This window comes from Toxorhynchites rutilus, chromosome 3 (genome assembly GCF_029784135.1).
Source record: "Toxorhynchites rutilus septentrionalis strain SRP chromosome 3, ASM2978413v1, whole genome shotgun sequence".
NCBI lineage: Eukaryota > Metazoa > Arthropoda > Insecta > Diptera > Culicidae > Toxorhynchites > Toxorhynchites rutilus.
Window position 1 is genome coordinate 20,059,194 of NC_073746.1, and position 72,089 is coordinate 20,131,282.

General features: G+C 39.0%; 4 protein-coding genes and 2 pseudogenes across 4 annotated transcripts; 4 read left to right on the forward strand and 2 right to left on the reverse strand.

The window, feature by feature from the left end:
• The first annotated feature begins 13,171 nt into the window (after positions 1-13,171).
• On the forward strand, positions 13,172-17,659 carry LOC129772934 (uncharacterized). Its single transcript, XM_055776468.1, has one exon. The coding sequence runs from the start codon at positions 13,172-13,174 to the stop codon at positions 17,657-17,659; it is 4,488 nt and encodes a 1,495-aa protein (XP_055632443.1).
• Positions 17,660-19,017: 1,358 nt separating this feature from the next.
• On the reverse strand, positions 19,018-21,972 carry LOC129772935 (uncharacterized). Its single transcript, XM_055776469.1, has one exon. It carries the CDS (start codon positions 21,970-21,972, stop codon positions 19,018-19,020), a length of 2,955 nt encoding a protein of 984 aa, XP_055632444.1.
• Positions 21,973-24,441: 2,469 nt separating this feature from the next.
• LOC129777969 (uncharacterized) lies at positions 24,442-26,844 on the forward strand (annotated as a pseudogene).
• LOC129772936 (uncharacterized) lies at positions 25,401-27,074 on the reverse strand. Its single transcript, XM_055776470.1, has 2 exons — positions 27,055-27,074; positions 25,401-26,995 (listed from the first exon to the last, which is right to left on the reverse strand). The coding sequence occupies exons 1-2, from the start codon at positions 27,072-27,074 to the stop codon at positions 25,861-25,863; spliced, it is 1,155 nt and encodes a 384-aa protein (XP_055632445.1). The 3' UTR covers positions 25,401-25,860.
• Positions 27,075-35,535: 8,461 nt separating this feature from the next.
• On the forward strand, positions 35,536-37,055 carry LOC129779201 (uncharacterized). The gene is made up of 2 exons (XM_055786513.1): positions 35,536-35,629; positions 35,697-37,055. The coding sequence occupies exon 2, from the start codon at positions 35,924-35,926 to the stop codon at positions 36,566-36,568; it is 645 nt and encodes a 214-aa protein (XP_055642488.1). The 5' UTR covers positions 35,536-35,629; positions 35,697-35,923; the 3' UTR covers positions 36,569-37,055.
• On the forward strand, positions 36,951-38,377 carry LOC129772937 (putative nuclease HARBI1; annotated as a pseudogene).
• Positions 38,378-72,089: the final 33,712 nt, after the last annotated feature.

Below are 72,089 nucleotides of genomic sequence, written 5' to 3' on the forward strand. Positions count from 1 at the left end.
ATACTGAGACCTTAAAACAAAAATAGAAAAAAAAATACATGACCAATGATTTAATTTTTTTTTAAATCGCACAAAAAATTGCATAAAAAACAGGTTTTGCTGTATTCAAAAGAGTGCAGACCACTCTTTGAAATTATGAGAACAACATACTCTTTAACCAGCAGTTTGTGATTTGATATTTCTATGTTTTCTGTACTTCCGGTGCGATGTATTACTTGAAGTAGATCTAGCGGAGAACTATTTGCAAACCAAAGGATTATCTCAGGATAGCGTTGTGACCAGACACAATGCACTGGTAATTGTTCTTGCTGTGGAAAGGAACAGTGTAATCGAAAATGCCATTCAAAAGGTTGGAAGGAAAATTCGTCATAAGGTAAGCAAGCGCTAGGCGAAAGCCTTCAGGACTAGGGCTAACAAGGTAGGGGAAATATAGGGTGCGAATGTTAGAGAGCATTGATCGTTTTCATCGGGAATAATAGGAGTCAAAATGGATGCAATAAATGTTTCTATGGTGGTTCGACACTCCTCTCTCTTCTCTTAGAGTGGGCTGCCACACAAATGAAAGACAAATTTCTGCATAACTCGAAAACTAATCAAGCAAATGGAGCCAAATTTAGTATGTGAATATTTTAGGGGTCACGACGAAACGTTTCTATGGTGAATGAACACTCCAACACTCCCCTCTCTAAGGGGAGAAACGGGGAGGACCCTGTCTTTATTCTACCATATTTCATGTATCAAACATTCATTCCATGTAACGGAAAACATGTTATTTACAAGTGGTTGAAAAATATTGAACGAAAATTGTGTCTGAAAATAATCTGATATTATTAGCTGTCAAAAAAGTCCTGCGGTATTTTTTTTTAATTTTCATTTGTTCATAAAATTAGTTACAATCATCTGTTTTAAGTCAAATATGCACCGTTTTGTTCGATGACTTGTTCCCAACGAGATGCCAACTTCATAATACCCCTGTTATAGAAGCTCGCTTCCTTATTGGCAAAAAACTCGGATAGCCAATTTTCACAGGCCTCTTTTGTGGCTAACTTCTGACTACCTAGCTCGTTCGCCATGGACAAAAACAGGTAGTAGTCACTTGGTGCAAGGTCCGGACTAACGGCGGATGCAAAAGAACCTCCCAACCGAGCTCCCGGAGCTTCTGGCGCGTCACCAAAGAAGTGTGTGGCCTGGCGTTGTCCTGATGGAAGACAATGCGGCCTCTGTTTATCAAAGATGGCCTCTTCTTCATGAGTGCTACCTTCAATCGGTCAAGTTGTTGGCAGTACAGGTCCGAATTGAGCGTTTGGCCATAGGGAAGTAGCTCATAATAGATTATTCCTTGACAATCCCACCAAACACACAGCAGAACCTTCCTGGCCGTTAATGAGGGCTTGGCCACCGTCTGAGCCGCTTCAGCGGGCTTCGACCACGACCGTTTGCGCTTCACGTTGTCGTAAGTGACCCACTTTTCATCGCCAGTCACCATCCGCTTCAGAAACGGGTCGATTTTGTTGCGATTCACATGCGTCGATACGGTCAAAGATGTTTTTTTGCGTCAACGTGTGTGGCACCCATACATCGAGCTTCTTTGTGAATCCAAGCTTCTTCAAATGGTTAATAACGGTTTGATGACTTATCCCCAGCTCTTGGCCGATGCTACGGCTGCTACTATGCCGGTCTTTCTCGTCTAATTCAGCGATTTTGTCGCAATTTTCGACGACAGGCCTTCCGGAGCGTGGCGCATCTTCGCCGACCTCTACACCAGAACGAAAACGTTGAAACCATCGTTGTGCGGTGGAAATGGAAACTGTATCGGGTCCATAAACTGCACAAATTTTATTGGCAGCTTGAGATGCATTTTTGCCTTTGTCATAGTAGTACTGTAAAATATGTCGGATTTTCTCTTTATTTTGCTCGATATTTGCGACACTATAACTCACGAACGACATAACCAAACAAAACACTGTCGATACAATGAATACAACTAGAACTAGGCGCTTACAACGACACCTCGCGGAAATACCGCAGGACTTTTTTGACAGGCTAATATAATGATGAGTTTTGGTAGAAGAACTAGGATTTTTTTGTAAAAGGTAAATTCAACGGGGTCGATTAGAAGATCAATCAATGAACAGTTCTACGATTGGACTCATGAACTTGCGCTTAGTAAGAAAACGTGAATGTTTGAAGGTATTGATAACAAAACACAAATTTTGGGCGGGACGAAGTTTGCCGGGTCAGTTAGTTGCAAATAAAAACGAAAAAGTAATCTACAAAGAGCAGCTCGATGTAAATTTTCTTCTGCAGAAAATATAGTGTTTATTGTTATCGAGTTATTTTCTAGGGTATTTTTCGTTACGTGATTGTTTTACCATCCCTTCTCTTCCAGTTTATCGAACCAGCGGTGAAATTTTCTCATATTTACTCCAGAAATATTGACGAAAATCAAATACTAATCAAGTCGGGTAAGACGGACACTTCACCGACAAAGAACAAACATTTTGTTTTGAAAACTATTTGGTTATCTCTTCCTTCTTTTATTAACAGATGCGCATTAACTACGTTTGCAAGTGCAACCACATATTATGGACGAATCAGCAGAGCGGTTTTAAACCGTAATCCGAATTTGCCATTCCGAATGCCGGAAGCTATTTTCGACATGAAAAAATGAGAAAAATTACAAGCCCTTCTAGGTGTTTTTTTTGTTAGATTATTTTTAAGGCATATTTGAAGACCTCCAAAACTTATCGAGTACATAAACTTGAATTTTCAGTTAGTGTCCGTCTTTCCAGACTCAATCCTATTTTTTCAAAGGTGCCGCACACATTCATTTTTCAAAATTTCTGCCTCAAAGACAAATTTTATTCTAAAAAGACGGGTGGACATAACCGGAGAGACGTGAGACCTTCTCACTTCCTTCCTCCACTTTTCACTCGGCGGAAATATCTCGATGCTGATAATGGGCAACTGGTTGCTAACTGACTAACTGTCGAATTGTGATTGATACTAAAAATGTAAACCATAGAACGGACAATGGACCTGATTCTCGAATACACTTCGCGGTTGAAACGAAATAAACGGCACGCCATTGAACTACGTTTTGCGAGTTAGTTAAGTGTCGAAGATAATAATGAGTTTTCAAGCAGAATGAGCACTTTTCAAATAAAAAATCATTAATGAAAATTAACTTCTTCGTATCAAACTGGTATTCAATGTGAGTGAAAAACTTTGTTTGCTTCATGTGATATAATAATCTCATACAAAAATTTCATCTGAAGATAATTTGATATTATAATGATAAGTTTAGTGGGAAACTAATCTCGTATCCAGATGTCGACACCGTACTGTTGTCATCGCGGATACGTTTCATTCCATTTCCACCGTGAAATGTATTCGTAGTGTATTCGAGAATCAGGCCCAATGTATACATCCAGCGTTGCCAATGTTCCATTTTAAACTGGATTCTTCTAGTTTTTTTTTATCAATCCAGTCAAACAGTTAAACCCTAAAATCTTCCAGTTTTTTCAAATATTGTCCAGTTTTATCCAGTGTTTTATATGTGTGCTTCAGTTTTACCAATATTTTATGTGAAATAAATTCAAAATTCATAAATATTATCCTCCTCTCATCTTTTCTATTCCTAGACAAATTTTTTTTAAATATTTTTCGTTCGATCAATCCAATTTACCTTGGATAGATCTTTTTTTTTTTTCTTACAAAATCTCATTGTTATTGTTCTCCTATTTTCACTTCCGAATTCAATACGGTTAGTGCTCAGTGCGTGTGGAGACTACCCAAGCAGCAACTTGCTACTTTGTATTTGAGTTTATATAAATATTATATTTTCGAGGTTCACCGAAACATTCTGAAGTTCAGACCAATTGATCTACCTTTTCAACAACGACTGGTGCAATGTTCATGACTATGCTGGCTTTGAGTTCATATAAACATCAGATGTTTTACTGCCGTTCTACGCATAGTTGTCCCATGTTCCAAAATCAGCAACTGAGAAACACGCAATCGGGGGGTCTCCGTAGCCACATTGGTTGCGCGTTCGCTTAGTAAGCGATCGATCGTGAGTTCAAAACTCAGGACCCTCATTGACCATCTTTGTGTTGCTACAGAATAGCTACGTCCACGCAACAATCATCAGCGATGGAGATCGATCCACGGTCGAAATAAGATCGATTCATCCATACAACTGCTCTGCTCTGCAAGACACATCGGGCTGCTGTTCTATAAATAACTCAACAATGATCAATCAACTGTCTCCGCTGTCCGGTGGTCCAACTGGATAATGGAAGAACAGAAAGAATACTCTTACGCCTAAATGGCTACTGTGTGAATGTACCATATGTAATGGTATAGAAGGAATACTGGCGAACGGCAACTGTGTAATGTGCTAATTATAGATATGATAACCATGTGACATGTACACGATTAAAATTCGGTTCTGTTACAGCTAAAATGCTAATGAGCCTTAAATAAATAAATGGGATAAAAAAAAACGCAATCAAAGTTTTCTCGCCTATTTGTCTACCAAAAGCTTTTGAGCTATACTATTGTTTAATGAAATGTGATGAGATCCCCTCACTGAATCAATCATGCTTGATTACGGGTTTAAAAATTAATGGTGGGACTGTTATGCCTAGAATATCAACATGGGACAATGGAACTAGATGTTGGTTTTTACTGGGAACAAACCATTTTTTTTTGTGTTTTTCCGAAAGATTATGAAACACCTTCGCAGAATATAAATCTTATTGTTATTAGGCATTCGCTAACAAGCTGTACACGTGTTCTGGTAAACTTTTTCTTATTTGTTTGAGAATAAGTTCGTTCTTCCAAACCAGAAATGTGTGCATTAGTCCTGCTGAAAGTGTGACACGAAATTCTTGTACTTGAACCGATTTATTCGATATGGATCTACAAAAAATACATGGTGGGACAGTTATGAATAGAATATCAACATGGGACAATTGAGCTTGATGTGTTTTTTTAAAAGCTGGGAACAAACTATATGTTTTTTTGTGTTTTTCCGTAAGCATAAAAACAACGTTTTATGAAGAAAAGTGAAAATCGTCAAAAAGTAACATGGGACAACTATGCGTAGAACGGCAGTATAGGTCCTCCAAATCATTCTAACGTTCAGAAGATCATAGGGTCAATACACTCCATTGGTTTTAATTGATATGAACATGGAAGCCAAGTAATGTTGCTTTCGTTTTCAACAATCGACCATTCGACGAAATGAAAATCCGAAAATTTCATTTGTTACAATATGCGGCAAAGATTATCTTTGGATAACCTGAAAAGGAAAACCTGTACAATTAATTTGACCGGCTTTCTATTCTATTATTCATCGTATCTTTTTCAACCTAAATTCAATCGCGACGGTGGAATGTTAACTGTGGGAAACTCGAGAAGGTATCCGAGAGAACTCCTTTAACACTCCTGTACTCGCGCGAAAAATCGTAACTCGTGTACTCACAGACTGTGCTCATCTCTGTAATATTGCTATTGTGTATTTTTAGGCGTTATTTGTACTTATTCAAAGAAAAAGATATAATTAAATGAAAAAAAAACTCCAGAAAATATTTTTTCTTTGACTTCATTCAGTTTTAATAGTCATTTAATCCAGGCACCTCATTCATTCTCTGTCTGTCAGATCTATGCGCGAGTATAGGAAGGTTAAAATCAGTCTTCCCGGCGATATATTATGTTATTCATAGCGTATACACTTTATAAAACTCCATTCGCAACCGCGAAGAGTTATCTTTGGGAAACCTGAAAAGATAACCAAAAGAACTCTAAAACCAATCGGTCCGGGGATATATTCCGTTATTCATCTATATCGAACTTCAAGAGTTATCCTTTGGAATCTTGAGCAGCAGAGAGAAAATCTCTAGTAACAATCGTCCTAGAAATATTTTCCATTGTATAGAGTCTTTCTTCACATAATAGCCATGGATAACAACTATTACTACCGTCCTTTTTAGGGGCTCTGGTTCTCAATAGTTTTAAGTTATTTTCCGGACATGCTACTAAAGAGATCCGTCATTCGCAGGCGGAGTTTTATTTATTTCACATTCTTCGCGAGCGCGAAAAAGATAGTAACGAATATAATCCAAAGAAACACTACAGAAATGTCCAAATTAGTTAGAAGGAAAAGAATAGAGGATGAGGGTAGGTTGGATGCTGATCTAGAATGATATAGAATCAGAAATCGCACCAAACACCTCAAATAATCGTATTGTCGAGCAATAAATACGATATTTTGCAAATTTTATCCAAATAAAACCGTGTTTTCTAGAAGTTCAAAAATAAAAAATGCTCAAATATTGTTGTACAGTAATGTTCGAGTGGCAGGAAACGTTATTTTGATCTGCTCGAATGGTTTATTCCGCTATTTTATGAACTACATATAAATACTACACGAAAGTCCGAAGTAAATTTAATTTCTCAAGCACTCAAGGTAGGTTTAAAAATGATTTTAGATAAATCAAAGCCGAACTTCCTAAAATAAAACGATTTTTCAGGATCCAGTTTTCTTCCAGTTTTTTTGAGAGCAATCTTCCAGTTTTATGAAAAATTGTATTGGCAACCCTGTATATATCTATTATTCTCGATGCAACATATTCTGTTTCTATTTCCCAGGCACATTGAAGCCCGTATTAGGGAAACACAGCTCAGTGAGAACAAAAATACCCCCAACTTGCATGTATTTCCAAAGCGGATTCCCCCAGATACATTGATTTTTAAGTCCGTGTTAGGGAAACACAGATCGGTGGAAACAAAAAATACCCCCGACTTGCAGTTAGAGCGATTAGATAACGCTTGACATATTACAACTATTCAACTGTTTATCTCATGGACAATAACATTTTATTAATTGTGATAATCGCGTAGAAATATTTCCTACCAATTGATGCAAACATCTTTCCGATCTATTAAGAAATGTTCGAGTTATAAGCAATCGGAATCTTTCATTTTTCTCAAATCTTCTGTGTTTAGGTTTTCATTTCACCCCCATATACTCCGGTTAGACGTAGTCCCACGTCAAAAGAGACCTAGACTATCAATTTGTGGTGAGTTAGCTGTATATTTTTTTTGTGAAATTCTGGAAAAAAAAATTAAATTTTACTTAGGGTGTCCGTCTTTACCACCCTTCCCCTATATTGTTTTTAATATGCGCTGAGTGATAAATTGCTTTGATATGATTTAGATTTCACAAATATTTTTCACTACCCTATTTTTATTCCATTTTTAATCCTTTCCCGTACAACATCGAGTCTCACTCGTGGTGTACTTGCATCACATAGGGCGCTAGATCACTCAGTAGAGTAGTGAAATCACTTGATGTGTGACGTATTAAATAATACGGGAAGGGGTTAATCACGCACTTTTTTATAACTTTCTAATTTTGTGATGTTCAGCCCAAATTTATATTTTATCATCCACAGATTAGTGTGATACGATATGTTCATCAATGGATTATTATGGTTTTGATTTAATTATTAGAAATAAATCCTAGATCAAATTTCAATATTAAAAAAAATAGCTATAGCTTTTCTCACTAAAACGACAATTTGCGCTACTGCGGACAATGTTCACTTGATAGCTTATGTTTTTACCAACATTTTTCATGTAGTAACAACCGTGGCAAACTGCGGCAACAAAACTTTTGAGCTGGTTTCTACAAAAAATCACATTTTTTATTTTTATTTTTTGACAGCCCTACTATGATCAAATTTAACAATATCTAATGAAAGAGACTTGTTTTGTATAGTATTTCTTTTGGCACCAAAAAAAACAAACTATCGTTGAAGCTGCAGAGCGTTTCGGAGTAATGCACTTCCTTTAAAAAAATTGCTAAAAAACGTCAGTTACCAAGCTTGGAAAAGTCATAAAAAATCAGAGACGTTCAAATTTGGAATTTAAGCACTTAAATATTATAGCAAGAAAAAAAAATATTACGAAATAACTGACGTCATTTTCATTTTTGCCTAATTGCTAGCGAACCACTGTGCGTAGTAACAGGCTCGGATAGCATTTTAAAAAACATTTCAGCCAATTGTATCCATCTAACTTTTCCGATTGATTCAATGGGTGTGGATTATGATTCGTGTCGGCTAATTCGAATGCCAAACTTCTTACGTCTCTTTGAGTCAATACATAGAAACACTCACTCATATAAACAATATGATTGACCAACTAACGTTCCTGCTCTTCACAAAACACTGTTGGGAAACTTCCCATACGAAGAACGGCAAGCGGAATGCGGAATGAAGAAGCTTTTACCTTTTACCTTGGTATTCCATATTCACGAGCTGCACAGTTTTCGAAGAAACCATTCCTAACATTCCTTAACAACGTTTAACTTTGGCAGCGCATAATAACAACTCCAATGTGTGCGTGCGATGCAAAAGCACAGTAGCACTCTCCACTCTCCACGGCATTAAAACCGACGAGGTATCTCCATTGAACAAAGATGCCCCATTGTGTGCGAAATTTTCCATGCATTCTTTGTATCGAGCAGTATGTGATATCAGCATTGGGAAAGACTGTTGTTTGCTCGCTATCTGTAGCGAGACTGTGATCGTTAATAACGAATGACTTATACTTGTAAGAAATCGGATGGATTTTGCAATTCATATTAAAAATAAATAAGCAAAGGAGAACAGAAGAAAAACGCTTTATGATAAGGATGAACCGTTTGAACGATCCTAAATTAACAATTACATTATAGCCTATTATTATAATGTCATGGACGACCTACAGAGCACACAATCGCTAATGTAGTGCGACAAACTTCTTCTTCTGTCCATGTTTGTATGAGTCATTGATATCTGTATCTTAAATGTGTTTTAAAGAAGTGTAAATTGTCCAATAAAATAACGATAAAGTATTACTCCGATAGTCAATAGTGTATGGTTTATGGGAAAATAACATAAAATTGGTTGTTGGCTTGCCATATCACTATCAGTGAACGACGTTGTGTATTGTGTATTGTTCTTTTTTCTGCTGAACCGCTGAATGCTGTTGTTGATGTTGCTGTTTAGCTGTATGGATTAAACGGATAAAAATACTGGAAGTTAAGGTATTTTTAGGTTTGATTTTGCAGTTGCTGTGGCTCAAATAGGCACACATTTCTGGTTCTGTTGATTTTGCGCGTATCAAATTCTTGTTGTTTACGGTTTGTATCGACAGATCTTGTGAAAATAGAAGTGAACGGGCGTCATACACAATCAAGCCGTTGGTACGGTCTTGGTGTATAGGTGCTGAAGTAGCTTTCCAACAGCACACTGTGACACATATTGTTTTGGTACTCGCTTAATAAACAGATTTAGTGAAAATAGAAGCGAACAGGCGTCGTACACATCTAAGTCGTTGGTTCGGTCTTGGTGTATGGGTGCTGAAGTAGTTCTTTACTAGTAACCCATTGTGTGGTTTCTGTAGACTCCTAGGGCGAAAAAATAGTGTGCAAAATTGTATGCAAATTTTGAGTAGTTCTGGTTTGATGCCTCAGTTTTTGGCCGGTTTTGAGTGAAACAGCGCCCTGCAAACTCAAACATACCATAAATTGGTAAAATATATAATTAAACAGTGATTTCAGTTTCGGCAAGTTGGCGGTAGTAAACAACAACAAAATATATATATATATATATATATATATATATATATATATATATATATATATATATATATATATATATATATATATATATATATATATATATATATATATATGTGCACTTTATCTTTCTTGTTTACGTGATTTGTCGAGCAGTTCTTGTATTGGTGTGAGTGTGTATCATTTGTTATCGTTTTTCTCTGTCTGTTATTGATTTACTTCGCTTTTTTTTGTGCTGATAAACATGAGTGATGAATGTGCAATCTGTGTTGAATGTAACAAACCGGAAAAAGACCCCAGCAAGCTTTTGACATGTATGTATTGTTTTACTGAGGCACACTACAAATGCCGTAACTTTACTGCGAATGCTGCGCGACGCTTCAAGGATAGAATGTATTTTTGCTCTCATAACTGTTCAAGTATTTATCAACGGATCATTGAGATGCAGAATCATAAAGCTTCTATTGTGGAATCGCTTGCAGTTGAACTGAAGGGAGCGGTGGCGAATGCCGTATCCCAGGAAATGGAAAATGTTATGGGTGAAGTGAAACAAATCACAACTGCAATAGAAAAATCGCAAGATTTTCTATCCTCAAAATTCGATGGTATCGTATCAGATTTTCAAGAACTAAAGGAAGAAAACAAAAATTTGAAACATGAGGTTGACAAATTGAAAAATAATCAAAATACATTGTCCGATACGGTCCACAAGCTTGAATATCAAGTGGAGAAGAATAATCGCGAGAAAAATTCTAAAAATGCTGTAGTTCTCGGTGTTCCATATTCCCCCGAAGAAAATACTCTCGAAGTTTCTCGAAGTGTAACTGCTAATCCTGATATGGTAAATTCGGCCACTAGGATGAATGCAAAAAATAAACCTAAAAATTCATTGGTTCCTATTCGCGTTGTGTTTAAAAATGAAAATATAAAAGAGATGGTTTTTAACAAGAAACGGGAGATTGGGAAACTTTCCTCCACGCAAACCGATCTTAGTTATACGATCAATGGGAAACCAACAACCGTTACAATGCGCGATGAATTTATATCATTAACCATGGAACTTTTGGCTGAAATGAGGGAATATCAGGAGAAGCTACAATTGAAATATGTTTGGTGCAGCAGAGGGGGGAATGTATTAGTTAAAAAATATGAGAATTCTAAGACAGATTTAATAAAAACTAGGGATGATTTAATTGAGTTGGTGAGCCGGTATAATGGAAATACTTCTCCAAAGGAAACTCCTTCACCTAAAAGAAAGTGTAGTAACAATATTGCGAAAAAATGAAATTTATATGATTGCATGTGTTTTATGTCTCCATTTATTCAAATAAATAAAAATGGCAAATAATATAAATTCATATCACGATTGCATAGAAGATTTTAACCCTAATTGTTCCGATAATGATAACGATTTCCTCCGCATAGCTCAATGGAATGTAAGAGGAATGAATGACACGCAGAAATTTGACGATATTCTTTTGTTTCTTGACAACATAAAATGTTCTATTGATGTATTTGTTGTTGGTGAAACGTGGTTAAAGAGAAAAAACTGTCTGTTTTATTCACTGTTTAAGAAAGTGTTGCCATAATCTCCATTGGTTTTCGCCTATACTACAACTGCGCCCACTCACGGGCGAAAAATGCCTTGAAATGTTTCAGACTTATCGTTTTCCTGAACATGCCCGCCGCCTTGAACAATGACGTTCAACTATTGTTATTACAACAAAAATAAACAATCGTATGGTTGGTGCTTAATTCTACATACATTATACAATATTTTCATTTAATTCTGTTAGTTCAGCTTGTTCTATTGCTGTATGTGGATTGATTGTCTCCGAATCACTTGCTTCTGGTCCGGAAGCGTTTGAATAAACAGATAACAAACAAATTTTAGTAATTGGGCGTGTGATGTTTCCTTTAGCAGTGCGCAGTGATACAACCCGCGTTATGTTGTCGATTCCAGGATGTACGGATATGATGCGAGCTAGCGGCCATCGGAGCGGCGGTTGCAGCTCATCGACAACGATGACCATTCGTCCTGGTTTGATGTCTTCGTTGAGGCCGGCACGTACGGTATCCCTTTGCAATTCCTGCAAATATTCACGTCGCCAGTGGTACCAGAATTTCTGCACATGTAACTGGAGCTGTTGATAATGGTCGAGGCGGTTCGTTGGTATATGGCTCAGGTCCGGGTCGGGCAGGGCGTTCAACGTGGTCCCGACAAGAAAATGGGCTGGAGTAAGAGCGGCTAGATCATTTGGATCCTCTAAAAGTGGAAGAAGTGGTCTGGAGTTCATTTGAGCTCCAATCTGGGTTAGGACTGTACACATGTCTTCGAATGATAGTCGTGTTGAGCCGAGTTGACGAAACAAGTGTTTCTTCGCCACTTTAATCGCCGCTTCCCAAAGGCCACCGAAGTGTGGTGCCTTCGGGGGAGAAAAATGCCATACGATTCCTTCGTCAGTACAGAAGGAAATAATTTTTTCTCTCTCGGTTTGCTTTTGTTGCCAAATAAATAAATCCGCGAGCTGGTTGCTCGCACCTTCGAAGTTCTTCCCATTATCCGAATACACATGGGCTGGACGACCTCGTCTGGCGATGAATCTTCGGAAGGAGCATAGGAAGGCCTGATTTGTTAGATCGCTTACCAACTCCAGGTGAACTGCCTTAGTGGCAAAACAGACGAAAAGACAGAGGTTAGATTTTACAGCGTGTGCTCTTTTGTGTTGCGGTTTCAGGTACAGAGGACCTGCATAGTCCACTCCAGATATGGTAAATGGACGACTGGGGATCACGCGATGAGCAGGTAATTGTCCGATCTGTTGTTGAGCTGGTTCTGGGTTTAAGCGATTGCAGCGGAAACAATTTCGAACGATGCTTCTGGCAAGACGACGTCCTTGTATTGGCCAGTATTCCTCTCGAATAGCGTTTAATAAGAGGCGCCCGCCGCCGTGAAGCAATTTGTGGTGAAAATATTGAGCAATTTGATTGGTGAAAGGGTGATTGGAAGGGAGCAGTGCTGGGTGTTTAGCTTGGAAAGATAACTGTGAAAAGTGCAATCGACCTCCCACTCTCAACACACTCTCGGAATCAAGAAACGGATTTAGTTTACGAATTTTGGATTGCTTTCTTAACGACTTTGCTTGTTTCAAGTGTTCAATTTCTGAGTTGAATTTATCTTCTTGAGCAAGACGAATGAGGATGATTTTGGCTTTTTCCAGCTGATGAACGGTAAGTGAACGACATGCTGGAACTGCATCTGATGACATTCGAGTTCTGGCTTTTTCTCGTGCGTTGTTGGCAAAACGGAGACAGTATCCAATCACGTGCAATAATCGACTGTAGGATGACCATCGAAGAAATAAGCCATTGACTGCCGTACTAATAGTACTAATCTTCTCCTTACTCAATAAGTTACGGGAGGTTGCAGCACCAAAGGTCGATAACCTCAGGACGGTGATTGAATTTGGGTTGGCAGTACAGAATCTTGTGGACCATATGAAGCTTGCGCAGCTTCACGAACACCTTTGTAACCCTATGTTGCTACACGAGCTGGTTGAGAAGCTGCCAGCCATTTGGAAGATGCAGTGGTCTGCCTACAAGAGAGCTTGTCCGAACGTCAACTTGGCCACGTTTGGAGGGTTTATGTCCGACTTAGTGAACACAGCTTCCGATGTGACACTACCAGATCTAGCAACGCTTTCGTTGAAGTCAACCAAACAGAACCACACCAAGTCGAAGCTTTTTGTACATACACAAAGCTCACCTGATGTAGAGGAAATTCCGGAATCAAATCCAATCGAAGAAATGTCTAAGAAGACCTGTGCGTACTGTTCCAACCCAAATCACGAGATTCTATCGTGTGGACCGTTCAAAGCGTTGGATATAGATGCCAGATGGACGGCGATGCGTCAGAAAGGATTGTGCAGGATCTGCTTAATTCCCCATCGGAAGTGGCCATGTCGATCCGGAAGAGAATGTGGAGTGGACGGATGTCGACTTCGTCACCACGAGTTGCTGCATTCTCGCACAACTGTAATGACGAACAGTCAGTTTAGAGCCAGTTCAGCTGCCAGCGGGAACGGGAACGTAGTACACAACCATTATCATCAAGTATTACCATGTACTCTTTTTCGATATTTGCCGGTGACAATCGAAGCAGGGGAAAAGCGCGTCCACACGTTTGCGTTTCTAGATGACGGTTCTTCATCTACACTAATGGAAGCGGGAATAGCTGCCAAACTTGGGTTAGAAGGTGCAACTGAATCACTCTGGCTCAATTGGACAGGCAATGTTAGTCGGGAGGAAAAAGATTCGAAGCGTGTTTCAATCGTCATCACCGGAGAAGGTGGGAAGAATCGTTTCCAAATGAACAACGTACGCACAGTTAAGAGACTCAACCTACCAAAACAAACGCTACAGTATGATGCATTAACGGAAGCGTATCCACACCTCAAGGGTCTGCCGGTGCGGAGTTATTCGGAAGCAATTCCGGGTATTATAGTTGGACTGGAACATGCACGACTACTCTCCACTTTAAAAATTCGTGAAGGCAGAGGTGACGATCCAGTGGCAGCAAAAACAAGACTGGGCTGGTGCATCTTTGGTAGAAGTTCTGGTGTGGGTCAATCCTTAGAACGCCTGCATCATCATTCCGAGCAAGATATGGGGAATCGTGAATTGCACCAACAGATGAAGAAATTCTTTGGCATTGAGGAAGCTATAATCACGGTTAAACCTGAAGCAGAAGTTGACAAACGTGCCAGGGAGATTATGGAGAATACCACACGACGAGTAGGGCTTGGCTTCGAGACGGGTCTTGTTTGGAAGCACGACGATGTAAGCTTCCCGGATAGTTTCAAGATGGCAGAGAGGAGATTGATCGCACTCGAGAAACGACTGGAGAAAGATCCTGCGCTAAGGCAAAAAGTTCACGAGCAGATCGTGTCATATGAGGAGAAAGGATACGCTCATCGAATAACCAAGAATGAATTGGATTCAACCGACTCGAGCCGAGTTTGGTATTTACCCTTAGGGGTCGTACAAAATCCCAAAAAACCCGGCAAGATTCGTCTGATCTGGGATGCAGCAGCGTGTTCTAAAGGCGTTTGTTTTAACGACATGTTGCTCAGAGGTCCAGACCTGCTAACGGCGCTCTTTGGCGTACTACTCCGTTTTAGACAGAGGAACATTGCTATCTGTGGAGACATACGAGAAATGTTCCACCAGATACGCATTCGAGACCTCGACAAACAGGCGCAACGGTTCTTGTGGAGATTTTCCCCTGATATGCTTCCACAGATATTCGTCATGGATGTGGCAACGTTCGGCGCCACCTGTTCGCCTAGCTCGGCGCAGTTCGTCAAGAACAAAAACGCCGAGGAACACGCATCAAAATACCCGAGAGCAGCGCACGCCATTATTTACAGCCACTATGTTGATGACTACCTGGATAGTGTAGAAACTGAAGATGACGCGGTACAGTTGTGGAACGATGTTAAGTTGGTCCGTGCTCGAGGTGGATTTGAGATCCGCAATTTCGTCAGCAACTCAGATGAAGTTATGCAGCGAGTGGGAGTGAAGGATTGTCCTGCAAATAAGTCGTTGAATCTGGATCCGTTGGGAGAAAAGGAGCGAGTTCTTGGCATGGTGTGGAGACCTGACTCTGACGATTTCACCTTTGAACCTTCTTTAAAGCCGGAAATTTTGAAGTTGATTGTAGATCGAACAATTCCGACGAAATGTCAGGTGCTACGAACAGTGATGTCGCTGTTTGATCCCCTTGGACTGATAGCACATTTCGTGGCACAAGGGAAAATTCTTATGCAAGACATTTGGAGATCGGGTACAGACTGGGATGAACAAATTACCGAGCATCTATGGGAGAAATGGTCTAGGTGGAGTCAACTCATTTTAGAGTTAGATGCAGTAATGATTCCAAGGTGTTTCTTCAGAGGTGCTAATAGTGGAGCTCTCAACAGCGTTCAACTGCATGTGTTCGTCGACGCTAGTGAAGAAGCATACGCATGCGTAGCATACCTACGAATTGTCGATGGTGGCATAATAAGATGTGCACTTGTAGCGGCGAAGTCAAAGGTGGCCCCGCTTAAGCCTCTTTCCATTCCACGATTGGAGCTGCAGGCAGCGATGATAGGTAGTCGTTTGGCAGACAGTATCTGCAAACACATAAGTCTCCCCATCAGTCAACGCTTTCTCTGGCTTGATTCCGCAACGGTGTTGGCCTGGCTGCGTTCGGATAGTCGACGTTACCACCCGTTCGTGGCATTTCGAGTAGGGGAGATCCTAAGTCTAACCACCGTTGATGAATGGCACCATCTGAAGTCCAAGCACAACGTGGCAGATGAAGCAACCAAGTGGGGATCTGGTCCTAGCTTCGATCCAGAAGGGCGATGGTTTCAGGGACCACTATTTCTGAGTAAATCAGTTGAAAGCTGGCCAGTGAGCAAAGGAGAGATACCTCCAGCTACAGAAGAGCTCCGGGCTGTTTATACCCACCATCATTCGACGTTCCAACCACTTATCGAGGTGAAGCGTTTCTCTAAGTGGCACCGACTACTACGCTCCACCGCGTACGTACTAAGAGCAATCAAAAGGCTCAAAAAGCAGCAGCTTCGTCCTTGGATATCATGCGATGAGTATCGTGAAGCGGAAAACCTGCTTTGGCGTCAGGTACAAATAGAGTGCTATGCGGATGAATATACATCACTGCACTATAATCAGCAAAACCCCTTGGCGAATCAAATGAAACCGTACAAGTGCAGTCAACTGTACCAGCTAACACCGTACATAGACGATGTAGGAGTTATGAGAATGAACAGCCGAATAGGGGCTGCACCAAACGCCCCGTTCCAAGCTAAGTATCCAATCATTCTTCCAAACAATCACCATCTAACGTCCCTCCTCGTTAACAGCTACCACTGCCGCTTTCTACATGCGAATAACGAAACTGTACTCAATGAGATGCGACAGCGTTTTCGTATACCATCTCTACGAAACTTGATCAGACGAGTCTCCAAGGAATGTCCATGGTGTCGAGTCAACAAGGCGGCCCCACGGCCCCCGATCATGGCACCGCTTCCAACAGTGCGTCTAACATCATTCGTCCGTCCATTTACACATTCAGGAGTTGATTACTTCGGGCCAATCTTGGTGAAGCAAGGTCGCAGTCTTGTCAAGCACTGGGTAGCATTATTCACCTGCCTTTCCATAAGAGCGATTCACTTGGAAATAGTGCATAGTCTCACAACTCAATCGTGCGTGATGGCTATCCGACGATTTATAGCGCGCCGAGGAGCACCAGAAACCTTTTATTCCGACAATGGCACCAATTTTATCGGAGCGAACAACCTATTGAAGGGTCAGCTTCGGGCGGTCAACGAACATTGTGCAGCGACGTTCACGAACGCTAGGACGAAATGGCAGTTCAATCCTCCCTCCGCACCACATATGGGTGGTGCCTGGGAGCGCTTGGTACGCTCGGTCAAAACGGCCATGGCCACAATCAGCGATCATCCCCACCATCCCAGCGATGAAGTGCTGGAAACAGTTGCACTGGAGGCTGAAGCAGTGGTCAACTCCAGACCTCTAACATATGTCGCGTTGGATTCATCTGATGCTGAGGCAATCACTCCGAATCATTTCCTGCTTTACGGAACCCGTGGTATTGATCAACTACCAACACCTTTAACTGAAGGCGTAGCGACACTTCGAGACAGCTGGAAGTTGGCACAAGGTCTAATCGATAAATTTTGGAGGAGATGGATCCGCGAGTATCTATCAGAATTGGCGAGGCGTACGAAGTGGTACCAACCAGTGAAGGCATTGGAGATAGGAGATCTTGTTATAGTGATCGATGAGAACAAACGGAATGGATGGATGAGAGGCAGAATCATCAACGTTACAGAAGGGAAGGACGGTCAGGTACGCAAAGCTGAAGTCAAAACGGCGAACGGAATAATAACACGACCAGCAGTGAAGCTAGCATTGCTGGATATCGTAAAATGAGTTACGGTGGAAGAATCTGGGCTATCCCGGAACTACACGGAAGGGGGAATGTTGTCGAACCCACCGTGCAACAGACGGCAGTTCTGACAGGAGGGACTAGTGAATTCCGGGAGCCCTAGACAATTGGTAACTGCCATTCAATGAGAGTGAGACGGAACAGTCAGTTGACAGCTCAGTGTATTAAAAACAAAAACAAATGGAAAAAGTGAAGATAATAGAGTGAATAAAAGGAGTAGAAGGATTTATAGCGGTAATTTGGGAAAATTGAAATATTAGGCAGATTAGAAAGGTATTAAAATAGGTGTGAAAAGCCGAAGTAACAGTATGTATGATGATATGGAATAGGAATTGAAATTTAAAATGAATTTATCGCAGATTGTATATTGAACCCGAGGATTGGATTATGTTGGAAGGATAGATTTATTCAGGAAAACGCAAACTAAAATGTAAGAAATATAACATGTATCAAGACAAATGAATATATTCAAAATATATTTCAGCTTTAAAGCTGCTTGAACAGTAACGGCTGCTAAAAGACGTGTTGAGATTTCCCTATCCGGTCCGATTCTCGGCAACATTCCCCCCATAGCTTGAGCTGTTTGGATGTTTCGTATTTCCATCTCTTTAACAGGAATGTTTGATGGTGTGCTGATAGGCCATTCATGTGCGTCTCGTTTCAACCATGGTGGCCCACAACACCAGAGCTCGCTGACGATGAAGTCCGATACGTCCATGCCTCTTGAGACTAAATCGGCAGGATTCTCTTTTCCAGAGACGTGGTTCCAATGGCATGTCCCTGTGAGGTTTTGAATTTCGGAGACACGATTTGCTACGTAAGTCCTCCATGTATTAGGTGGCGATTTTACCCAATGCAGCGTAACCGAAGAGTCCGACCAGAAATAGGAGGCGGAAATATTAACTTGAATTGCTTGTTTAATGCGGTTATGTAATTGAGCAGCAAGGACAGCAGCACAAAGTTCCAAGCGAGCGAGTGTTATGCGTTTTAATGGAGACACTTTGGATTTAGAGGAAAGTAGATGGACCGTAATATTGCCCTTCGTATCTTCGCATCGTATGTAGGTGCAAGCACCATATGCAGCTTCAGAGGCGTCAGAAAACGTGTGCAATTGAAGAATGGCGTTTGGTAGGAAAGCGCAGCGTTGTATGCGATATGAGGAAATCAATGGCAAATGTTGATGATATTTGTCCCAACTTTCCTGAATATTCTTGGGAACAGGCTCGTCCCAAGAGCAAGATAATAACCACAAATTCTGCATAAGGATTTTGGCTCTCACAACTATGGGCGCTATTAATCCTAGCGGATCGAACAGTCTGGCGATCGTGGATAAAATGCTACGCTACGTTGATGATTCATTGTTGTGACGAATGTTCGAATCGAATCGGAGCATATCAGTCCCTGGTTCCCATGTAACTCCTAGAGCCTTCACCGTCTCATCGGGACTAAAATGCAAAGCCGACAGTGTTCCAATTTGGTCAACGTTTAATCCTTGCAACACCTCCAATTTGTTCGAAGCCCATTTGCGGAGCGTGAATCCGCCTTTGTTGAGAAGTTCACTTAATTCGTTCCGAAGCTGTATCGCTTCTTCCACCGATTGTGCACCACCGATAAAGTCATCGACGTAGAAGCATTTCTGTAACGCTGGACGACCAAGTGAGTATGGTTCGCCTTCATCATTTGCCAATTGCTGGAGACTACGAGTTGCTAGAAAAGCCGAAGGAGCTAGACCGTAAGTCACGGTTAATAATTCGTATGCTTGAATTGGAGAATCCTCAGAAAATCTCCACAGTATGCGCTGCAGTGGTACGTCATCAGGATGAACCAAGATCTGACGGTACATTTTAGCTATGTCACCGACAAGGGCCACTTGAAACGTGCGGAATCGTAGAATGATATTTAACAAGTCGTCTTGGACTACTGGGCCCACACACAGAGCATCGTTGAGCGAGAATCCTGTAGATGTCTTTGCCGAGCCATCAAACACCACGCGTACTTTTGTGGTCTTACTAGCTTCCTTCACGACGCAGTGATGAGGCAAGTAATATTGCTTTTCGTTGGCATATTCTCTTTCTACCAGCCGCATATGCCCTAGAGTGAGGTAATCGTGCATGAATTTATGGTATTCAGTTCGTAATTCAGAGTTTTGTTTCAATCTTTTTTCGAGTAATTCAAAGCGATGAATGGCAGTGGCTTTTGAATGGCCTAGCATAGACTCGAAATCTGGCTTCTTGGGCAAGCGAACAATGTATCGCCCTTCCGTGTTGCGTTCAGAGGTCGATTGGAATAAGGTTTCACATTGTCGCTCTTCGATCGAGAAATTGTCTTTGTTGAGTAACTCTTCGCATTGCCAAAATCGTTCGATAGAGTCCTCCAGTGAGAGCATAGATATCTCGACAATATTGGAATTGTACGTTGGTGTATTTGCGTTGGCGGAGCCTGCGATAATCCATCCAAACACACTGTCCACGAGTAGGGGAAGTTCAGTGCCTAGCTCAATACGCGCTGAATGAGGAAAGAAAGAATAGAAGTGTTTGATTCCCAACACCATGTCAATGGGCTGTGATTTGTTGAATTGTGGATCTGCAAGAACCAAATCGCTTGGGATTTTCCATCCAGTTAATGAAACGTTCTGGGACGGAATGTTTCCAGTGACTTTGTCCATTATCAGGAACTCAACTCCGCAAGAGAATTCTTCTTTTCTCGATTTTATTTCTGTGAAAACAGATTCACGAACTACTTTGGACATTTTACCCGCTCCTTGTATAGTGACATTCACTTTTGCTCGCTTCAGTTTCAGAATTTGTGCCATTCGATCAGTAATCAGGTTTGGCTGGGAGGCGCTGTCCAATAGTGCACGCGCTAGATGATCGTGTCCGTAGGCATCAACGATTTTTACGACAGCTGTTAATAGAAAAACGTTTTCAGAAGTTTGTTTTACAGGTGTACAATTGACTATGTTCGGTGTAGTTTCGGTGGCTGTGACCGATATTTGTGACGAATCTGGTGCATTAGACGGGACTGGTAGGGACCCAGTTCTCGTGAACGATTCTGGCCTCGCAGAATCTCGGTTTCCAGGTTGATTAGTAGAGCTCTCACGGATGCCGGGATGTAATAACGTGTGATGTCGACGGTTACATAATCGGCAACTGAAACTGGATGGGCAGTTGCGAGCCATGTGATCCTTTCGCATACAATTATGGCATAATCGTTTCGTTGCGACAAATTGTTGGCGTTCAGAAGGGGAAAATCGATTGAACTTTTGGCATTTCACTAAGCAATGCGGCAGATTACACGCCGGACATTTATCGGTAGAAGTGGCGGTAGATGTGTAAGAAGAAAGTCGAAACGGTGCTGACTTTTTCGGTTGGTGTGCTGTGTTCGTGGAACTTGTAGATGCGTTATGATTATTCACAGATATTGATTCCAGCACTCTGATTCTACGCTGGAGAAATTGAACAAGACAAGTATAATTCGGCTCTTCCTCACGCGAAGCATGGTCCTCCCACGCTTTCAGTGTTTCCTCTGGCAACCTGGTACACAAAAGGTGCTCAAGAATTGTGTTCCAAGTGTCGGTTGGTTCTTCTAGTTGATGCAAAACTTTAATATGACGTTCGAACTCGTCTACTAGTACATGAAGGGTAGTCGCTGATTCCTTTTTGACCACCTGTATGTCGAAGAGTGCCTGCAGGTGTCTCTTCTTTAATAAGTAGTCGTTAGAGTATCGAGATTTCAAACTGTGCCAAGCTAAATTATAGTTAGCAGAACTAATCGCTATCGACTCAATCAATTGAGCTGCTTCACCTTTGACCGCAGCCTTCAAATAGTGAAACTTCTGTATTTCTGGTACGTCGGGGTTGGAGTGGATCAGTGCTAAGAATGTGTCGTGAAATGCGAGCCAATGCATATAATCTCCATTAAACTCGGGAAGTGTTATCGTCGGCAATTTGATTCCGGAGAGAGTGGAGTTAGTGCGTGCAGATTGAGGGATGCGAGAGTTATCAGTAAGTGGAGAAGACAATTTAGAAAGAAGATTCGATTTTATTAGAAAAAGTCGAGATTCTATACCAGCGTGAATCTCTTCATGCTCTCTCCTACCTTCACCTTCCTCTTCCAGCTCCACTAAACTTTCCTGGACATCTTCCAGCTTTCTCCATAGCTCACCTAAGCGTTCAATCCTCAGCTGCACCTGTGGTAGATCTCTGTCCTCGTTGAAATTTGCCACGAATGCCTCTGCCCGACCCAACGTTGCAATCAAGGTGCTTCGTCGCGAGATAAGCTGCTCTGCACTCGCCATCGTTGATACTCGAACAGATTTTTCGAATTATCCTGGCGATAAAAAGACCAAGGTAGGCCGGACAAACAAATTATAGCAACTTGGAAAGGTGCTCACCTGTTCCAAGGCAATGAAATGCCTTGTACAATGTATTGAAGAAATCCTTCGATTCTCGGTTGAATAGAAAATCCTTTTTGAATTTCAGCACGCTGTCTCGTAAACGTAGAGTAAAACGAGCCCACACTCCGCTGTATCACTAACAGGTTGAAGGCAGCTGCAGTTGAACTCGATGATCCAGAACCGCAGTATCGAAAATCCAAGAAAAAATTGGAAATCTAAAGGGTATCTGTTGCACCCTGCGAGGATAATTGGACAGGTCTTTACCTTGTATCCTTATACAAAAGGCCTTGTACTATTGTATAAAATCCTCTCAAATGGCGATGGCTTTCAATAGCTGGACAATCGATGTTGTTGAAGTGGACAATTGTCTGAATTGTCCGAAGTCCTTTGAAAGGGTCCTTTCACGGCAGTTTCAAAGGAAACAAAGGATTCAAAGATCCTGGTCACGGCACCAAATGTTTTATTCACTTTTGAAAAACTTGGACAACCTACGTTGTGTTTAACTATTTGTATTTTTGAATCTACTCGGTTGAGATGTTAAAGTCCAACTGAACTAGATGGTCGGGCAGCTATCCTCAACAACTCTGTTTAAGAAAGTGTTGCCATAATCTCCATTGGTTTTCGCCTATACTACAACTGCGCCCACTCACGGGCGAAAAATGCCTTGAAATGTTTCAGACTTATCGTTTTCCTGAACACTGTCCTTTGTATGAAATACCAAATTACACTTCAAATTTTTCACGTCGTGATACATCATCTGGTGGATTAGCAGTGTATGTGAAGAATGGATTATATTATAATATTAAAAAAAATGTTTCTAATGATGGAATGCACCTAATTCATATAGAACTGAAAATAAATGGATTGTTATATGATGTTTTAGGAGTGTACAGGCCACCATGCTTCGACTTCAACCAATTTCATGACGTACTAGAGAACTCATTGTCAACTCGTAATTCACACCCTTGTTTTATTGTGGGAGATATAAACATTCCAATAAATTTATCTAATAATAACATTGTTCGTCGTTATGAAAATCTACTAGCATCATATGATTACATCTGTACGAATACGTTCACGACTTGCCCAATCAGTAATAATATATTGGATCACTGCATTGGACGAAAACGAGACCTTGATCGTCTACAAAATGATACAATTTATACAGATATCAGTGATCACTTAATAATTGTCACGTCTTTTAAAATGAGCAATTCCAGAGAGCATGTGATTTTAACCAAAAAAATAACTGATACAAACAAACTTAATCGATTATTCACTCAGTTCATAAATGATTTTGTCTGTGTCGAAGATGTTAATGAATCCATTATAGCCATAACATCTGCTTATAATGACATATTGAAACATCGCATTCAAAAGTGAACGAGTTAATATTAAGGTCAAACATTGTCCTTGGCTTGATTATTATACTTGGCAATGGATAAAACTCAAGAGCAAATATTTGATAAAAGTGAAGAAAAATCCCAATAACAACCACTTCAAAGAAATGTTGATACACGTCACTAAAAAAGCTGATTTTGCTAAACGGAAATGTAAAAGTGAATATTTAAAAAAAAAATTTGAGGAAGTTTCTAGTGCCAAAATATGGAAAAATATGAATCAAATAACGGGTAGAAAGAAACAAGATTCCAATATTGAGCTCAAACATAATGATAATAAGACATCAAATAACTTAGAAATTTGTGAGATTTTTAATAAATACTTTTCTAGTATTGGAGAAAATCTAGCTAAAAGTATTCCTAGAAATAATTTCATCTCCGTGACCACTGCACATTATCTAGAACGAACTGTTTTCCTTAACCCTACTGACGATTTAGAGGTTGCTTCCCTGATAAATAATTTAAATACCAGGAAGAGTTGTGGACCAGATAACCTTTCTGCAATTATTATCAAAAATAACCTAAACGCATTTTCAAAAATATTCACTGAACTTTTCAACCAAATACTGAGGCAAGGTAAATATCCTGACTGTCTGAAAGTAGCAAAAGTAATTCCTGTTTTCAAAGCAGACGATGAGTCTGATCCGTGCAATTATCGACCCATCTCCACACTGTCAAAAGTTAATAAAATATTTGAGAAACTATTAGTAAATAGACTGGTCAGTTTTCTGACTAAATTCAATGTTTTGTACAAGTTCCAGTATGGCTTTAGAAAAGGATGTAGTACTTCTACTGCAATAACTGAGCTAGTGGAATTTTTGATAGACAAAATTGATAACAGAAGTATTGTTGGTGGCCTATTTATTGACTTGAAAAAAGCATTCGATACCCTGAACCGCAATATATTGTCGCCACAGCACTATCTTGGAATTCGTTCGTCAGTTCAACGAACGAAATTTCCAACGAACGACATGTCAAATAACCAACCGATGTCATGAGCAGCAGGCCAGTCGATGTGCTGATATTCAGTTTGTTTTTGTTTACTTTCTAAAAAAGCAAAATATTTCGAAGTAGTTTGCGATTAGAAGCATTTTCGGTTAGTTTTGCTCTACAATCTGTTCCAAAAGTCATTATTGAAGACGTAATTGAAGGTAAAATTTGTCTGCTTAGTTGAATGCTGAAATTATTGAACCATTCAAATTACACACATTTCAGATGGCCGATATAATCATTCATTCCGTTCGCCAACAACAGGCCAGTCCTGGAACCGTATACCACGCCCTTTATGGACACTACTTTTTGGGTATTTTGGGTATAAATATGTCCACTATTTATGGTTGGATTCAAAAGTTTGAAAGCGAGGGACTTTACCGAAGGAAAAAACGAGCTCAGGTCTTCAAAAAGTTCCAGTCGGAAATGCGACAATGGTTGGTGGAGCTTTATTGCAAGCATCCTCTTTTATTTTTGGACGAAGCCAAGGAGATGGACATTTCCAGATGACAATAAGTACTTCATCCGTCTGTACTATTCTGCACGAGGCAGGCCTGTCGTGGAAAACCATTGAGAGAAGAGCTATTCAAATTCGTATGGAAGAAATAGTGCGGTTTGTGAATGAGCTCCTCGCCATACCATGGGATATTTTCAATTTAGTTTTCCTCGATGAGGTGAGTATTGACAATAGGGGCACGTTACGTCAGAAGGGATATGGTGTCGTAGGAAAAAAGTTAATTTTCAGAGGAGAATTTTGTCGCCGTGCTCGTTCATCGTTCTTATGTTTCCTTGGCGCTGATGGAATCCTGGATAGTTTCTGGACTGAAGGCACTTTTAACAGGCTAAAGTTTTTCGAATGCTGCCGAGAGTTTGCCTTGCGGAATCCTAAGGTTCAAAGATATCCAGGATTCCATTCAGTATGGATCATGGACGGTGCGAGGATTCATTGCGACGCTAATCTCATTCGCTATCTTCGATCCATTGGGATCATACCCATATTCCTTCCGGCGTACTGCCCCTTTTTCAATCCCATCGAGGTGATCTTTGGCCTCGTGAAAAAACGTCTTCAGAGAGTACACCGGGAAGGTGAACAAATTCTGGCTGAAGTATGTGAAGCTATGAACTACTTCAAAGTTTATCCTTGCCAGAAACTGTTTGAACACTGTGGATACTTCCCTGGAGGATTTTTCAGCCCTGAGAAAGGCTTAACGCAAGATCCAAATGAGGTCGATTTGAATATTGTTCCCAATTAATATAAGAGCAAGTTTTGAAACGTTTACTGTTAACAATAATGAACTATCTGAAACAAATAAATAAAACTCATGAAGACCGTGAAACTATTGCAAATAAAACTTATTTTATTTATTCAAAACCGTAAAATCAAAACAAGAAAAACACTTTAAGAGTGATCAACATCGGGACAATCAGTTACTTTCTCCGCCAACACTTGGCTCACTTCGGACTCTTCTGGTCGGATTGCTGATTGCACTGCGGTGATAAAATCTCCAGCGGCTAATCCTTTTGTTATCATTGCTTCGAGCTTGCGGGAAACGTTGTTAAGTATTCCAAGTGCTGCTGAAATTTCTTCCCTTATTTCAGCCGCTTCTTTCACCCAACCAGCATTCACAGTATGAGCCACTGTGACACCCCGATGTACTGACTGCAGGCGGGCTGCTTCTGACACATTTGTCCATCGGAAGTATTTGGCGAGCTCCAAAGGCGGTGCGGGATCAATTTTCAATTGCTCTTGCTTGTGAGCAGGCGAAGAGTGGATGAAGTTGGCCCACAACATCCACGAGCTTTGATGTCCCTCTAAATCCAAGTGAGTTTCCTTAAGCTCTTTAGCCAAAGCAGCACAATCACGGGTCGAGTGGGCTCCGGCTCGGTCTGAGTTTGTTGGCGTAATGAGCGTCTTCAGTACCATTTGGTGCTGGGCATGCGTCTCCACGTTGGTCGCATATGGATGCACAAAAACTTTGATGTTTTTATCCTTCCATGTAGCAAGGATTCGTGGAGTGATGGCAGAAACATTGTAGGTCTTCCTTTTGGTCGTGTCATGCAGAATGATGAATCGTTCAATGTCTTCTTCATCTGGCATTTGCTTCTCAGACCATGTCGGAACGTCATTGTCAAAATCAACTTGCCGAGATACGTGTTTCTTTGCAAGTTTCCACATGAATCCGATCACTTCCGGCACTGTATCTCCACCGACATTCATGGTTCCGATTTCTCGAGGGCGCATTTGACTGCGAAAAAGTCGTCGAAGAAAGGTCCCTTTAAAGAAGAATTCCAAACTCTTCGCAGCATCATCTGGCAACAAAGTCACATCATTTTCCTCGGATGCACCACTTTCTTCGTTTTCAGCTTCCTCCGTCGTATTATCGGGCAACAATGAGAATTCGACATTCTTCGAGTTCCCATCGTCAGAGACCTGGGTCGTATCCAACAAGGATTTCGAGAATCTGAAAGTTCCCGACGATCCAGCCACCGGAGATCCCGCTGTTTCCTGCTCCAGGAACTCTATTCCGTCGTAGCTGCAAATAGTTCAATTCTGTTGAAGATCATCCTATTTTTTTAATAGTTTGTTACTTACTTGTCCTTGTTATTATCCATGTTAAACTGGAACTGGAGGATTAATGTTCTTCAAGCATTTTTTTTTATTTACCACAACGAGGTGAAACAACGAAAATGTAAACAACAACAATAACGTTGAGGTAAACAACTAACCATGGTGCACCAATCCATGCAGGTTGTTTTGTTTGTGGTAGTCGTCTTTTTATTGTACAAGATCAATAAATGTCAACAGATGAGCATTTCGCATAAACATTCATAGTGTAAAAAGAAGATTTTGCTACGTTTTTTTAGCTGCATGAGTTTTGATTAAAAAAATCTTAATTCCGTTGCTTAAAAGCAAAATTTGAGAGTAATCAAAAATAATTGCCGTTTTTCATGCTTGAAAGAAGGACTACCATGCATCTAGAAACTATGGAACTTCGTTAGTCAAACGAACGATGTTCGCTTCCAATTTTTCTCCGGATGGCCGATATATCTTCTATCATTTCATGCATCAATGACGATTTGCAGATACTCACGAGATATTTTGACACAAATTTGCTTTCACTAAATCCATCGAAGACCAAATACATGGTGTTCCATTCTCCGAGGAAGAAAATTCCTTTGCATGACAGCCCGTCACTTGGGTCTGTAGTTATCGAAAAAGTACCCAGCTTCAAATATTTAGGATTGGTGTTGGATCCCACGCTTTCATGGGGAAATCAAATAGATTTTGTTTGAAGGAAGGTTGCATCTTTATGTGGTATCATGTATCGTGTTAGTAAATTTGTGTCTCGAAATGCCCTTTTGACTTTCCATCATGGTTGTATTCATTCCCATTTGCAGTATTTAATAATCGTTTGGGGTCATGCTTGTAAATCCAAGCTTAAAAAATTACAAGTATTACAAAACAGATGCTTAAAAATAATTTTTAACTTGCCGCAGTTATATTCCTCCTTTCAACTGTATACAAACGCGTCGCACAGAATTCTCCCTTTACGTGGTCTGTGCAAGTTGCAGTCTTGCTTGTTTGTATACGACGTGATTAAAAATCAGAATATGCTTTGTAACCTCATTCTACCGACCACAACTCATGAGCACAATACTCGGTATGCTCATAATCTAATGCGTTCGAGAACCTTCACAAATCTAGGGCAAATGCGAATTTCTTTCTACGGTCCATCTGTGTACAATGCCCTACCGGATCGTCTGAAAAGGTTGAATAATCGACTGTTATTTAAAGCCAGTTTTTAAGGGATCCCTTAAAAACCAGAAAAAAAACCAGTTTTTAAGGGATCCCTTCAAAGGAACATAGTTCCACTGGGTACATCCCTACAGAATATTAGTAAACAATGCTTATCACACACACCTTAACATGAACTGAACTAAAACTGTGTTAATATCTGTGGTTTTGTTTTTTGTTTTTTGTTTTGCAGCTACCAATTTTTATTTGCTTGTGTTTCTATTGTCCCAAAAAAAAACAAAAAGGAGCCCATTACCAGGGGGCTCTGTGCGAGCTCTTTGGTGTGGGGGTGTGTTGGTGGGCCTATAAAAAAAAATAAAAAAAAATTAAAAAAAATAAAAAATCGAACAAACTGGATCCGTAGCGGATATTGTGAAACCTGTGCATCATCGTAATGTGCGTTCGGCCGTAAATATTGCTGCTGTTGCTGCCAGTGTGGAGGATGACCCGAATGTTTCGATTCCACGGCGTGTTCAGCAATTGGGCTTGTCAAACACATCATTGTGGCGAATTTTGCATTTGGACTTGCACCTACATCCATATAAAGTCCAACTGGTACAAAAATTAGAGCGTGGTGACCATGGAATGCGTCGGGCATACGTCGATTGGGTGAACGAACAACAGCAGCAAAATGCTGAATTTTCGCATCAAACTTTCTTCAGCGATGAGGCACATTTCGAGCTCGGTGGCTATGTGAACACCCAAAATTTCCGTATATGAGGCTCAGAAAATCCACACGTGTTTGTTGAGAGGCCATTGCATCCGCCAAAAGTCACTGTTTGGTGCGCATTATGGTCTGGTGAAGTCATCGGGCCGTATTTCTTTGAGAATGAGGACGGCGAGACGGTAACTGTGAATGGTGAGCGCTATGGCCGCAATGTTAACCGATTTTTTTTTTGCCACAAATTGAAGATATAGATACGGATGACATGTGGTTTGAGCAGGACGGCGCCACGTGCCACACAACACGACCGAACATGGCCATATTGCGAACGAAATTTGAGGGACGCATAATTTCGCGTTTTGGTGATGCCGATTTGAACCCGCTAGACTTTTTTTTGTGGGGTTATGCGAAAGACCGTGTCTATGCCAACTCTCCGCAACCTCTTGAACATTTGAAAGACAACATTCGTGAAGTTATGACCGAGATACCGCCCCATATGTGCCGAAAAGTCATCGAAAATTACCTGTTCCGGATCAAGATATGCGAGGAAGCCCTAGGTGGACATTTGAATGATGTTGTATTTCACACAGAATGGCAAAAACCAAACTTTAATTTGAAATAAAAGTTTCATCTAAATTCGAATTCTAAGTGTGTTTTATTTCAATTTACTTTCGGAATTTAAAGTTGGAAAACCCTGTATAAAGAAACATAAACTGTATGTTTCTATTTATACTGATTCATTTTGAATCAGTGGGTGTAAATTTCACCCTGAATGCCGCCAATCAAATTAAAAGTGAAAAATTCCTACTCCAAGCTTCATAATAATAAAACCATTTTCCTACCCCAAATCGAATAGTAATACCAGACTCCTTCAAAAAAAAAAGATCTCCACTTAATTTTCCTTGGAAATCGTCTAAAAAAAGAAACGTAACTCTAGACACAAAAATATTCAAATATCACCTAAACCGTCGCACTTCCCCAGTAGCACGTGTTCTCGATTCGCTGCGCTCAGCGCTGCCTGGCCAGCTCCAGCATTTTGGTTTTTTTTCCTCCGGTGCTACACTGGAAACCAAAAATCACGAGCCGCACACCGCAAGCCTTCTGGACAGCTATGATTACAGCCCAAAGTGACTGTTGGAATGTGGAATCGCTCCCGTCGGGAAGCTGCCATCCGCAACCGTGCGGGATTTTCGAAAAGAGCTCTGCTCTGCTTTACTACTTCGAAATCCGCTGGAAACATGTTATTAGCATGTTTTCGCAAAGCCTAAAAGGCCCCCGAGGAAAGTAGCGGCGCTGCTGCCGTTCTTCGCGCGCGAGGGAGAGAAAGAGATTAATTTCAACCAGTTTTTTTTTATTCCACAGCTTGTGTTTTATTTCACTTTTTTTTATTCATTATGTATTTCTTTAGTGGGCGAACTCTGTCCACTGCATGAAATGCATTCAACCTTCTGTGGCCGGTTGTTTCTAAACCGGATTCCACCGAGTGCAAAGTCAAAATCTGTCGTGATAAGCTAACAGTTCGGGAACGTATTTGGCCGTTGGGAACCCGACGGAAAGTAGTTATTACCAAAGAATTGTTGAAATTGAGTTGTAATTATGAAATATTCAATTGTGACCGCGTACAGGTTTTGTCAGGTTAAAACTATCTGATAGCTATCTGCCTGAGGCAAATATCTAACGACCAAATCTGCCATCATTCATACCGAGAAAACAGAAACAAAATCGAACAAATCCAGAATGCTACTGATATTTAGTGTGATAAATTGCATCTTTCGGCATTGTTGAAAGGTACGACTTGTGCGCAGGTCGATACTATCGGCAGCGACTTCCTTTTCCAGGGTCCATTCATAAAAGTGCACTTGTTGCTGGATCCGCGTTTGATTTTTTTTTTTTTGTTCCTTAGTTTATTTTGGTTCGCTTTTTTTTTCTACCGCTGATTCGGATTTATTGGTTCCCTCAAAGAACTACCTTTTTCCGCTTCATTAATTGCGGTAAAATACGTTTCTTTTGTTCCAAGCCCACTTCTGTGCTGTTCCGTTTTTTCCTTCTTGGGTCTTGTGTCTTGTTGTTGCGATTTCTTTCTTTCGCTTTCGATTAAACCATCGCCAATCGATTATCCTACGCCGGTTGAGATAACTGGGATACTCGGAGGATAGCAAAGGGCCAAATTCACCTGCTCCGGTGCAATCGATCTTTCCGTGAATTTGTCTGCACCGATTCGCGCACGTTAGCATTTCCAGCTCATTCGACTCATCCGGTCGCGATTAGGCGCGTTCTGAACCTTTGTGAAAGGAACCAAATGAAAATAATGCATCAAATCTCGCGGCCTGGTGGTAGAAGAAACGAACCGTTCTCAGTTTTCACGTCAGCTAGACCATAACTCAAACCACCATCCGAGACGAAAGTGTTAGTCCTTTATTCCGAGGCCATTCGAAGAAGTGTAGTTTTGTATCTTGGCGACGGCGGTGGGGACAATCCAGCCGACCATAAATCAAAAAGCCAACAATTAAATAGATTCCCCCTTCGCGTCCCGATTTCGCTTCACATTTGCACACTCACACGACGCTTCCAAATCCCTCGGGGTGATCTAAAATATCAATTACGGTCCAATAAATTGAAAATCTCCACTCAATGGTTCGATCGGACAGCCCCGACCGATCGGCTCGGGGAGATAAATCGCCCCAGCATTTGTCCACACACTCGTAACCTGTCAGAGAGCCGTTGCGCTGTGCAGGGCTGCGTCGACTTCGTCGGTGGACACCGGTGGACAACCTGTGGACCCCGATGGGGTCCACACGCCTAGACCGTGTCGACCTGTTCTTTTCCGTGGTGCATAGCAAACAATGCCATTATAAATTCAAAAGCTCTCCGAAACCGGGAATAGTATGCATTATTGATCGCGCCGTGTGTGAAATTTATTGCGTGCGCCGCAATGGTCGAGTGGGGTAAACTATGCACCACTCACCACTGGGCAATAGGTGCCAATCGTTTGCCGGGACAGAGTGTAGCCCTAATGAACTACAAAGTGTACCCAAATGTGTAGAGAAAAAAAAACGCGATATTTGTCGATGGATAATGCGACTATGCGACGGAAGGGTGAAATGTATTGTACAGACTATCGAATTTTTTGTTATCTATCTATATATATAAAAAAAAGAGTTTGGTTCCTTTAAACTTATGTAACTGAGCCTGTAAAAATAAACGATTTAAAAAAATATATATAAAAATGGATTTCTGTCTGTCTGTCTGTCTGACTGTCTGTCTGTCTGACTGTCTGTCTGATTCTTATGGACTCGGAAACTACTGAACCGATCGACGTAAAATGTTGTATGTAGGGGTTTTTGGGGCCGGGGAAGGTTTTTACGATAGTTTGAGAACCCTCCCTCCTCTCTAAGGAGGGGTTGCCATACAAATGATACACAAACTTCTGCATAACTCGAGAACTAATCAAGCAAATAGAGCCAAATTTGGGATGTGAGGGTTTTGACGTAGGACTACGTCTAACCGGAAGATATAGGGGGTGAAATGGAAATCTAGGCACTGAACAAGTAGGAAAAAATGCAAGATTTGGAACGCTTATAACTCGAGCATTTCTCAATAGATCGCAAAGGTTTTTGCATCAATTGATAGGAAATATATCCACGCATCTATCATAACGAATAACATTTCATTGTTCTTGAGATAAATAATTGAATAATTGTGAAATATCAAGCATTGTCCAAATGCACTATGTGCCCATTTTTGATTGGTCCATTTTGTGCTCCTCAAATCGTACCGACCAAAACGGGCAACCAGAGCAGCAGCGAAATAGAATGAAGCACGATTGGAAAGGAAAAAGAAAAAATTGAACGAAACATTGGTCGCAGTCTCACACATGCGTAATTCTCGAGCCAGCCAGTCAGCTTAAAAATCCCCGCTCCGCTGCCGTAACGATCATTCTCATTCAAACCGTACACCACATCGGTTCGCATCACAACACATCAACAAACCAACCCAAGCAGCCATTCCTGGACATGGTAAAGGAGGAAAAGTGAAGGGAAAGGCAAAATCCCGCTCGAACGGTGTTGATCTGTAGTTCCTCGCAAGGGTAGCTAGGCCGAGCGCGTTAGTACCAGTGCACCAGTCCACCTAGCCGGCGTTATATAGTTTCGGCCGCCGAAGTGATCGAGTAAGCTGGCAAAGCTGCTCGCGGCGATAAGAAAACCCGCATTCGGAACAGAACACATTCGGTTCGGTGGACATCAAGACAACAGGCAGTTGCAGCGAGTGGCGAGTGGCAAACGCAATCGCAAAACGGCATCAGGTAGCAGAAGAAAAAAGTTTGTTCTTTATACAAACTGCTTTGGTGGCAAATCCAGAACAAGGCGACATCGAGGGCGTTCGAAATGGTTTTTTTTAAATACCACGAGTACTAAGTTTTCTAAATTGGAACCATTCCATAAAACAAGGCGCTTTTCAGGGCCATTAAACCTTCCAAAAAAGAGTTTAGGAAATACAGTTCAATGCTTTCTAAAACATTATCCAAATAATAACAAAACACAAATTGATTGTTTCATAATTTGTTTGCCAGGATCTGATGAGTATGTGAATTTGGCAGTTGTTCTGAGCTTATTGATAGTTGGGAACTTTCCTGATTATTCAATTTTCACCAATTCTTAAATTGTTCCCAGATTGAAAGTACAGTAATTTACAATTAGTTCGACATTTAGCTAATTGGACGGACATGTAATGCGACTTATTTAGTTGGACATTTTTATAAACATAGAGATCCAAATTATGACCCCACATTGAAAGTCGACACTGTACCACTGTCATCGCAAATGTTCAATTACAGGTTAAAATCGCCTCCAATGCGACACTGAGTGGCGCTTCGGCACGTCGCATTGAATGTAATTTACTGTATAACATGTCACAAAGCTGGATGGGAAGAAATTTTCCAACTGTGGAAGCTGTGGCGAATGGCAATCGCTAAACAGATAGGTTTAGCCGAACAAGATGGGGATATCGAGTGATAACAAAACAATAAACTCTTTAGATTGAAGATAATTTTGTGATCCTGAAAAGGACCCTTTTTAGCCTGCATGTGAATCCAACGAGCGAACAAATCGTAATGAATGTATTTTTTTGCCATCGCTCCCTTTTAACGCTCATTCGTTCGTCTCGTTGGACTCGCCCCTCTGGCTGAGTCTGCCGATTTGTCTCTATCCTGTGAGTGTGTACCGCTAGAGTATAAAACACGCGGACCCCAAAAAAATATCTTATTTTCTTTCAAACCGTAAACCCGTGTGGTTGTACGGCATCGGCATCGTGGACGTAACAAAGGAGGACAAGTTAAGGGAAAGGCAAAGTCTCACTCGAACCGTGTAGGTCTCCAGTTCCCTATTGGTCGCATTCACTGATTGCTCCGCAAGGGTAACTAGGCCGAACGGATTGTTGTCGGAGCACCAGTATACCTAACAGCGATTATAGAGTCGTCGGAGTGCTCGAGTTGGCTTGCAAAGCTGCTCACGACAATCAGAAAACCCGCATCAAGAACAGAGTAGCTTCGGTTCGGCGCTCATCAAGGCAACAATTAGTTTCAGTGAGTGGCAAAGTGTTTCTCCGGCACGTCGCATTAAATGTAATTTACTGAACAACATGTCACAAGCTGGATGGGAAGAAATTTTCCAACTGTGAAAGCTGTGGCGAGTGGCAAACGCAATAGCTAAACAGGAAGGTTTAACCGAACAAGATGGGAATATCGAGTGATAACAAAAACACAACACCAAAGGTTCTTTTCAGAATCATCAACATCAACATTCATAAAGAGTAAACAGTAACAGTAAACTAATCCATTTTTCAGGTAGATAGGTACGTATTCACGTAGGAGAAGAAAATAAAACAATATATTTAAAATATATATTTAACAAAAGCTGTCCCCTTTGTATAGTCCTACGTCACTCCGGTTATGTCCCCGACATTACCCACCCGTCTTTTTCGGTACGAGAAATGTTTCAATGATGGTATGACATCTCTTCCTCCTCTGGAAATGAGAGGGGGTCCCATAAAAATAATGCACATATTTCAACCAAACATGACCAAAAATTTTCGGAAAACTCTGAAGGAAAATGAAAAAGTTCGAAAAGTTCAATTCACATGTGTTCTACAATTACATATTGACAAGCGTTGTTAGTTGATTTGATGTTTGATGTAACGCAATTTATCTTCGTTCGAAAGTGGAAATGGATTTTAATGTGATAAAACGCACTCCTACATCGTCTTCTATCTATATAAATAATAATGGATCGCCGAATGTGTTGATAAGAGCAAAACTCGAGAAAGGAATTACCCGATTTAGGGTTGTCTCCATTCTATCATATTTTCTGTATCGAACATTTATTCCATGTAACGGAGAAACATGTTATTTGCAAGTGGTTGAAAAATCTTGAACGAAAATTGTGTCTGAAAATAATCTGATATTATAATGATGAGTTTTGGTTGAAGTACTAGGAATTTTAAAGTGAAAGGTAAATTCAACGGGGTCGATTAGAAGATCAATCAAAAAACAGTTCTGCGATCGGACCCATGAACTTGCGCTTAGTGAGAAAACGTGAATAAGTTTCTGAAGGGATGAACGTAAACAGTGAGTGAGCTTTTGTTCTGTGATTCAACGAAGTTTTTCACATGCTAGCCGCCTCGATTTAGTGCCTTTTCACCGCAAAAATCCCGGTCAGTGCTGTTGTGATCGCTAACACAGGGAGTAAAGCGAAACCCCAGCTGAATTCTTGTATACCAGCAGCTTTACATTGTTGGATACAGCAACCATCCCCGCCATACTTATTGAGTGCTCATCCTATCATCATTCCGCTACCAAGGACTCACGGAGACACTCGACACGTTTACCAACAGCAACTGACGTTCGACCATGGTGAAAGGCAAAACTACTATTGCTCCAACTGCAAAAGGCAGTGATAGTAATGTCAGTTCCATCAAGTTTCATCACTCGACGATGTGCTGACACGTATGGAGGACCTATTTAAAGTGACCAACAACAAAATCGATTCGTGTATAAAGGATCTGAAAATGGAGATCTTCACACTACGAAGTGATGTACAGCAGATCAAGGAGGAAAGTAAAGGAAAAATCGACCAGCAGGCCGCTTCCATTGAAACAGTTCGTGCTGATGTATCCTACAACACTGAGCGCTTAGCCATCAGTGAAAATGCAAACGACTTACTTGTATCTGGAGTACCGTACGTCAGCTCAGAAAACTTGACCAACATCACGAATGCAATTTCTGTTGCACTTGGTTATACTGAGAGGAATATTCCGCTAGTTCAAGCTAAACGACTCGCACGCTTTCCCATTCAAGCCAATGCCGCTCCGCCGATCATGATACGATTCGCATTCAAATGTGTCCGCGACGAGTTTTATCGCCGTTACCTCTCATCACGGAATCTTTCGCTAACTCACCTTGGCTTCAACATGAATCAACGGATTTTCATCATCGAGAACCTGACGAAGGAAGGACGAAGGATAAAAAACTATGCTGTGAAGCTGAAGCGAAGTGGAAAACTATTCGTAGTATTTACCAGAGATGGATGTGTCTACGTGAAAACCGTCGTGGACGTTGAAGCTGGACCAGTTCGTTCGATACACGAATTATAAACCCTATCCTACATTTTTTTCCCTGCCATAAAAGTGTCCATGAATCCTATCCCGTGTTCCCTTGTTTATTCCTTCATAAAAGTCAATGCTGGAGTTGTTGTTGCCGATGTTGCTGCTGATTGCTGTTGGAAGACACTGCTGAGGGTTGCTGTGAGGACTGTTGTTACTGATTATATCGGTGTTATACTCTTCCTATCTGAGCTTCGTATGAATCACACGAGCTGAATATAATAGCGAATTCGTTTTTGTTCAGTTGCAACCTCAGTGCCGCACTAACTGCTGTCAAAACGTTTTTTTATTCACTCAGTTTCCACCTAGTGTCGCACTTGGTTCGCCCCGAAAGCTGTTAGTTTCGCACTGAGATGTTTCACGGGTTGGCACTCGGGAATCCGATTCCGATTCCGATTTTGGAGAGTATCTGGAAATAGTTATTTCCGGAGAACCTAGGAGCAAAAGAAAGCGTGTCGAAAATGTTGTTACCGACGTAGTGGAAAAACTTTCTGATGAAGAGGTAGTTGTTTTTATTCTGTTTTGAGTTAAAAATCATGAACGAGCAATATTTATTTTTATTTCTAGTTTCGACGTCATTTTCGAATAAATAAAAGCACATCCGAAATTATTATAAATAAATACGAGGAGTCCGAGTTTTATCTTGTCAACACCGGTATTGGACGTATGAACGTTACAGCAAATCAACAAACGCTTTCTTTTTTGTGGTAAGTATTCCGACTTCGTTTTTGGTTTTACAACGGCCTCATTTGTACCTGACCTGGCCATCAAGGATATAGACTAATGTCATGCCAACTCTTAAGACGAGTTGGCATGAAATTCGTCTATAAATTCCATCTCAGCTTTTTCAAAGAGATTTTTCTAAATTTTGTTTGTAGGTTTTGTGCAAATAAAAATTCTTACCGGGAAGTTGCTAGTTTGTTCAATCTTTCGGAATCAACGTTTTTCAAATGCTTAAATAATATTTTGGACTTTTTTTACGATCTCTCCAAATCGATCATCCATTTCCCGGAAGCAATCGCTGAGAAAGAAACGATCGCTGCAGATTTCAGAAGAGTAAGTTTAAATCAGGATGATTTCGATGTAGTTAATATTATATAAAATCTTTTCAGATTGCTGGTTTTTCTAATGTAATGGTGTATTGATGGATGTTACATCTACATTAGAAAGCCGGCAAATAAAATACGTTCAACGTACATCAATCGCCACGATTTACTCTCAATAACGCTCCAGGGAGTATGTGATGCACAAAGAAGATTCCTTGACGTCTGTGTGGGTTCTCCCAGTCGGATACATGACTCGAGAGTATTCTCTTTGTCACCACTCAGCGATGAGCTACCAAGAATTTGCGATGGAAATTATCATCTACTAGGTGACGCTGCTAATCCCCTACGGGAATATTTGCTGACACCGTTCAAGGACTATGGTAATTTAACGCAGAAGGAGCGAAATTACAATTTAAAGCATAGCCAAACTCGAGTGAGGATTGAAAACTGTTTCGGGATTTTGAAACAAAGGTTCCGTCAACTTACCCGACTCGATTTTTTCCACGTTGAGAGAATGTGCAAGTTTGTTCTAGCCTGTTGTACACTTCATAATATGTGCATTGATCACAATGACGAAGCGGATAATCTCAGCGAAACAAATGAAATCGGAAGCAGCCAAATGTCAACCTCCGGTCGAGTGGTCTCTCAAAATATGAGAAATGCTGCTTTGCGTAGACTTGGAGAAATTAAAAGGAATGAAATGGCCGAAGCATTGCTATAACAATAATCGAATAAAACAACATTATATTAAAACTATAACAACTAACGAGTCCTTGATATTGTTGAAGATGAAAGATATCTATTTTTGATTTTCCTGATGCAATGAGCCCTTAACCACTCCTCTGCTGTGGTGTCTTGCCGATTTAATCAAGTGTCCGCTATAAGAGTTTGATATTGACATCGATATTGTTCTGAAATTTATTTTGTCGTCTAAATAACGAAAATTCTCTGTTATTTCTCTGAACAAAATGAAATAAAACTTAATAAGACAAAATGGTTATTATGTTGTAGTCTAAACATTATTATTTAAATGTGCGTATTCGGATATGCAGAAAAATGGAAATAGTAGGAAAAAAATTAATTTGAAAGTTTTTTATATTTTCTTTATAAGCTCTTCTATGCTATTATTCAGCCGGTCTATTTTTCCCATTTTCTCACTGTGTGGTTTTTTTCTTTCTTCCTCTCTAGCTTCTTTTTTTTTACATTCCGCTTTATATGCCTCCAAAAGCTGAGTTGGAACATCTCCTTTTCTGGTTTTCTTCAATGGAGTCGACGTACTGCGTACTGTTTTATCTGAGGGATCGGTCTCACTTATGGATGTGTCCGTCTCTGACTGGCGTTTGCGCCGAATGATCCGAGGAGTCATGATGATTTCGGGCTCCACCGAGTCATCTACTGCCGCTATTTGTCGCATTTCCTTATCATACGGCGTTACAACAATGGAAGAGCCAGATGTACGATTGTTTTTTACGATTTCCTTCGACTTTTTCGCAACAGTCTTGTAACGGTTTTCAATCTGTACCGGCGAAAAAAACACACCAAGCTCGTTTTTTATTTGTTGAGAGATGTTCTCCCACATTTGTCGTTTCGTTTTGAACTTTTTCAGAAGACCAACGCTCTCCATGTTCTGAATATATAGATTCAGAAGAAGACGTGTTTGTTCCTCTGTCCAGGTTACGACCGTTTTCGACGTGCCGGATGGTCCAGGGATACCAAGCTCTGCACTTTCTGTAACTGTGGTTTGAAATCCATAGTGATCAGCAACGTCAGTGTATTTAGCTTGCACCACTGCATTACCTTAAATGTAAATACAAAATAAAATAAATTTCCGTTTCCCCATATCAGCGACATAAACATGAAATTAAACAACGATCATAATGCTTCAAATATCCTGCACGCAGGATTGCACTAACTTATCGAAGTAAAATGGATTCGATTGTTACGAACGTAAAGTTTTTCTTTATTTTTATTGACTTTCCTGTACTCGTGCGCAAAATCCTAACTCGTATACTCGCGCACGGAGTCAAAGACCGAAAATTTGAACTTCTCTGCAATATTACTATTGTGTAATTTTTATGCTTTATTAGTATTTTCTTGAATAAGTGGGTATAATTGAATGAAAAAATATGTTTTTTCATCTTCATTCAGTTTTAATAGTCACCTAGGTCAGCCTCCCCAAAACAGAGTCATTTTTGATAAGCCAACACAAATAACGAAATTCGACTTTTTTCCATAAAAACGTACTAATCGATTGTGGTTCCATTGGTGTAAGAATCAGAACATACCATAATTGCATGCTGGAGACAAAGATATTTTTAACATTTCATTCAGTTGTAGCGTGTTTTACGGGTCTTTTTTGACGTAGGATTACGTCTTTCGGGAACATATTGGGGTACAAATTGAAAAACGAGAATCGATCGCATCGTGAAAAATGTCCAATTTCAAACGCTTATTGCTCATTCATTTCATGATGGATTGATGAGATTTTTACATCAAACTATTTCGGCACTCCATAACAATTTTTCACATTGAATAAAATAGTGTATATCATGTAACTAACTATCGAGATACCCAGATACCCAGTCCTGATTGGTCGAAATAGACGTCATTTCTTTTTCGCGCCCGATTCGATGGCGAACGAGTAGGAGGCGCCTACTTCACACGTACCAAATGATATAAAAGGAAGGAGCATTCGTGGATCTCATCTATTCTTACAACGGACGTGGAACGGACAACAACAATGAATAACGACCTTCTAAATAGTTACCGGATGATAAAGGTTTTGGAATTTCAAGTTTTCATATTTCTAATATTCTTTGTCTCTGTGTTCTTGGTAAACTAAAAATTAATAATAATAAAAAAAAAACTATGGGGCACAAAAAGATTATATAAAAGGACTTTTGGGAACTTCCTGCGACTTATTTTCTTGTCGATATTGTTCAGTCCATATATTATAAGAAAATATCCCCGAAACTGTAACTGTAAAAAATAACCATAAGCCAATGATTAGTTTAAAGTTCACAGTTTACAATTCTTCCACAAGTGTGTATATGTGTAACCATTTTATTTAGCGAATAACTATGCGAAAGTCAAACATTTGTATTTTGATTTAGCACGTATGAATCTAACGACGAATATATCGACGAATAATATATGAATCCGTTCAATCCGGTGACAAAAAGTACTAAAATCAAATGAGAATAGTTCGATAATGGTTCTAAAGGGTGTGTCACATCAAATTGCATCACGGAAAAAACGCTGTAGAAATTTAATTTTTAGGAATTATATCTTCAGCTTTCGCTTATAATCAGATAAGAGTGTATAGATCACGTTGGCCATGCTTCACTGTCAATTTTTCGTAAATTTGGAAAAATGTCGTCGAATGAAAAAGAGCGTCGTGAATTAATCCTGTGCACTCATTTCGACAATCCGGAGTTGTCACATCGGGACATCGGTAAGATGCTGGGAATCGTCCAATCCACGGTCAGCAGAGTACTAAAACGATACTTCGAGAACCTAACCATCGACCGGAAGGTGAAGAACGGCAAAAATGGATGCTCCGTCAGTGAAAAAGATCACAAGCGCGTAGTTAAGCAGTTTAGACGTGATCCGAAAAGTTCGGTCCGGGATGTCGCCAATAAGCTGAATTTGTCAAGTTCATTCGTCCAGCGGACCAAGCAGCGGGAGGGCCTGCGTACATACAAGGTTCAGAAGGCTCCTAACCGCGACGAAAGGCAAAACATGGTGGGGAAGACGCGAGCCCGGAAGCTGTACACCGAAATGCTGACGAAGCCGCATTACCTGGTAATGGACGACGAAACCTACGTCAAAGCGGACTTTCGTCAGCTGCCGGGCCTGTTGTTCTTCTCCGCAGAGGACAAATTCAACGTTCCGGAGGAGATTCGCAAGCAGAAACTATCCAAGTTTGCCAAAAAGTACATGGTGTGGCAAGCGATCTGCTCTTGCGGAAAGCTTCGTGATGACCGGCACGGTAAACGGGCAGGTTCACCTTAAGGAGTGCCTACAGAAGCGCTTACTACCACTATTGAAGCAGCACGAGGGCCCGACCATCTTCTGGCCGGATCTCGCTTCGTGCCACTATTCAAAGACGTGTTGGAGTGGTACGAAGCCAACGGGGTCACCTTCGTGCCAAAGGAAATGAACCCGCCCAACGGTGACACACCCTTTATGCACTAAATTCAATGAAAATTTCACGCCACTTATATTTATTTATACAATTCATTGAACAGTATTCTAAATAGGTCTCACAGACCTATGCGCGAGTATAGGAGGGTTAATTAATTCATAGTGCATTAACAGGAATCAAAAATATAATTGATAATTTTTAATAAAACGCACTTGTTTTGCTCTGAAGCAACACGAATCCCTCATCTGGCCGTACACTGTCTCCATCTTCTACTATAACGACATCAAAATCGTTCAAGTTGATCGTTTGTTGACTCATTTCTGGTTTTTTTTTTTGCAGTAATAAAACACAAAATAATGCAAGAAAACAGGCTAAGTGAACGTACAAGAACTTTTAATTAACCACAGATTATAGAAAAAGGGGATCAACATAAACAACTCAGTTTGACAGCTTGAAGCATAACAGACTGTATCACGCACACCAACAAATCGCCTCACCCGAGAACTGAAAACGTTTTTTTATTACAGAGTCAGTGCGACACTCACTCAGTTTTAAAAACGAATTCGCTATAAGTGTGTTAAGTAATAAGAATAACAATGTATAAAATTGATCAAAACTGTCACGCTGATACTAGTTTTAGAATTGCTGATTTCGTTACGCTGCGCCTTGGTATGTGTTTTTTAAATTACCCTTGTGTCAAGCCCAACCTTAATGCCAGCTGGTCAAAATGATACCTTTACGGATAGAGTGAGTTCATGTATTCCTCGAGTTGCAATGAATTGTGCGTTGGACTCTAACAAGCTGAACATTTGTCACGTGAATATACAGAGTATGTGTGCGCGCCAATTAACCAAATTTGACGAATTTAAAATGTGTTTTCTGAATAGTAAAATTGATATTATCTGTGTTACAGAAACGTGGCTTACCAATGATATAGCTGACAAATTAATTGCTGACGAAGGTTATAATCTAATGAGAAACGATCGATCGTACAGCCGTGGAGGTGGCATAAGTATTTACTGTAGAAATGATATTTCATGTAGAGTGTTATGGTCATCTGAATTCTTTATGCTTACGGTGATTATAAAAATGTAAATATGAGTGAACTTTTGAATGCAGTTGGTTTAGTTAATTGGTCTTTATTTGAGAGCATAGATGATCCAGGTATTGCAATTGATTTATTTAATGATATATTAGTTAAATTATATGACACCTTTGTTCCTGTGCGCTATTGTAAACCTATAGTTAATTCATGGTTTACCAGCGAAATAGCTGAAGCTATCATTGAAAGGAATATTGCCTATCGTATTTGGGTAACGAACCGTACCTCTGACAATCATGTCCAGTATAAGCAAATACGTAACAGAGTTACTAATTTAATAAATGTAGCTAAATCAGACTATGTTTCTAGCCGAATTGATTTTTCAAATTCCAGTAAAGAAATATGGAATAAGTTGAAAAGGATTAATATTTACCTTCGTTATCATGCAGTTTAGTCTTTCCAGTAACGAGATCAATGCATATTTTGGAACAAATTTTGTTCAAGTCAGTAGTTTTACATCAGTTCCACCATTGAATGATCATGGTTTCAAATTTACATCAATTCATGATTATGATGTTATTCTTATTATTTCCTCTATAAAATCTGATGCCGTGGGTCTTGATGATGTGCCACTTAAGTTTATTCGTCTGATATTATCCCAGATTTCGCCAACAATAACTAGAATATTCAACTTGATTATCTCTTCCGCTAAATAAACTCGTGCTTGGAAGTCGAGAAAGGTCATCCCTATTAGTAAAAAACCTAAAAGTAATATTGTTAGCAATCTGCGACCAATCAGTATCTTGTGCGCACTTTCCAAAGTGTTTGAAAAAAATTTGAAATCTCATATGGTCAGTTTTGTCTGTGCCCACAGTTTATTATCCCCTCATCAATCTGGTTTTCGCACTGGTCATAGCACTACAAGTGCCTTCTTAAAGGTACATGATGATGTTCATTCTGCAATTGATAAGAAAGGCGTTGCCTTTCTTCTCTTAATTGAAGGGCTTAGAATGCAAGGGGTCGATTCCTCTTCATCAACTTTTTCTTTACTTTATAACTCAACTGCAAAAACATTCCAATTTATAATTTATAAGTTTGCTAGATAATCTGGTAGATGAGGTTCTGACGTATCTTCCACATTGACAAATACAGCTAGGAATATGTTTGCAGCTAAGTTATGACCAAAAGAGAGAGTCGATATAGAGAAATCGATTAAATCACTTACACCCCTTTCATTCTAAACCCCTAAATTGTAAAAGTCTCTAAATAACGCATAAACGTTGAATTTAAGTTCAGATAAACTAATTGTAGCAACTTAAAAGGATTGTCCTTACGCTATAAGTAATAAATGCAATTGAATTGAATTGAATTGAATTTTGAAGGTATTGATTACAAAAAACGCGGGACGGCGGGACGAAGTTTGCCGGGTCAGCTAGTTATATATATTTTTATACATTTTTAGAAGTCTTTCGATGAAATCCCATATCTGTTGATCGACGCGTGAATAGTGCATTTGGTTCAAATTATGATGGAATAATTCCTGTAAGAACGTAACAGGTTGGTGTCCTGAGGTTTGGACTAGATTAATTCGACAAACATAAAATGTGTTGGAATTGTGTACACACTTTATTTTATATCGTAAGAATTACTGGTTTTTATGTTTGCAGAGATATAGTGTAGGATATAATAACTGTCTCAGTTTATAAGACTGACCATTTGAACTTTATTGTTTTGTTCAGGCGTGAAACACCAAAACGCTTGAGTTTTGGTGGACTATACGCTTCGTAGTTGCTCCCCGAGATTGACCTGAACCATCAAAATCACACAAAGAACACACTGATTGACCCTTAGATGTACCGTTTTGTCTCATATTCCGAACACTTAAGCTTTGATGGTAATTAAACAGTGTCTCATTACTCAAAATGGTACTCTTTCGCGAAATTAATTTGATTTTTGGATACAATAGAGCCTTCTTTTTCATTTGACTATAATAAAATTGATTTACAAATACATACTCATGGTGAAAAACTAAAAATATGTTTAATCACATTTGTCTCAAATTCCGAACACCATTTTTGCCACTGACTCATATTCCGAACACTTTTGTCTCAAATTCAGAACAGCAAAAATGCAAATTAAAAAAAAATTATAACTTTTACACTACTAGACAGATTCATATGGTCGATATATCAAATTAAAGTCAATTAGCTAGTCTTTTTTGGATAAATGTTATACTCGCTAAAAAATTTGGATTTTGCTTTCGTAATTATTGATTGTATTTGCTTTTTATAGTTTACATGGTTTCGGGACCAAGGGTGCTATATCGGTATCGATACCTGTAAATGATGTTAAAATGAAGTCTACAACCAAAAGAATGTCAAGGTTTTGATTATTAAATTATTTATAACATGAAAGTTCAGTAAATTCACATTTAAAAAATGAGTGAGTTACATCTATGATATAACCGCAAGGTTGACGTGGGACTTCCTTAGCGTAGCAATCATTTGTTTGCATTAATTAAATTTTTGGTTGAATGAAACTATTCCCGAATTCAATTGAATTCAATATATTTGCTTTGTGAATAAAAAGATTGTATAATTATATATAAGGTCAATTCATGCGTTGTGATAGATTATGTTCTTCGTTACAAGTAAATTTAGTGAGTCCTTTTACATTTCGTATGATGCCGAGGAAAAAATATGTGAACGGAAGAATTATCAAATGATTATTTTATTTTACGTTTCCTTCTGATGTTTGCATCTCTCAAGTGTATGTACTTCTCGAATCGCGAATTTCCTGATTTGATGAACTTCAGGCACTCAGTTTCGATTTTGACATGTACGTCGAACGCATATTGTTTAATCAATAGACGTCATCGCAGCTATTGGTTATCAACATCTTGCCTAATCATCAAATGGTATACGTAGTAATTCAGAGAGCAGAAGATATGAAGGCATATCCTTCAAAGCAAGCTTCAATAACCGAGCCAAAGCGTGGTATTCGTACCCGCTTTTGTAATCCGTGTTAGGAAAACACTTTTCGGAGTGCAAAAAAAACATACGAGTGCAGAAGTACCCCCGGAAGACCGTGTTAAGGAAACATATTCTAGTTTGCACAAAGGCAAGCGAGTACAAAAGTACTCGCAGTTTGCATTTATTTGCAGAGCCGATTTACCCTGACATCTTGGTTTTGAAGTCTGTGCTAGGCAAACACATTTCAGTCGGAACAAAAATGCCCCCGACTTTCATGTATTTGCAATGCCGATCTCTCCAACGCTGCTTGGTTTTGAAGTCTGTGTTAGGGAACATATTTCGGTGAGAACAAAAGCTCCCATGCTTTCACGTATTTGCAATGCCGATTTCCCCGAGGCTGCTTGGTTTTGATGGCTGTGTTAGGGAAACCGTAGATCGGGCCAATCAAAATGAGGCAGTAAGGGCGTTTAGATAACGCTTAACATTTTACAGTTATTCAATAGTTTATCTCATGAAAAATAACATTTAATTAATTGCGATAGAAGCGTAGAAATATTCCCTATCAATTGATGCAAACATCTTTCCGATCCAGTAAGAAATGTTCGAGTGACAAGCATTCGGAATCTTTCATTTTTTCCTGCATGTTCTGTGTTTAGGTTTTCATTTTACCCCCCATATACTCCGCTTAGACGTAGTCCCACGTCAAAATGAAGTCTTCGCAATTTGAATCATGCGTAGAAACTTGATTCATATTCCGAACACTAATTTTAATGAAGATTTCTGCATAAAATATCGTTTTTTTTTCATCGATTTATTATAGATTCGTACAAGTTCTAGCACTTACCATGAAAACAATAGTTGAAAAAACTATTAAAACAAATAGTTGAAAAAACTATTAAAACTGAAAAATTTACGATGCTTTGGGATCGTAAATTTTGAAACCTACGATTTTTTCAGATAACATATCCGAGAGTTTGGAAAATGCCGCCGAACATCATCACCAAAGCTATATATTGTATAGAGTGCTAAATTAGAAAATTAGGCGGCTCGCACACCGCAGCAATAAGCAACTAGCAAACTGCAGTACACAATATGCAACAGGAAACATATTTTGTTGTTCTTCGCATACCAGAGCAATAAAAACCCCTGACATTATGCAAACAATCGCCTTAATGTACGAAACTTGTCAAAATATGAGCGATAAGTTGCTATTCAACCGACACGCCGTGTTGCTAGCGACATGTGTTGCTCTGTAAAGGCGACAGCGATATCGTATTGCGTCGGTGTGCGAGATCAACAAAGATTAAATGGAAAAATCCATTGGTGATAATATTGCTTATTGCATGTTGACAGTTGCTAGTTGCTCATTGCTCCGGTGTGCGAGCCGCCTTAGGTAATTTTTCTGAAACACGACCGCATAGTTGACGTAGGATTCCGTTAGGCTATCTGTTGATTTTCGATGTTTGAAGAATTATTTCGTTAAACTCTTTGATAATGATTTGGTGGTCCTAAAAAGGGCAATTTTGTATGGTAGTTGGGTATTGTTTGTTCACTCCACCAGTGTCCACCAGTGATGATGACAGAAGTATGGTAAATAGTCGTTAGGTTGTGCGTATCAGATAGAAGATGCCGAAGTGGAATGAGATATGACGAAAACCGCCGCCCTCTGAGGCCCTAGACGAAATGCCTCCTGTGTTATGTATGGATGAAATAAAGAAAAAAACTCACCAATGTAATATAAGATAATTACCAATCCTGACCACAATTATCATTTTTTTTTCATCAGCAAAAACATGTTACTTTAATATAGAGAAAACATATTTGAAATGGAAAAGGTAATTTAGTTTTATAATTTTTACTTTCACTTTTTCGAATATTTCTTCACCTTTTCAATTTTTTTCGCCGCATAAACAATCCTTGGGTGAAAATGAACACAAAAAAACAGACAGCTTAAACCGAACGACCCGTTCTCGAGCGGGAATACACCTTGGTTTTTATTTATGATAATAGAAATAAATCGTTTCATATATCAAGTCATTTTTAACACAACTGCTACCATATACAATTTACAATTACACTTGTGCTAAATTTTTCACAATACACGATCGGTCATTGATATGAAATTTCATGAAGCTACCAACATTAAAGTTCCAAATTTAAATTTTATTTGCTAGAATTAATCGTATCACTCACCCTACTTGCAATATAAAAATGCCCCCGACTTGCATATATTTGCAATGCCGATTTCCCTCGGGCACCTTGGTTTGGATGTCTCTGTTAGGGAACACATTTCGGTGGGAACAAAAGCTCCCCCTACTTTCATGTATTTGCAATGTCGATTTCCCCCAGGTAGCTTGGTTTTGATGTCTCTGTTGGGGAACCGCCGCATGTATCATCAATTTCGTCCAATCGGAAATGGGTATTTCCGTTAGGATAGGGGTTAAGATTTTTCAATTGTTCGATGGTTAGTTTCATGACATATATTATTTTATCCAATATAAAAAATGTTATGGAGTGCCGAAATCGATTGACGCATAAATTACGTCAATCCATGAAATCATGAAATGACTGAGCAATACGCGTTTGAAATAGGACAACTTTCACGATGTGCTTGATTTTCGATTTTCAATTTGTACCCCAATATGTTCCCGAAAGACGTAATCCTACGTCAAAAAACACGTTCGAACACATTTCAAAGCAGTACTGTGCCTCAAAACTTCATTTAAAAATTCAAAAATTTCGAATTGCCCAAAAATTGTACCGCACAACGCTCTAAAATTCCAAAAAAAAATCACATTAAAAATTTTCTAAAATTAAAAATCACATTAAAAATTACGGATCAAGAAATTTAAATAAATCAATCTCAAATTAGTTTCCAGAGATCTGTAAGAAGTCGGTTGAATTTAAGTATATAATGTAGGATATAATAACTATCTTCAATTCAAAGACTGGCCATTTGAACTTTATTGTTGTGTTCAGGCCCGAAACAATCAAAAAAACTAAAATTCCAGTGTTTCATACCTGTAGAACCACATGGAAAAACTCTCACTCCTTCACGAAACAAACCTCAATTTCCCAAGTATCACAATAAGTTTCAAATTCGTAGGACATCTTAAGTTCTCAATCAATTCAAATAATCCGCCATGTTGTGCTCGTTTGAGCTCTTCAAATCACTCATACTGCTTGTAAGCTGCGTCTACTATCCGTCCGATCACTCCTCATAAGTTCCTGACAGGGTTTTAATTTAGTTAACAAGCTGACCATAATCTGAAGCCCCTATTCATTAAACCATGCCATAACCTTCCAGATTATACACTCTGTCCAACTTCTATAAGACCAGGCGATAATCCTGCTGCTATGTGTCATTGTAAACAAACAATGATTTTGTTTACATTCTGGTCAGTTGATATTGGTGACTACCATACACAAATACACTGTATGATTTTTATATGTGTGTGTACAAGCGCTGAACGTAAACAAATATTTTTTGTACAGTATTTTTCAACCAAGAATTTTGGTGCAGACCCGTGCATGGTTTGCGGGTCGCAACCAGCACACGCATAAAATTGTTTCCAGAAAGTAAAAGACTGACACCGCTTTTGGAGTCGTCCAATAGAATCAATCATTGAGGGATGAAGGGTGAAATACAGGGAAACTTCGATATAACGTACCCTCGTTATAACGTACCTTCGATATAACATCACTCGATATAACGTACATTTTACCTCGATATAACGTACACATTATCAAAGTCCAAAAAAAAATTTTATTTGCATATTTCTTTTCTGAAAGAACAATAAGTTATCTGTATTTTGATACTACAGCTTGTGTTGCAACTTTAACCAATCCCGAAATACGTCTGTTTTGTGATTCCGGATTCTAAATGAATCAATCTTCAATCAACAGAACGTAGGGAAACATCATGAGCAAAGTTGGCTTCGTCTTCTAATTGAATTTATTCATGTACCTTACTCAAACAGCAATACAATAAAGTAATATAAGCTACGTTTCAAATCGAATAAGTTCTGGAGATATTTTTCTTCCAAATATTGAAAAACGGTTAGATGTTCAGGAGCTTAAATTTCCGAAGACGCGAAATTATTGTGTGAAGAAGAGTCCACTGAATAACTTAATATTTCAAATATTTTTAAGATGAAACTTCAAAATAATGTGTGTTAAAATGAGAACGTAAAAACACTAGGAGCCTTATCCGTCATCCCATCAAAACATATGCTGTTCAGATAATTACAGTTTGTTTGTGCTACATAAAAACTCGCTTGAATGAGATTACATTCGTAAACATATACTTTACTGAAAATAATAATTATCCTGAATAATCTCAAACGGTCTAATATGCAGACAAAATATGGTCATTTGGATCGCACGCAAGGGTTGAGAAAAAAAAAACGTGCGCTCAAAATCAAGATTGACGTGAATCGGGAACCTATTAGCCAAACGAAAGGTTCACGAACCCCCCGATATACAGTATTAGCCTCATTGGTTTCGCTAGATAGACACTCTGCTTTAGTTTTTTTGCAAATCAGCATGATTATATTCGATTCAATGCATTCTACCATTCTACCACAGCATCGAATGTCAATGTGAATGTATAAATGAATATTTTCCGAACGATTCATTCCAAACCTTTCATTAACTTTAATTTGTGATCCTCTTTCGAGCTGTTATTCGTACATCGACTGTAAACAAGCAGTTTATTAATTACATCAATTAAATATTTCATTCAATTAACGCTTAGTATCTCCGGTTCCATTTGGGAAAACACCGTCGCATTCATTGTCTTCTGACAATCGCACCGAATAAAAAATCGAGAAGCTCAATACATCGACCCCACGGCATCCCACCGAACATACCAAGAGACAATCGAATCAACCAATCGCAGGCTCCCAAGCAAACGCACGTAACGATCGGAGCGATCCTCACCGATCGAAGGTGCTTTACGTTGCCGTGAGAGTGAGCTTTCATGCTGTCATGGTTACTCTCTCTCTCTCTCTCTCGCAACGTTAACGGGAACTCGATGAAGAGAGACTGGACAATTACTAACTGAAAGCTTACTCTCGCTCTCTTTCTCGGAAAATCCCAAGGCGGAGCAGGCGATCATCTCTCTTTCGCATATTTACGATCGAACACTTTCATAAGTGGGTATGTGTACGAGGATGACTTTTAGCACCTGGCCGAAATCCATTATTTGCTGAAACAGGAGCCGGTTTTCGAGTCGAAAAACTTTTGTCTCATCACTTCGGCTCATTATTGACGGGAGCTTTATGCGTCGCTCTAGCGGATTCTACCGTGTCTTCCATGTACGAAGGTACATGGTGTATGATAAAAACAAACTTCCTCGGATCAGCTCTGAAGAAGGTCGTGGTAAAACCTTGTTGGGGATAGCACCCGGTTCAACGGATATCGCCAGTGTCGGTACAAGTGTTCGACAAGCGGGTCGTCATCGCCGTCGGATGCGTCTCCACAGCGTCCACGTGCTTTTCCCTCTGTTTTACTCGTTGTTTTGCATTGTACCTTGTCTCCATCTTCCGCTTGTCGCCGTTGATTGTCCTTAGTCCTGTTGTCCGTTGATCCGGGCGGTGTGTTTACAAACCGAACGCAACTGGTTGTCTGTTCTTGAGCCGCCGAAGGCTGTCAGGTTGTGCCATACCTGCGTCAAGTTTTTGCTTCGCCATTCGGTCGCAGTAATTTTCTTGTTAATCCATCCGACATGTGCGCAGTTGAACTTTTGAATCGCCCCACAGCGATCCTGTGATGTTATCATCCAAGAACATTGATAAAAAAAATCTGAAACCTCAAGATGACATTGGCATTCATACGCCCCACAGAGCTCAAATTTCATCCACTATTCCGTTATAATTTTCTGCCACCTCGGCCGGAATCGATGATTCCACCCAGATAGTGTTCATTTTTCGACACACTTGTTGAGCAGCGTGTGAGTGTGGGCCTCCGTGGGGCTTCATTTCTTGTGTTTTCTTGTAAGAAAAGTCACCCAGGTGTGAAAGAAATAGACGCGCACCCTCCCATGACCGTGGGAAACCTGGTGCATGTGAAGAAACGGGAACGAAGTCCCCTTGGGACGATCTCCTTCGTTAGCAGGTCCGCGGAACCCCTGTTCGGACACATCGCAGGCGGATGGAGAAAAACAAATGAATTAAACATGACAATTATTAGCGGCCCTGTTTTGGGTGGATGGTGATCATACGGTCGCGGCTGTTATTCCGGAATATTGCTCAGAGGGGATAAACCACGCATCGTTTGTGGTCGGGGAATCGGATTGGGAAGTCAAGTGCCCGCATTTTGTGTAAGGTACATCCCCTGTCTTTCGACCCGTTGAAGTTCCCACGAGTTGGTGCATCGAGATGGGTTTCTTGAGCTCGTATGTTTGGTTGGAAAGAATTAATTTATCATTTCGTTTCTATGCAGGTCCATTAAGCCTTCCCAAACAGAATTGTTCCAATTTTTAAGGATAGAGGCTACGATAATCTAGAATGTTTTTTTTTCAATAATGTTTATTTGAAAGGACCAGGTTATTACCTATTACAATGATACCTCCATATAAAAACATGTTTCCTGATAATTTGATAATAATGAATTTTTTTCATGCACTGTTAAATCTCTGTTCTTCAAACACATTGATTATTGAAACTCTTCGGGTAGTAAAATTGATTCTGGGTTCTAACAAATGAGTCTGTGAAAAATAGTTTTGATAACTTACTATTGATTGACAATTTATACACTACTAGCTGACCCGGCAAACTTCGTCCCGCCAAAAAATTGTTTTTTTCTATCAATACCTTCAAACATTCACATTTTCTTACTATGAGCAAGTTCACGGGTCCAATCGCAGAACTGTTCATTGATTGATCTTCTAATCGACCTCGTTGAATTTACCTTTTACTATAAAATTGCTAGTACTTCTACCAATACTCATCATTATAATATCATGTTATTTGGAGACACAATTCTATTTCAAGATTTTTCAACCACTTGCAAAAAACATGTTTCTTCGTTTTTGATACAGAAAATATGATAGAATCAATACAGACACCCAAATTTAGTTCTGTTTGCTTATTAGTTCTTGAATTATGGAGAAATGTATGCTTCATTAGTATGGCAGAAATCCATTTTTATACGAGGGTCACTATTTATATTTCGGGAATTGGCAACACTGATGTCATGTGAGTCCATCTGACGGTTCCATCGTGAAGTTTGGCATTTTTGACGATATACGTATTCAGAACATTTTGTCATACGGACGCTATTTGTTTATTTTATATTTAGTTGAAAGTTTGGTCTCGGCAAGAAAATGGAACTGAATCGTGAACATTTTCGTGCGATGATTTTTTACGACTTTCGACGTGGATTATCACAACAAGAGTGCGTCAATCAACTTAATTTGACTTTTGGCGATGAAGCTCCATCAAAAACCACTGTGTATCGCTGGTATAGTGAATTCAATCGTGGTCGTAGTTCGCTGTCCGACGAGTTTCGTGAAGGTCGTCCAAAATCGACTGTAGTGCCAGAAAACATCGATGCTGTGCACGAAATGATTAAGCAAGATCGTCATGTAACCTATTGTGAGATTGAGGCATCCCTAAGCATTAGTTCCACCAGCATATATGCGATTTTACATGAACACTTAGTTGTGCGAAAATTATGTTCACGTTGAATCCCACATAATTTGCCAATCGCTCAAAAAAAAGGCTCGTGTCGATTGGAATAAATGCTTTGAAATTGGTTTAAGCGCATGCAAAAGTGTATCGATCATCGTGGCGAGTACTTTGAAAAACAATAAAAATATATTCGCAGCCTAACTATTTGTTTTTGTTCCTATTCCCGAAATATAAATAGTGACCCTCGTATATATAGATAGATGTAAATGACGTTTGACATTGTTGTAGCCCAAGCTGTTTGAAGCAACTTTGTAGAACAACGAATTTCTGATCTTTTAATATAACCAATATAGCGCTTTTGTCTAGGTTACTTTAGGGTGACCATGAAAAAACGGGTTTTTGATTAACTTTATTTTTTTAAATTCTACATTAAAACTGCCTTCAGAAAATTTTTGGATCAATACAGTCATTTTGTAATGCAGAACTCGTCAATATCTCAATCCTACTCGAATTTATCGATGTTTCTCACCCAAAAACTCATGATTTCAAATTTACTTTACTCAGATACAAAAAATAACATAGCATTGAAGCATTCACATGAAAAGGATGTATTTCTTGGGAAAGAATACCAATAATAGATAGTAGAATTGAGATATAGACAAGTTTCCTATCGCAAAATGTTAGTCTTAGTAAGCTCTACAAGTCGTCTGAAGACAGTTTTGATGTAGAATTGAAATATGAAAATTAATGATCAACCCATTTCATGGTCACCCTAATGCAACCTAGAAAAAATACAACTCAGGAAAAAAGCGTCAACTCGATTAACTATGTTCTACAAAGTTGCTAAAAATAACTAGGGCTATAACATTGTCGAGCTATATTCTCCTCTATCTATAAAGATAATAATAATTAGATTTTTATTTTCACCTAACATTTTGGTCACGCTATTTTTGGCAACATGAGAATGAGCGCTCCGTCATATGTGACAAGATTGTCGAAGACAGTTTTTTTTCTAGAGAATAACGATCTGCGACAAAGTTGTTTTTAGCGCTATCTATCTAAGGTACATTAGGGTGACCATGAAAAGAAACGTTTTTTACTCTAACTCTTTTATATTTCAAATTCTACATCAAAACTGTTCTCGACCGACTTTTAGAGCTTATTGAGACAAAAATTTTGCAATACATGGCTTATTAATATCTTAACCCCACTCAAAGTTATTGATGGCCAAAAACCCATAATTTCGAATTTAGTTTACTCGAATACAAAAAATAACACACTTTTTAAACTTCTACATTATATAGAATCAAATATGCCCATTCAAATGTGGTCAATCAACATTTTTCATGTTCCAAAATAAAAAGTATGAAAAGTATGTATTCTTTAGGAAAAAAAAATCATGAACTTTCAGTACGATCATGATATTGACAATTTCTGTATCGCAAAAGGTTTGTCTTAACCCATTAACGACCAAGCTGTAAAAATTATTTTTCTGACGAAAGCCATTGGTCTAATTTCGATTATTAACGCTAAAGGAACACCAATGTTCAAGAATAATTTTTTTCTCATTTTCCATTTTCCGGGAAATAACTGTTCGAACAATCGAACATTGGCCGAAACCCGCACTTTTTTTTGACAAGTACAAACATACTGCGAACAAAAAGTCACTTCAATTAGCAAATATACGGTATTCATAAATGCATCAATTTTTCATTCCGAGAAAAACAAGCACAGGAGAATGGATGTCTCTAAGTATAAACCCAAATCAATCCATCTAAGGTGAGATGTGGCATTTCTTATTTCATGTAATTTTAACTTATTACTGGCAGGGTGTTTCTTTCAAACGAAAGCATATGCCTTTTTTATTGTTGGTTGTAGAGAAATGTAAATGCTTAAAAATTACCTGCAAAGTACCGAAATAGTACGAAAAATCAATGCACTATGGTCCAGGAGGTGCATTTAAGTGGAAATTAGCATCTAGAGCTCGACAGTGATTCTCTAGTCAAAAACTGTCTTCGACAAAGTTGTTACATATAATAGAGCGCTCATTTTTATGTTATCAACAATAGGGTGACCAAAATTTTCGATGAAATGAAAAATCTAACTTTCTTATCTTTATAGATAGAGGTAAACATAGCTCGACAATATTGTAGCCCTGGTTATTTTAAGTAACTTTGTGGAACAATATTTCTTTCTATCTCTTCAAATAACCGATATAGCGCTTTTTCTCTAGGTTGAGTTAGGGTTACCATGAAAAAAAAAGGTTTTTTTGCTCTAACTTTTATATGTAAAATTCTACATCAAAACTGTCTTTGAATGATCTTTAGAGCTTTCCAATCCACGCATTTTTCGGTGCATAACTTGTATGTATCTTAATTCTACTCAAAGTTATTGATGTTTTTTTCCCCGAAAACACGACCTTTTCATTTGCTAGTCGTTCTTTTTGGGGCAAACATAATAAAAAATTATTGATGGCATTTTAAAGAGCACATTTGATTCTACATAAGGTGCAATTTCCAAAAGAGTGTTATTTTTTGTATTTGAGTAAATTAAATTTGAAATTATTAGTTTTTGCATATAAATGAACAAGTTGCAGATTTTAAATGCATATAGTAAGCGTAAACTTTAAAGCAGCATCACTTCAGTTCAGTCTTATAGCCACTCAACATGGAGGTTCAAAGAAGACACATATTTGTTTTTGTTTTCGGTGGACGAAATATAGAAGACGTTATACAATTATTACGAGAAAAATGCCAAGATATATGTGTTTTGAGTGCCAGAAAGTGCCTGAAAAGCCAAATGCTGAGCCAAAGGATGAAGCGTAACCGTGTTCGGGAGATTACAGAAAAAATTTCTGCTGAAGAACTGGGCTTCACAACAGCTTCGGATCCAGTATTATCTCTTAGTAATAGGCAAACACCAGAGTATTCCGATCTTCTGATTCCGGAAAATGCTAAGCATTTGATTTTGTAGTTTTTTATTTGTATGATTTTTTTTTATTACTATGAATTTAATTTCCATTATAACAACTAGAACAGGTTAATATGTACATACGGAAGATTATAAAAATAAATTTGAATAAAACAATAGGAACAACAAAAGTTTGGTAAAATAATGTGATCAATCAACTCATCGCCAGTAAAATATGTCAATATATTACTAAAAAATAACACGTCGAGCCCCGAGTTGTTCTTCATACAGTTTCTATTCAGGAAGCATTTGATAATTTGTCGGTCCCCGCTTTTCTTTTTATACAATAAATATATGTTATTGTAGAAAAAGAAAATAGTCAGAAATTTTTCTCGTAATAATTGTATAACGTCTTCAATATTTCGTCCACCGAAAAAGGAAATCAACAATGTGTCTTCTTTGAACCTCCATGTTGAGTGGCTATAAGACTGAACAGAAGTGATGCTGCTTTAAAGTTTACGCTTACTATATGCATTTAAAACCTGCAACTTGTTCATTTATATGCAAAAACTAATAATTTCAAATTTAATTTACTCAAATACAAAAAATAACACTCTTTTGAAAGTTACACCTTATGTAGAGTCAAATGTGCTCTTTAAAATGCCATCAATAATGTTTTATTATGTTTGCCCCAAAAAGAACGACTAGCAAATGAAAAGGTCGTGTTTTCGGGGAAAAACATCAATAACTTTGAGTAGAATTAAGATACATACAAGTTATGCACCGTAAAATGCGTGCATAAAGCTCTAAAGATCATTCAAAGACAGTTTTGATGTAGAATTTTACATATAAAAGTTAGAGCAAAAAAACCTTTTTTTTCATGGTAACCCTAACTCAACCTAGAGAAAAAGCGCTATATCGGTTATTTGAAGAGATAGAAAGAAATATTGTTCCACAAAGTTACTTAAAACAACCAGAGCTACAATATTGTCGAACTATGTTTACCTCTATCTATAAAGATAAGAAAGTTATATTTTTTATTCCATCGTAAATTTTGGTCACCCTATTTTTGATAACATAAAAATGAGCGCTCTATTATATGTAACAACTTTGTCGAAGACAGTTTTTGTCTAGAGAATCACTGTCGAGCTCTAGATGCTAATTTCCACTTAAATGCACCTCCTGGACCATAGTGCAATGGCATAGTGGGTTGGGAGGTTATTATTCGGTATGGCGAAAAAAGTAATACTGTAGAAAAGTTTACATATTTTTGTATTTTATTGGGTTTTTTAATTGAAATTAAAAACAACTTTCAAACATACTTGCTTAAAAATGGAATTTATTACCCAAAAAAGTTACAGAAAATTGAATGAAATCGATGGTAAGTGGTAGCTAATAAATTAAGCTATCTCTTAGTGCAAAAACATTTCCATATGGTTGCTTTCCAAAGCCATGAAAAATTATCAAAGTTGCTGTTCGATTTTCCGAACGCTTGGCATAAAATGGGTTAATAAGCTCTAAAAGTTGTCCGAAAACAGATTGCGTGTAGAATTTTAATTATACAAGTTAGATCGAAAAAATCATTTTTTTTTCATTTTCACCTTAATATTACTTAGACCAAAGACGCTAAATCGGTTGTTTTAAATGATAGAAAAAAAAACCTTGGTCTTCACTTCTTCCGCGAGAGATACGTGGCGCGTAAAAAAAACGGCGTGAATTTCAAAATCCCCATACAAATCGCGTGAATCTCAAAATCCGCGTAAAAAAACGCGCAAATTCCAAAATCCGCGTAAAAATAAACTACATAAATTTCAAAATGCGTGTAAAAACCTAATAAACCGAAAATTATTTGTTTAAAATGCAATCCATATTCTAACAATTGATTAACTGATTTTTTTTGCAAACTACAATCATGATATCTGTTTCTCCTTTTATTTCTCAGCTACTAATCAGTGATACAATACAAATTAATTTCATGACAAATCACATCAATTAACAAATAAAATCTGTTTACACTGCACAATGGTCCAGGAGATGCAATTAAGTGGAAATTTACATTTAGAGCTTGACAGTTATTCTCTAGACAAAAACTGTCTTCAACAAAGTTGTTACATATGATAGAGCGCTCGTTTTTATGTTATAAAAATAGGGTGACCAAAATTGCCAATTATTTGAGACATCTTTGTAGAACAAAGTTTTTCTCTATCTCTTGAAATAACCGATATAGACCATGAAAAAACGTGTTTTTCTGCTTTAACTTTCATATTTCAAATTCTACATCAAAACTGACTTCGTACGACTTTTAGAGTTTTTCGATACCAACATTTTGCATTGCAGAAGTTGTCTATATCTTAATCCTACTCAAAGTTATTGATGGTTTTTACCCAAATACTCATGATTTCAATTTTAATTTACTCAAACACGAAAAATAACATTGTTTCGAAAATCACACATAATGTAGCGTGAAATATGCTCTTTCAAATGCCGCCAATAAACTTTGTTTGCGTTTGCCCCAGAAAGAATGACAAACAATTGAAGAGAGCGTATTTTTTGGGAAGAAATATCAATAACTTCGAGTGAAGTTGAGATATCGACAAGCTGTGCATCGAAAAATGTTTGTATTAGTAAGCTCTAAAAGTCTTTCGAAGACAGTTTGCATGTAAAATTTGAAATATAAAAGTTAGAGCGAAAAAAAAAATTTTTTTTCATGGTAACCCTTACATAACATAGAAAAAAGGCATTATATCGATTACTTTAAGAGATAGAGAAAAACTTTGTTCTACAAAGCTGTCTCAAATGACTACAACATTATCGAACTATGTTTACCTCTATCTCTAAAGATAAGAATGTTATATTTTTTATTTCATCGACAATTTTGGTCACCCTATTTTTGATAACATAAAAATGAGCGCTCTATCATATGTAACAACTTTGTCTAAGACAGTTTTTGTCTAGAGAATAACAGTCGAGCTGTCAATGCTAATTTCCACTTAAATGCATCTCCTGGACCATTGTGCACTGGAGTCACTTATTACGCGGTGGATACGCGCCACATTTAAAAACCGCATAAATTCCGAAATCAGCATAAAAAACCGCGGAAAAAAGTGGCGTAAAAAGCGACTTCAGTGTAATTTTAAAATAGACACTCGTAAGTCCACGTAAGTCACCGTTAACTCCGACAATAAGATTGCGAGACAGCTAGAGTCTGAACTGTCATCGTTTAACCAACCAATTGAAAGCAAGTGATATAACCCGTCATACGGAACTAATTGATAATTTCTTATTGTCGTGAATTTTTTTCGAGCAGTGGTCCCTGAGAAAATTTAGGCGGCCAAAAGTCAGATTTTTTAGCTAAAAATCCAATGTTTGGTAGACTGGAGTTTTCGGATACGCTGAGTTCATTTTTCAGTTTTTATCGTGTTTGGTATCAAAATGTATGTTTTCGGATACGCAGAGCCCATTTTTCAACCCGGTTTAACCAAAAAACTAAAATTAGAAGCGAAGGGGAGAAGCGCAATATTTTTGATTTAATAATGTGTGGTTTTTGAATGAACGATCGAAAATCAATACTAGAGATCAAAATATTATTTAAAATAGCGTAGTACAAATATTTGGCAACATAATTAGATAGGTGTTCTTATTGAAAAAACATAACAATTAGTTATTTAACAACATGATTAGATATGTATACTTATTTTAAAAAAAAAACATGACGAATAAAAAGTATTTGGCAACATAATCTAAGATTCTTGTTGAAAAAAGCATCACAAGTTTTGCAAAATAAAATTCAAAAAATGTCTTCTTATGTACTGTTAGATATTGACTTCGCCTCCTTCGATGTTTTCATCTCCTTCCTCGTCTTCATCGGCTTCTCCTTCATATTCTTCTTCTTCATCTTCGTCCTCAATCTGAATTTCTTCATCTTCCATCTGAACTTGGTCTTCAATCTGAACATCCTCTTCACCGGCATCATGAGAAGCTTGAATCTTATTTCGATGTTCAGGAAGTTCACGACTTCTCCACTTACAGCTGGTTTTCTCTTCGTTTGTTTCTTCCTCAATGTCGATATGTATGGGTCAGAGTTGATCAGAAATCGATTCATTAGATCGGTATTGGTCCTCAATCGGGATGTCTTTAAAGTAAAGCTTTCCCGATACCTTCTATAAAATTTGTTTGAAGCTTCGGCTGCTTCCTCGGACCCTAGAACATTATCAATTCAATTAACAGGCGAATGGGTCATTTTTGCAAAACAGGCTAGCTAATTGACTTTAATTTGACATATCGATCATCTGAATCGGTCCAGTAGTTCAAAAGTAATAAATTTTTGAAAAGAGTCATTTTTGGAAAGAAAGCAAAAAATGATTTTTTGGACCATCGGTTAACTTTGAAAAATCATAACTCAGAAACGAAGAAAAACGCCTCTCTGGTTTCGACTTATGTTATGTTAAAAATCCCCAGCTTTTCAGAAAAAAAATATGAAACAGATTTTGAATTTTCTACAAATCTAGTATTTTTTTCAAAAAAGATTAGGTGATTAGCTTTTATTGGATATGTCGATCGTCTGAATCGGTTTAGTAGTTTAAAAGTTATAAATTTTTGAAAAAAGTCATTTTTGGAAAAAAGAGGAAAAAGTTGATTTTTCGGACAACCTTCAAATGGAAATGATCACCCTACTGAAAAAATAAAAAATACGGGTCTAATATTATTTGATCATATTTATTTATTTATTTATTTATTCATTTCGTCAAACAAATGTAGACTACACACTTATACACTAATGTTACAATGTTTTCTTAGGTTAAATATAATTTTTGCGGTACATGTTTCTTTTTAGCTGTTTTTTATTCATTGTTGTGTCAATTATTTCGCTGATTGTATATACGCATCATGCGATTTATAGTGCTGATTGTATATACGCATCATGCGATTGATAGGGGCGTTATTTGCATAATTTGTTCTGGATGTTTTGGTTAGAAACAAATTTCGCGTTCTTAGTTGACGCCCAGGTACATAGAGATTTAGTTTTTCTAGTAATTCAGCTGACTGTACTCGTTGCGAAATTAGGTCATTAACAAAAGAAAGCATTGCAAATTCACGGCGTTCTTTTAGTGTTTGGATGTTTATGAGCATGCAACGTGCTTCATATGAAGGAAGTGGAAATGAAGTCCAGTTGAGTTTACGAAGTGCAAATAGAAGAAACTGTTTCTGGACTGGCTCAATGAGTTCTTCATGTACGACCATATACGGGTTCCAAACGATGTTACTGTATTCCAGAATAGGCCTTACATATGTAATATATAAAAGCTTTATTGTGTATGGGTCCTGGAAGTTATGTGAGAAGCGTTTGACAAAACTTAACACACTATTCGCCTTATTTATTACAGAGTTGTAGTGTTCTATGAATGTGAGTTTACAGTCCAGGACTACGCCTAGATCTCTAACTATTTCACATTTTTCTACATTTTGATTTCCAAGACATATTACAATATTTGATACATGTTTTTTTCTGCTAAATGTTATAGAGTTGCACTTTTTCACATTCAGTGTTAGTAGATTTTTATCACACCAAGTATGGAATACATGTATTTCGTTTCGAAATGCTTCGATGTCGTTTTCATTTCCAATTTCCGCGAAAAGCTTCATGTCGTCGGCATACACAAGTACATTGATACGCTTGAGAACGAAGGAGATGTCATTAACGTACAGAATGAAAAGAAGAGGACCAAGATGAGAGCCTTGTGGGACTCCCGAAGTGACTTTTACTGGATTTGAAAGAGAATTTTGAAAATGAACAATTTGTTCACGGTTTGTTAGATAAGAATTGAGCCAGTTTAAGAGTCTTTGTTCCATTCCTATTTTCTGCAATTTGAAGAGTAGTAATGGAATGTCGATGCGGTCAAATGCTTTACTGAAGTCAGTGTAAAGAGTTTCTACGTGTTTGCCATTTTCCATTGCATTCAAAATAAAAGTCACAAAAGCCAACAGATTAGTTGCAGTTGAACGGCCTTTGAAGAAGCCATGTTGCATACACGTAATTCTATTCTTTACTTGTTGGAAGACTTTTTCGTTGACTATTGCTTCGAATGGTTTAGGAATGCAAGAGATAATGGCAATTCCACGATAATTACGTACGTCAGATTTAGCGCCTGATTTAAAGATAGGTACCAAAAAAGATTGTTTCCATTTTTCTGGGAATATTCCAGTTTGTAGTGACATATTGAAAATGCAATGTAAGGGAAGGGTGAGTTCCTCAGCCAGGTTCTTTAGGAATATAGGTGCTATTCCGTCAGGTCCTGGTCCTTTTGGTCCGTCTAATTTTTTTAGTGCATGGCATATTTCCTGTTGTGAAAGATAGTTCACCGATATGTCATTTGGATAATCCGGTAAAAATGAAAAGTAGTTCCGATCGCGATTTTCTTCGGAAAATGTGGTATATACTTCCTGAAACAAATTTGCAAAGAGATTACAAATTTCGTTCGAAGAATTCCTCACATCCTCATCGAGATGCATCTGCGATGGGAAGTTATTGCTTTTGAGCTTAGACTTTACGTAATTAAAAAATTTCTTCGGGCATGATTTGACTTCAGTTTCGACCTTTCTATTGTACTCTTCGTGTGCACTTTTAATTGCAAAATTTAATTCTTGGGAAATATTTTGATATTCAAGCAAATTCTGATAACTTTTGTCTATTTTGTATTTTTTATGTGCTTTTTGTTTTTTATTCTTAAGATTTCTTATTTGAACGTTAAACCAAATAGGATATTTGCTGGTTGAATTTCTTCGTCTTCTTTTCTTCGGCACTAATTCTGATATTATGTTATTCAGAATTTCGTGAAGAATATGTACAGTTAAGTTGACATCTCGTTCGCTGTTTAATAAAGTTTGCCATTCTATGGCTTGTAGGCTACATTTGATTGCTTCAAAGTTCGTCTTGTTATATTCCGGTACTTCTTCATACTCCCAGTCGATGGGCAATTGTCTATTATGTATAAAGATTGAGTATTCAATTGCTGTGTGAAATTTTCCATTTTTCCAAAGAGGAGTCATGGACTCATTCACACAAAAGTCGTCGGTGATGTTAGTGAATAATAGGTCTAGATAATATTTTTGGAAATTTTTTACATGATTTATTAAATTATATAAAACTCAATGTAACGCTACAGATAGAACGAAGAAAGTTCTTCCATCGGTTTGATAGAAAGTAAGAATTATTGTAATTATTGAAAACAAAAAGCAAATATCTGAAAAAGGTCAAAAGTCGACCTAATGACTCACATCTACAAGAAATGTTCAACTATATTTCGAAAAAAGTTTAAGTAGAGAAAAGACCATCTAAAAGAGAATATTTTGAACAAATTCTTAACAATACGAATTAATCACGAATGTGGAAAACACTGAATTTCATTTTAGGGCGCTCAAAGGAAAAAAAACCCAAATTGGTCTGACTCATAATGGTGTTGAATGTACAAATGACGAAGAAGCGAGTGAAATTTTTAACGAATACTTTTCAAGTATCAGAACCCAGTTATCTAACGAAATTCCTAAACGTAATGATGGTAACCCATTAATGTACTCCCATCATGTCCCAAACTCCATCTTTTTGTATCCGTCAAATCAAGCGGATGTGCTTAGGATCATACAAGATCTGAACAGCAAAAAAGGTTGTGGATCCGATAATATTCCAGTGAATGCTATGAAAACGAACGCCGTTGCCTTTTTCAGAATTTGTTCGGAAATGTTCAATATATTTCTGTCTACAGGAAGATACCTAAACTGTTTGAAGATTGCTAGAATTGTGCCAGTTTTCGAATCCGGTGATTGCACGAACCCTAGCAACTATCGACCTATTTCAACACTATCAGTATTCAATAAAATATTTGAGAAACTTCTCATTGTAAGATTACTTGATTTTTTAAATTAAAACAATGTATTTCACAAGCTTCAGTATGGGTTTCGACGTGGCAGCATCACTATAACTGCCTTCACTGAGCTTGTGGATGAGTTGATAGATGGAATCGATCGCAAATTTACGACTCAGCATTGTTTATCCATGTTCTGACTCTAGAACCGTCGTATCAAATATAGAAAATGATCTGACTACTCTTTGTAGGTATTTTCAACAAAATCTGTTGTCACTAAATTTGTCAAAAACTAGATACATGTTCTTCCACTCACCAAGGAAAAAAATCTTCGCTTGTCCCGACCCAAAGTTTGAGAATGTTTCGATTGACAAGGTGAACAATTTTAAATACCTTGGAATACATTTAGACACATGTTAATCATGGACACAACAAATAAATTGTTTAGAAAGAAAAATTTCCTCACTTTGTGGTATATTGAAGAGAGTATCCTACTTTGTATCACAGAGACCGTTGAAAATTTTTTACTGTGCATGTATTCACTCATTACTGCAATGTGGAATAGTGGTTTGGAGACATGCATGTAAAACGAAACATAAAAAACTACAAGTGTTGCAAAATAGGTGTCGGAAAATAAAGGGTGTGTCATATCAAATTGCATCACGGAAAAAACGCTGTAGAAATTTAATTTTTAAGAATTATATCTTCAGCTTTCGCTTATAATCAGATAAGAGTGTATAGATCACGTTGGCCATGCTTCACTGTCAATTTTTCGTAAATTTGGAAAAATGTCGTCGAACGAAAAAGAGTGTCGTGAATTAATCCTGTGCACTCATTTCGAGAATCCGGAGTTGTCACATCGGGACATCGGTAAGATGCTGGGAATCGTCCAATCCACGGTCAGCAGAGTACTAAAACGATACTTCGAGAACCTAACCATCGACCGGAAGGTGAAGAACGGCAAAAATGGATGCTCCGTCAGTGAAAAAGATCACAAGCGCGTAGTTAAGCAGTTTAGACGTGATCCGAGAAGTTCGGTCCGGGATGTCGCCAATAAGCTGAATTTGTCAAGTTCATTCGTCCAGCGGACCAAGCAGCGGGAGGGCCTGCGTACATACAAGGCTCCTAACCGCGACGAAAGGCAAAACATGGTGGGGAAGACCCGAGCCCGGAAGCTGTACACCGAAATGCTGACGAAGCCGCATTGCCTGGTAATGGACGACGAAACCTACGTCAAAGCGGACTTTCGTCAGCTGCCGGGCCTGTTGTTCTTCTCCGCAGAGGACAAATTCAGCGTTCCGGAGGAGATTCGCAAGCAGAAACTATCCAAGTTTGCCAAAAAGTACATGGTGTGGCAAGCGATCTGCTCTTGCGGAAAGCGGAGCGCCCCCTTCGTGATGACCGGCACGGTAAACGGGCAGGTTTACCTTAAGGAGTGCCTACAGAAGCGTTTACTACCACTATTGAAGCAGCACGAGGGCCCGACCATCTTCTGGCCGGATCTCGCTTCGTGCCACTATTCAAAGAACGTGTTGGAGTGGTACGAAGCCAACGGGGTCACCTTCGTGCCAAAGGAAATGAACCCGCCCAACGCGCCGGAGCTTCGCCCAATTGAGAAATATTGGGCGATTATGAAGCAGGCCCTCCGGAAGAACCCAAAAGTTGTCAAATCGGAGGCGGACTTCAAGAGAAAATGGATTTCTGTTCAAAAAAAACTACAATCTGACGTTGTACAGAACCTTATGGACGGGGTAAAAAGGAAGGTGCGAGCATACGGGCTTGGGCTCGAAGTATGAATAAAAAGAAAATGCCAAAAGTTGTTTAATAGTTTTTATTTTACTGTCTAAAATTTTCAAAAGGATCGGTCTACTGGGCGAATTTCTACAACGTTTTTTCCGTGATGCAATTTGATGGGACACACCCGTTAATATACAGACTACCAATCCTATCAATCCAACGTTAGACTTATATTCCGACGATTCTCATAAAATATTGCCTCTTCTTGGACTACGCGAATTTCAGACTTATCCACAGTGTTATAAATGACAACAATATTCACCATAATTTGACAATACCTATAGTGAATCATCAACACATCACACGACAAGCACAAAATTCAATGCAAAGTAGAGCAACAACTAATGTTGGTCAGCAACGTATTCTGTTTTATGGACCATCTTGTTTTAATGCCTTGCCATCTGAAATTCGAATTATCATACGTTCTGATAATTTTAAAAAGAAATTAAAACAATAGCTCAAATCAATGACCATTGTTTTCGTAATATAGATCGTTCAACCACAATAATCCATGTATCGTTGTATGCTTGCCAGTACCCTATTTTGTGAACTTAATGTTCCATGTTTATTTGTGTTTTTTTTTCTATTTATATGTTTTGTCCTCCTATTTTATGGATCCCTTTAAAAAAATATTATTTTTCACTGGGGTCCATACATTTTTGTTCTTCATGTTTTTGTCCACTCACCTCGTTTCTATATGTTTGTTTGTGTCCTTTTTTTTTTTAAATAACTGGAGCCCAACTCTAGAATCCTCAAATGAGAGAGTATTTTCGAGATGGGGGTGAGTGGAGGGTAGAAAAAGAAGAGATCGAACTAGATGTTACGGGCAGAGCGATATCAGGGATTAGCGAACGAAACGAACGTAACCGTAACGTAACCAAAGGTGAGTTTCCTTATGAGAAATCAGAAAATGAATTCTTCCATCAGAGTGCATAGCTTGTCGAATGTATAGGTTTTCCAAAATCGGTGAAATCTAACGGAAGTTATTCACTCTCAATATCGAAAAGAATGGTCGTCTGTTTTTGGTTTCTAAAAAAAAGGGTTTCCAACAGAGCTAGCAAGGGAACCAAGAAGGATCATTTATTTTCTGAGGTCTATTCAAGTTCTCAAAAATAACAGCACATCTCCCGTACAATGTCGAACTAGATCTTGTTGGTCCCTGAATGCCAAATATAATTTGCTTGGGCGACAGAAGCCTCTAATGCATTCAAAAATTATGTTCTGATAACTTCTCATACAAAATGAAAAAACAGTCCTCAGTGGCTCAAGTGGTTGGATTGTATGCAAAATATGATGTTCATAAAAAAGAATAATTTAGAAAACATTAAAATAGTTTTCAATGACAAGATGAATTTTATTTATTATTGTATATTTCATATATGACTGAATTAACAGCATATTGTTAATATCAGAAACATTGGATTCCATAGCAAATATTGTTGACATTAACAAAAAAAATGTAACAAAGGGGTTATCGAATGAAAAGTTTGTTTTTTTTTATTAATTCGTTTATTTTTACAGGCTCAGTTACTTAAGTGTAAAGGAGCCGAATTCTTAAATATAATTTTAAAACTATATATATATATAAACAATTTTCTTACATCTATGGTTAGTAAGGTGGAAAACCGATTACTCGCGGTGTACTCGAGTTTAGGAGGGTGACATATTTTTAGGAGAAGGATGGGATATAAGGAAATTGTAACAATGTTGATGAACACTCATTTCATAAATCTATTCGTATATCTATAGTGTATTTACATTTCAACTTATTCTACTATTTATAGCAAGGGGACGAATTACCCGCAAAGGAAGGAAAGGAGGGTATAAGGATGTAGGGACAATCACACACGAAGATCTATAGCTTTAAGGAAAACATATATATGGGACATGTAATCAAGGTCTAACCGAGCCAACACATCTCTCACCGGCACATTGGGCTGTCTTCCTCGGGCCCGAAGGGAGTTTTCTAAATTCGATCTGGCGACTAGATACACCTCGCACGACCAAACAATGTGCTCGATGTCGTGATAACCTTGGCCACAAACGCAGAGATTGCTGCTGGCAAGATTGAAACGAAAGAGTAGTGCATCTAACGAACAGTGATTGGACATGAGTCGGGAGAAGGTGCGAATAAAGTCCCGACTCAAGTCCAGACTTTTGAACCATGGTTTGAGGCTAACCTTAGGGATAATCGAGTGGAGCCACCGGCCCAATTCATCTTCGTTCCATTTGCGTTGCCAGTTAACTATGGTATTTTTGCGGACTAAAGAATAAAATTCATTGAAGGCGATTTGACGCTGATAAATATCGCCTTCAATTGCACCTACCTTTGCTAATGAGTCAGCCCTCTCATTACCCGGAATGGAGCAATGTGAAGGGACCCAGATAAAGGTAATGACATAACAGCGTCTGGATAAAGCACTCAAAATTTTTCGTATTCTCTCAAGGAAGTACGGCGAGTGCTTTTCCGGCCTCACTGAACGGATAGCTTCGACAGAGCTAAGACTATCCGTTACAATGTAATAGTGTTCAACAGGTCGTGAGGCGACGCTGTCCAGCGCCCAATGAATTGCTGCCAATTCAGCAATATACACTGAGCAAGGATTCTGAAGACTGTGTGAGGTGCTAAAAAATTCGTTGAACACTCCAAATCCTATGGACTCGTTTATAGTGGACCCATCAGTAAAGTACATATTATCACAATTGATACCCCCATACTTTTCATCGAAGATCGTTGGAGCGATCCTCGATCGTTGGTAATCTGAATATCCATGGATATCCTGCTTCATGGACAGATCAAAATGCACAGAGGAATTGATGTAGTCAGGGAAACAAACACGGTTGGGAATATACGAAGAAGGATCAACCTGCATGGAGATGAATTCATGATATGAAGTCATGAATCCAGAATGAAAATTTAGCCCGATCAGCTGCTCAAAATTTCCGATCACCAATGGGTTCATGACCTTACACCGGATGAGGAACCGAAGAGATAATAAATTGAAGCGATCTTTTAGTGGGAGTACGCCTGCCAAAACCTCGAGGCTCATGGTATGCGTTGAGGGCATACATCCCAACGCAATACGGAGACAAAGATACTGAATTCGCTCGAGTTTAATGAGGTGTGTTTTGGCAGCTGATTGAAAACAGAAACTGCCATACTCCATCACTGAGAGAATAGTTGTTCGATACAACATTATAAGATCTTCGGGATGGGCTCCCCACCAGGTGCCGGTAATTGTACGGAGAAAGTTTATTCTTTGTTGACATTTTTTACTCAGATACCTAATATGGGCCCCCCAAGTACATTTGGAGTCGAACCAGACCCCAAGATACTTGAATGACATAGCATGAGTGATCGGTTTACCCAAAAGTTGAAGCTTTGGTTTTGCTGGCTTATGCTTCCTAGTAAAAACCACCATCTCTGTTTTCTCCGTGGAGAATTCGATCCCTAGCCCAATGGCCCAGGTTGAAAAATTGTTCAAAGTATCTTGTAAGGGTCCTTGCAGGTCGGATTCGTTTGATCCTACGACAGACACCACTCCATCATCTGCAAGTTGTCTTAGGCTGCAATTTTGTGTAAGGCAATTGTCAATGTCGCTTACATAGAAGTTGTACAAAAGGGGGCTTAAACATGAGCCCTGGGGGAGGCCCATGTAAGAGACCCGACATACTGCCGAATCTCCGTGAGAAAAGTTCAAATGTTTCTCACAAAGCAAGTTATATAACATATTATTCAATAGAGGCGGCCGAGAGTGTAATTTGTCCGACAAAACCTCTATTGAAACAGAATCGAAGGCCCCCTTTATGTCCAAGAATACTGAAGCCATTTGTTTTTTTTTCGGCGTAAGCCATTTGAATTTCTGAAGAAAGCAACGCAAGACAATCATTCGTCCCCTTGCCCCTGCGGAACCCATATTGTGTATCTGAGAGTAGGCCATTGGTTTCAACCCATCGATCAAGGCGAAACAAGATCATTTTCTCCAACAATTTCCGTATACAAGACAGCATTGCTATTGGGCGGTACGAATTGAAGTCGGACGCGGGTTTTCCGGGTTTTTGAATAGCTATAACTCGTACTTGTCTCCAATCATCCGGAACATCATTATGCTCCAGAAACTTATTGAATAAATTCAACAAGCGATGTTTGGCCACATCGGGGAGGTTTTTCAACAAGTTGAACTTAATTCTATCCGATCCCGGAGCAGAATTGTTACATGAAAGCAGAGCAAGAGAGAATTCTACCATCGAAAACTCGGAATCAAGATCGCACCTACCTTGTGGTATATCTCGAATAATTCTTTGCACTGGAGCGGAATCAGGACAAACCTTCCGTGCAAAATTAAAAATCCATCGATGTGAATAAAGGGTGTGTCACATCAAATTGCATCACGGAAAAAACGTTGTAGAAATTCGCCCAGTAGACCCATCCTTTTGAAAATTTTAGACAGTAAAATAAAAACTATTAAACAACTTTTGGCATTTTCTTTTTATTCATACTTCGAGCCCAAGCCCGTATGCTCGCACCTTCCTTTTTACCCCGTCCATAAGGTTCTGTACAACGTCAGATTGTAGTTTTTTTTGAACAGAAATCCATTTTCTCTTGAAGTCCGCCTCCGATTTGACAACTTTTGGGTTCTTCCGGAGGGTCTGCTTCATAATCGCCTAATATTTCTCTATTGGGCGAAGCTCCGGCGCGTTGGGCGGGTTCATTTCCTTTGGCACGAAGGTGACCCCGTTGGTTTCGTACCACTCCAACACGTCCTTTGAATAGTGGCACGAAGCGAGATCCGGCCAGAAGATGGTCGGGCCCTCGTGCTGCTTCAATAGTGGTAGTAAGCGCTTCTGTAGGCACTCCTTAAGGTAAACCTGCCCGTTTACCGTGCCGGTCATCACGAAGGGGGCGCTCCGCTTTCCGCACGAGCAGATCGCTTGCCACACCATGTACTTTTTGGCAAACTTGGATAGTTTCTGCTTGCGAATCTCCTCCGGAACGCTGAATTTGTCCTCTGCGGAGAAGAACAACAGGCCCGGCAGCTGACGAAGGTCCGCTTTGACGTAGGTTTCGTCGTCCATTACCAGGCAATGCGGCTTCGTCAGCATTTCGGTGTACAGCTTCCGCGCTCGCGTCTTCCACACCATGTTTTGCCTTTCGTCGCGGTTAGGAGCTTTCTGAACCTTGTATGTACGCAGGCCCTCCCGCTGCGTGGTCCGCTGGACGAATGAACTTGACAAATTCAGCTTATTGGCGACATCCCGAACCGAACTTCTCGGATCACGTCTAAACTGCTTAACTACGCGCTTGTGATCTTTTCCACTGACGGAGTATCCATTTTTGCCGTTCTTCACCTTCCGGTCGATGGTTAGGTTCTCGAAGTATCGTTTTAGTACTCTGCTGACCGTGGATTGAACGATTCCCAGCATCTTACCGATGTCCCGATGAGACAACTCCGGATTCTCGAAATGAGTGCACAGGATTAATTCACGACGCTCTTTTTCGTTCGACGACATTTTTCCAAATTTACGAAAAATTGACAGTGAAGCATGGCCAACGTGATCTATACACTCTTATTTGATTATAAGCGAAAGCTGAAGATATAATTCCTAAAAATTAAATTTCTACAGCGTTTTTTCCGTGATGCAATTTGATGTGACACACCCTTTATTCTTCGCTTTCATTCGTTGAAGAGCGATTTCTCATGTTTCGAGCCACTTTCCATAATTTTTTCATTGACGTTTCTCGTGACAAACCTCCCACGAAATTTCGCCAATAAGCACGTTTTTTCCCTTTGATTAAGTTTTATAAATTGATCTTCAAGGGCTAAATGCGTTTGAAAATTTTCAGGGGTTCCACGTTTCCGAAAAGCTTTAAATGCATTCGATTTATCCTGATAAAGCTTGGAACATTGGCTATCCCACCATGGATTGGGAGGCCTTCGACGAATAGTGGAGCCTGGGATGGGTTTCGTTTGAGCGCGAACCGCGCTGTCATAGATCAAACGAGAAATGAAGTTATACTCCTCCAATGGAGGTAAACCATCTCTGGAATTGATGGCTAGAGCAATCGCGTCCGCATATTTTTTCCAGTCAATGTGTCTTGTGAGG

What these genes read in the sequence shown, in the direction of transcription:
- LOC129772934 (XM_055776468.1), top strand. Translation starts at nt 13,172, where the DNA reads ATGTTGCTACACGAGCTGGTTGAGAAGCTGCCAGCCATTTGGAAGATG.
- LOC129772935 (XM_055776469.1), bottom strand. Translation starts at nt 21,972, where the DNA reads ATGGCGAGTGCAGAGCAGCTTATCTCGCGACGAAGCACCTTGATTGCA.
- LOC129772936 (XM_055776470.1), bottom strand. Translation starts at nt 27,074, where the DNA reads ATGGATAATAACAAGGACAA. An exon ending in ATGGATAATAACAAGGACAA is followed by an intron (nt 26,996 to 27,054) that starts GTAAGTAACAAA and finishes AACTATTTGCAG; the next exon opens with CTACGACGGAATAGAGTTCC.
- LOC129779201 (XM_055786513.1), top strand. Translation starts at nt 35,924, where the DNA reads ATGGAGGACCTATTTAAAGTGACCAACAACAAAATCGATTCGTGTATA.